Below are 72,089 nucleotides of genomic sequence, written 5' to 3' on the forward strand. Positions count from 1 at the left end.
TATAAGACAGAAAAATGGAGACAAAAATATTATCTGCATTTACAGTAAAAAAAAAAAAAAAACCCAAAGAACAGTTGTACAATATACCATTAGATCTGCCAATAAAAGAGCATTCTCACTGCGCTTATATTAAACAGATTTACTCATACTTTACTGGCAAAACTGGAGAAATTCTAGCTCCCAATATTGGGAAAGGCACCTCCCCACATGGATTATTACAAGTCCAACTTAAGTGTGTACCATATTTATAAACATCTCTTTAATAAATAATCTTCAATGAATTATATTAGAAATGTATGGTAGACAACTGATTTGTCCATCAGGGTCAAAAATGACCTTTATTAATATGACAAAGACTTAGATAGCAAATATAAAAGGAACTACTAAAAGTAATATGAAAGGGCTTCCCTGGTGGCTCAGTGGTTAAGAATCTACCTGCCAATGCAGGGGACACGGTTTCCAACCGTGGTCTGGGGAGATCCCACATGCTGCAGAGCGGCTAAGCCCGTGTGCCACAACTACTGAGCCTGCGCTCTAGAGCCCATGAGCCACAACTACTGAAGCCCATGAGCCTATATCCTGTGCTCCGCAACAAGAGAAGCCACCGCAATGAGAAGCTCACGCACCACAACAAAGAGTAGCCCCCACTCGCCGCAAGCAGAGAAAGCCCAGGCACAGCAACAAAGACCCAACACAGCCAAACATAAAATAAAATTAGGACGAGGGGAAGATGGCGGAAGAGTAAGACGCGGAGATCACCTTCCTCCACACAGATGCACCAGAAATACATCTACACGTGGAACAACTCCTACAGAACACCTACTGAACGCTGGCAGAAGACCTCAGACCTCCCAAAAGGCAAGAAACTCCCCACGTACCTGGGTTGGGCAAAAGAAAAAAGAAAAAAACAGAGACAAAAGGATAGGGACTGTACATGCACCAGTGGGAGGGAACTGTTAAGGAGGAAAGGTTTTCACACACTAGGAAGCCCCTTCGCGAGCAGAGACTGCGGGTGGCGGAGCGGGGGAAGCTTCGGAGCTGCGGAGGAGAGCACAGCAACAGGGGTGCGGAGGGCAAAGCAGTGAGATTCCCGCACAGAGGATCGGTGTCAATTGGCACTCACCTGCCCGAGAGGCTTGTCTGCTCACCCGCCGGGGTGGGCAGGGCTGGGAGCTGAGGCTCGGGCTTCGGTCAGACCGCCAGTAGAGGACTGGGGTTGGCGGCGTGAACACAGCCTACAGGGGGTTAGTGCGCGACGGCTAGCCGGGAGGGAGTCCGAGATAAAGTCTGGAACTGCCGAAGAAGCGAGAGACTTTTTTCTTCCCTCTTTGTTTCCTGGTGTACGAGGAGAGGGGATTAAGAGCGCTGCTTAAAGGAGCTCCAGAGACGGCGCGAGCCGCGGCTAACAGCGCGGACCCAGAGACGGACATGAGACACTAAGGCTGCTGCTGCCGCCACCAAGAAGCCTGTGTGCGAGCACCCCACTCCCGGGGAGCCTGTGCAGCCCGCCACTGCCAGGGGCCCGAGAACCAGAGACTGCTTCACCGGGAGAACGCACGCACGGCGTGCCTCCGGCCGGTGCAACGTCACGCCGTCCTCTGTCGCCGCAGGCCCGCCCCGCACTCCGTGCCCCTCCCTCCCCCACCCCCACCCGGGCCTGAGTGAGCCAGAGCCGCCGAATCAGCGGCTCCTTTAACCCCCATCCTGTCTGAGGGAAGAACAAAACGCCCTCCGGCAACCTACACGCAGAGGCGGGGCCAAATCAAAAACCTGAGCCCACCCGAGCTGTGAGAACAAAGAAGAGAAAGGGAAATCTCTCCCAGCAGCCTCAGGAGCACCGGATTAAAGCTCCACAATCAACTTGATGTACCCTGCATCTGTGGAATACCTGAATAGACAAAGAATCATCCCAAATTGAGGAGGTGGACTTTGAGAGCAAGATTTATGATGTTTTCCCTTTTTCCTCTTTTTGTGAGTGTGTACGTGTATGCTTCTGTGTGAGATTTTGTCTCGGCAGCTTTGCTTCCACCATTTGTCCTAGGGTTCTATCCACCCTTTTTTTTTTTTTTTTTTTTTAAATTTTTTAAATAATTTTTTTTATTTTAAAAACTGAATTAAATTTTAAATTTATTTTACTTTATCTTCTTTCTTTCTTTTATTCCTTCCTTCCCCCCTTCCTTCCTTCCTCCCTCCCTCCCTCCCTCCTTTCTTTCTTTCTTCTTCTACTAATTATTTCTTTCTACTTTTTCTCCCTTTTATTCTGAGCAGTGTGGATGAAAGGCTCTTGGTGCAGCAGCCAGGAGTCAGTGTTGTGCCTCTGTGGTGGGAGAGCCAACTTCAGGACACTGGTCCAGAAGAGACCTCCCAGCTCCACATAATATCAAACAGTGAAAATCTCCCAGAGATCTAAATCTCAACACCAGCACCCAGCTTCACTCAACGACCACCAAGCTACAGTGCTGGACACCCTATGCCAAACAACTAGCAAGACAGGAACACAACCCCACCCATTAGCAGAGAGGCTGCCTAAAATCATAATAAGGCCACAGACACCCCAAAACACACCACCACATGTGGACCTGCCCACCAGAAAGACCAGATCCAGCCTCATCCACCAGAACACAGGCACTAGTCCCCTCCACCAGGAAGCCTACACCACCCACTGAACCAACCCACTTAGCCACTGGGGACAGACACCAAAAACAACGGGAACTACGAACTTGCAGCCTGCAAAAAGGAGACCCCAAACACAGTAAGATAAGCAAAATGAGAAGACAGAAAAACACACCGCAGATGAAGGAGCAAGATAAAAACCCATCAGACCTAACAAATGAATAGGAAATAGGTAGTCTACCTGAAAAAGAATTCAGAATAATGATAGTAAAGATGATCCAAAATCTTGGAAATTGAATAGACAAAATGCAAGAAACATTTAACAAGGACCTAGAAGAACTAAAGATGAAACAAACAACAACGAACAACACAATAAATGAAATTAAAAATACTCTAGATGGGATCAATAGCAGAATAACTGAGGCAGAAGAACGGATAAGTGACCTGGAAGAAAAAATAGTGGAAATAACTACTGCAGAGCAGAATAAAGAAAAAAGAATGAAAAAAACTGAGGACAGTCTCAGAGACGTCTGGAACAACATTAAACGCACCAACATTCGAATTATAGGGGATCCAGAAGAAGAAGAGGAAAAGAAAGGGACTGAGAAAATTTTGAAGATATTATAGTTGAAAACTTCCCTAATATGGGAAAGGAAATAGTTAAGTCCAGGAAGCACAGAGAGTCCCATACAGGATAAATCCAAGGAGAAACACATCAAGACATATATTAATCAAACTGTCAAAAATTAAATACAAAGAAAACATATTAAAAGCAGCAAGGGAAAAACAACATGTAACACACAAGGGAATCCCCATAAGGTTAACAGCTGATCTTTCAGCGGAATCTCTGCAAGCCAGAAGGGAGTGGCAGGACGTATTTAAAGTGATGAAGGAGAAAAACCTGCAACCAAGATTACTCTACCAGCAAGGATCTCATTCAAATTTGAGGGAGAAATTAAAAACTTTACAGACAAGCAAAAGCTGAGAAAGTTCAACACCACCAAACCAGCTTTACAACAAATGCTAAAGGACTTTCTCTAGGCAAGAAACACAAGAGAAGGAAAACACCTACAATAAGGAACCCAAAACAATTAAGAAAATGGGAATATGAACATACATATCGATAATTAACTTAAATGTAAATGGACTAACTGCTCCCACCAAAAGACACAGATTGGCTGAATGGATACAAAAACAAGACCCATATATATGCTGTCTACAAGAGACCCACTTCAGACCTAGAGACACATACAGACTGAAAGTAAGGGGATGGAAAAAGATACTCCATGCAAATGGAAATCAAAAGAAAGCTGGAGTAGCAATTCTCATATCAGACAAAATAGACTTTAAAATAAAGACTATCAGAAGAGACAAAGAAGTACATTACATAATGATCAAGGGATCAATCCGAGAAGAAGATATAACAATTGTAAATATTTATGCACCCAACATAGGAGCACCTCAATACATAAGGCAAATATTAACATCCATAGAAGGGGAAATCGACAGTAACACATTCATAGTAGGGGGCTTTAACACCCCACTTTTACCAATGGACAGATCATCCAAAATGAAAATAAATAAGGATACACAAGCTTTAAATGATACATTAAACAAGATGGACTTAACTGGTATTTATAGGACATTCCATCCAAAAGCAACAGAATACACATTTTTCTCAAGTGCTCATGGAACATTCTCCAGGATAGATCATATCTTGGGTCACAAATCAACCCTTGGTAAATTTAAGAAAATTGAAATTGTATCAAGTATCTTCAACCACAACGCTATGAGACTAGATATCAATTACAGGAAAAGATCTGTAAAAAATACAAACACATGGAGGCTAAACAATACATTAATTAATAATGAAGTGATCACTGAAGAAATCAAAGAAGAAATCAAAAAATACCTAGAAACAAATGACAATGGAGACATGACGACCCAAAACCTATGGGATGCAGCAAAAGCAGTTCTAACAGGGAAGCTTATAGCAATACAAGCCCACCTTAAGAAACAGGAAACATCTCGAATAAACAACCTAACCTTGCACCTAAAGCAATTAGAGAAAGAAGAACAAAAAATCCCCAAAGTTAGCAGAAGGAAAGAAATCATAAAAATCAGATAAGAAATAGATGAAAAGGAAATGAAGGAAACAATAGCAAAGATCAATAAAACCAAAAGCTGGTTCTTTGAGAAGTTAAACAAAATTGATAAACCATTAGCCAGACTCATCAAGAAAAAAAGGGAGAAGACTCAAATCAATAGAATTAGAAATGAAAAAGGAGAAGTAACAACTGACACTGCAGAGATACAAAAGATCATGAGAGATTACTACAAGCAACTATATGCCAATAAAATGGACAAGCTAGAAGAAATGGACAAATTCTTAGAAATGCACAACCTGCCAAGACTGAATCAGGAAGAAATAGAAAATATGAACAGACCAATCACAAGCACTGAAATTGAAACTGTGATTAAAAACCTTCCAACAAACAAAAGCCCAGGACCAGATGGCTTCACAGGTGAATTCTATCAAACGTTTAGAGAAGAGCTAACACCTATCCTTCTCAAACTCTTCCAAAATATAGCAGAGGGAGGAACACTCCCAAATTCCTTCTACGAAGCCACCATCACCTTGATACCAAAACCAGACAAGGATGTCACAAAGAAAGAAAACTACAGGCCAATATCACTGATGAACATAGATGCAAAAATCCTCAACAAAATACTAGCAAACAGAATCCAACAGCACATTAAAAGGATCATACACCATGATCAAGTGGGGTTTATTCCAGGAATGCAAGGATTCTTCAATATACGCAAATCTATCAATGTGATAAACCATATTAACAAATTGAAGGAGAAAAACCATATGATCATCTCAATAGATACAGAGAAAGCTTTCAACAAAATTCAACACCCATTTACGATAAAAACCCTGCAGAAAGTAGGCATAGAGGGAACTTTCCTCAACATAATAAAGGCCATATATGAAAAACCCACAGCCAACGTCGTCCTCAATGGTGAAAAACTGAAAGTGTTTCCACTAAGATCAGGAACAAGACAAGGTTGCCCACTCTCACCACTCCTATTCAACATAGTTTTTGAAATTTTAGCCACAGCAATCAGAGAAGAAAAGGAAATAAAAGGAATCCAAATCGGGAAAGAAGAAGTAAATCTGTCACTGTTTGCAGATGACATACATAGAGAATCCTAAAGATGCTAACAGAAAACTACTAGAGCTAATCAATGAATTTGGTAAAGGAGCAGGATACAAAATTAATGCACAGAAATCTCTGGCATTCCTATACACTAATGATGAAAAATCTGAAAGTGAAATCAAGAAAACACTGCCATTTACCATTGCAACAAAAACAATAAAATATCTAGGAATAAACCTACCTAAGGAGACAAAAGACCTGTATGCAGAAAATTATAAGACACTGATGAAAGAAATTAAAGATGATACAAATAAATGGAGAGATATACCATGTTCTTGGATTGAAAGAATCAACATTGTGAAAATAACTCTACTACCCAAAGCAATCTACAGATTCAATGCAATCCCTATGAAACTACCACTGGCATTTTTCACAGAACTAGAACAAAAAATTTCACAATTTGTATGGAAACACAAAAGACCCCGAATAGCCAAAGCAATCTTGAGAACGAAAAACAGAGCTGGAGGAATCAGGCTCCCTGACTTCAGACTATACTACAAAGCTACAGTAATCAAGACAGTATGATACTGGCACAAAAACAGAAAGATAGATCAATGGAACAGGATAGAAAGCCCAGAGATAAACCCACGCACATATGGTCACCTTATCTTTGATAAAGGAGGCAGGAATGTACAGTGGAGAAAGGACAGCCTCTTCAATAAGTGGTGCTGGGAAAACTGGACAGGTACATGTAAAAGTATGAGATTAGATCACTCCCTAACACCATACACAAAAATAAACTCAAAATGGATTAAAGACCTAAATGTAAGACCAGAAACTATCAAACTCTTAGAGGAAAACATAGGCAGAACACTTTATGACATAAATCACAGCAAGATCCTTTTTGACCCACCTCCTAGAGAAATGGAAATGAAAACAAAAATAAACAAATGGGACCTAATGAAACTTAAAAGCTTTTGCACAGCAAAGGAAACCATAAACAAGACCAAAAGACAACCCTCAGAATGGGAGAAAATATTTGCAAATGAAGCAACTGACAAAGGATTAATCTCTAAAATTTTTAAGCAGCTCATGCAGCTCAGTAACAAAAAAACAAAACAACCCAATCCAAAAATGGGCAGAAGACCTAAATAGACATTTCTCCAAAGAAGATATACAGACTGCCAACAAACACATGAAAGAATGCTCAACATCATTAATCATTAGAGAAGTGCAAATCAAAACTACAATGAGATATCATCTCACACCAGTCTGAATGGCCATCATCAAAAAATCTAGAAACAATAAATGCTGGAGAGGGTGTGGAGAAAGGGAACACTCTTGCACTGCTGGTGGGAATGTGAATTGGTACAGCCACTATGGAGAACAGTATGGAGGTTCCTTAAAAAACTACAAATAGAACTACCATATGACCCAGCAATTCCACTACTGGGCATATACCCTGAGAAAACCATAATTCAAAAAGAGTCATGTACCAAAATGTTCATTGCAGCTCTATTTACAATAGCCGGGAGATGGAAACAACCTAAGTGCCCATCATCGGATGAATGGATAAAGAAGATGTGGCACATATATACAATGGAATATTACTCAGACATAAAAAGAAATGAAATTGAGCTATTTGTAATGAGGTGGATAGACCTAGAGTCTGTCATACAGAGTGAAGTAAGTCAGAAAGAGAAAGACAAATACCGTATGCTAACACATACATATGGAATTTAAGAAAAAATTAATGTCATGAAGAACCTAGGGGTAAGAAAGGAATAAAGACACAGACCTACTAGAGAATGGACTTGCGGATATGGGGAGGGAGAAGGGTAAACTGTGACAAAGCGAGAGAGAGGCATGGACATATATACACTACCAAAAGTAAGGTAGATAGCTAGTGGGAAGCAGCTGCATAGCAGAAGGAGATCAGCTCGGTGCTTTGTGACCACCTAGAGGGGTGGGATAGGGAGGGTGGGAGGGAGGGAGATGCAAGAGGGAAGAGATATGGGAACATATGTATATGTATAACTGATTCACTTTGTTATAAAGCAGAAACTAACACACCACTGTAAAGCAATTATACTCCAGTAAAGATGTAAAAATAAATAAATAAATATTTTTTAAAAAGTAATATAAAAGAAGAATGTAATTCTAAGTTGTATTTACTTTACCTGTAATGATGAGTTCCCTTTTTGACCGTATCCTAAGCATCTATATTAATTATCCCAGGCTGAGAAAGGCCTCACAAGAAGATATCATAGAACAGCTAGTTTTGAAGGTTATTTATTCCAGTCTAGAAATGTTTAAATTTTCTCTATTACATTTCTACTTTCTCTATTACGTCTTCACTGAAATCATCCAGACCATTCTACTCTGCCATAAGTAAGATAGGATCCAGTGTATTAAATCTCACCGAACATGATGAGTAAATATGTGTTTATCTAAATCCTACTGATTCAAGATACACTGTGTATCTCTTCTATTACAAGAAAGTCTCCCAAAGTCTCAAAATTTTATGACTAGACATTAAAAAAAACTGTATGATCAGACTTCATTATAAATGCATACATCTTGTCATGTAAATAGATGAGATGACTGTATGGACATAATATATACTATGGATATTTTCAAGATGATTTGAGGTAATCTATAATAAAATCACATTTAAAATAGAATAACTAAAAATAATTATTCTAGAAAATATTTGGAAAGTCAATAAATATCAGGTCAAGGTCAATTCAATATCCTATGCTGAACTGCAGATATGTGTGTCTTTGACCAATAAGAGGACCGGATGGCAAAGCTAACAGTCATTTATGCAAATAAAAGGGTCAGACTTCTTTTCCTTGCTAGTAAGGAGGCATTGTATCACCATGTTGTACCCATGGAAAGATAATTTTTTCCCCAAAGTTGTTCTTTTCCAAGTATGTAATTCTTAGTTATTCATAGGGTAGAGATGGACAACAAAATCTGGACTTTTTTTTTTAAAGCAAATTAACTGCTTTCTCAGAGTGGCTTTTGTAGAACATATGAATTTTGACTGTATCTTTTTTTTTTTTTTTTTCCCCAGAATGAGACACTGTAAAATAAATACCTAGTAGATATTTGGTGGAATTCACGGTTTGCTCATTTTCATGCTGAGGAATGGTAGACAAAAATAAATTTTGTCATTTTGGTTTAACCATTATTAAAAATAATCAAATATTCTGTTCGATTTTTTTATAGTAATACCCAAAAGTTTAAGGTAAGTACTACAAAGTATGCTAGTAATATCCAATAAATTAATCTATCAAATAAATGTGTTGCTCTTTATAGCCCCTATGTAAGGAGTTGGATCTACAAAAATAGAATGGATAAGACCCAAAGGTCTAATAAGGGAGAAAAACATGAAAATATGTAATCATAAGACACTGTGCTAAATGCTTAGATAATGGTACGTACAGTGAAGTTATGAATTATCCATTGGAGGAGTCTTGATTTTCTTTGTCATGACAGATGATTATGCTTGCAATTATCTAAAAACTGAGTTATATTATTTGAGAACATGTTAACGTATTAGGGATTCGGAGGAAAATCTCTGCTATATTACTTTATATGTACGTTCTGTATATGTATAATCAATGCACTATTTCTTCTCAGTCTGGTTCTGGGATTTATATAAATATACAATTGTTAATGCCCACATTATATACTTTTCCTTGGATCTGACTTCAAGCTAGATATTCTTTCAATAACTAATATACAGAAATATATATCTAGCAAATATAGTATATATATATATATATAAAATATAGAGAATATTGATTATTTATTGAATGACCTTTCTATAGCATTTGGTTATTCATTGTAGTTTTCTACTACTTTTGTTTTCAATTCACCTTCAAGTACATACAAGGAACGTTGTGACAGTCAAAAGCTCATTAAGCGATTGAATATGGATTATGTAAGTTACAAAGCAGAATATTAATTAGATGGGTGTTGTTTTTTTTAAACAGATTTGCCTTTTTACAAAATTGAATCACTTAGAGGATTCTGCATGATATCTGTTAACTTTCAAAATGTCCTTCAAGGGCAGTGAAAAGTAAGACTTAGAAATTAGCAATGTACAAAGACTTACACCATTCTTCTGGCTTGCTCCAAAGATTTACACCTCACTTTAACTACTGAGTGTTCAACCAAATAGCATTTATCAACTGAAACAAGGGCATAATTATCCTCAAGCAATCTACAGTCCTCCTACATCACTATGAGAAGTATAGGCCCACTGAACAGCAAAGCCCAGACCCACAACTTTGGCATCGCCATTAGCCTTGAACTCTTGGGTAAGCATCTGACATCTTCCTGGCCCTATGCTAGCCAGGGAGCTGGGTGAGCGATAACATCATACTTATTTTGATGGAGCTTAAACTCTTGATTTCTCTCTCTCTTTTTTTTTTTTTAACCCCCTCTAACATTAATCTTCACAGTTAAACTTTCTTGCATAAAGGAATTCTATCGTTGAAAATTCTGTGTCTCACAGCATTGTCCACATGAAATATGTTTAATCAAAAATATTGAGTAGTTGTATATGTGAAAAAGTGAATGATGAATTCAGCCACATGATACATTGGAATGCCAATTCTCCTTAACTTCTCGAAAATTGTGGATGCCTCTTACCTCGAAAGCTGTAGGCTTCCAGATACAAGATTTACTTGAGTATACAAATAATTATAAAAGAAGAGCAAATGGTTCATTAACTTACCAAGTTAATATTAGCCTATGTTGGTCTTCAGCCAAAAACCTTACCAGTAGGTGGTTATAAAGTAAGCTTTCCTAGGTCCAAATGACATCTATGTTCTATTAAGTGCTTAGAGTCGTCTGGTGTGCCAGTAAACAAGACTATCGCCCCCCAAGATCTGAGATGTGACATACGATAATGAGCTAAAGCTCTGTTCTATCCTCACATTCAATTTGGGGATCTTTCTGGATGAAAAGGCTATTAAGCCCAGAGATGTCATAGCCATCAAAGCATCAATATAAAAGTCATTTATTTTTAAGGAGCTTTACTTCATATGTTAACCTTTCCAGGGTTAGATTCTAAATTCTCCAGGATCAATTAGAATTAATCCAAAGCAGAATATTAGACTGTGCTTCCCTTTTATTTATTTATTTGTAATTCTCCTGCCAGAAACAGACAGGCATACCGAGTTTGCTGATGAACAGCCCTCTATAAAGAAAAACATTTCCTGTCTGTGATCACTACACAATGCAAATTTTTCCCTGAGAATCTTATAATCCATCGTGCTAAATAGGAAAATAATATGGCCTTAGTGTGGTCAACTGTAAGTTCCAGGAAGAAAGCTCACTCGTTTCTTGATGAGTTAGGACCACTGAGTTGGAAAGGAGTGACGCCCTCCACCTCCATCTGCTGTGGCTTCTTTCCACTAGGGATTAATTGACTTGAACTGAATTAGCAGGTACTCTCTGTGCAATTGCTTAATGAGTTGACGATGATCTCAGTTCAACCACTGATCAGCTTGTTGGAATGTCCAGGTGAGGTGATTATTGTTTTAAAAACCTGAATTTAAAACTAAATTTCTGCTGACAACATTGAAGAAACAGAACTTAATCAGAGAAAACCTGTGCTCTTTATTTACTGCAGTAGGAAGCAAGCTCTAAAAACCAGGTCTAACCCTGATGCATGTGCTTTAAACACCGATGGCATATCTGTCATCCATTTTTCATTCTCAGACAGGGATGGTTAAAAATATTATGTAAAGAATGTATGGCAGATTTTTGAGTCAACAACTGTGAAGAAACAATGTGAATAACCAAATTAAAGATGTGACAGTTGAGAAATTGGAAAAAAGTTATTATGGAGCATGTGTACACTCAAAGTTCCTAAAAGGTTCTTAAAATAGAATTAATCCTTACAAGCCACTAATGTTTCTGAACTAGATTAATGTTACTATTCACAGAGGCTGATCATCCCCAAGGAAGTTCACAGTACATCAAACTAACACTGTTCACGAAAGGGCAATTATATTTGGTAGAAATAATCCCCTTGAAAGTAGAAAAAGAAAAGAAAATCAATCACTTCATGATTTAATGTACTACACAACAGCAATGCTAGCCATTACCAAATACAAACTACTATGGTAATAATTAGAACATACTTTACTATGGAAAAAACACTCACACTTTGGAACACTTTAAATTCAAGCCCACTAAAATTTAATTCATATTGTCTATACAATTTAAAAAACAGCAATTTGGAAAATTTATCACAAATTTGAGATATCCATTAATTATTTGATTATTCTGTCATTTAAGAAAATCTTTAATATGCTAGACACTTAGTCTCTTTTATACATATTTAAAAAGTTGTTCTTTTTAAATATAGATGTACTTTCTTCTGATCAATGTCGGTCTCAATAACGGCAGTTAAATCTTATGTTAATAAATTCAGGATATGTTGAATGGAATGCAGAAGTTGTAGCAAACAAATTCTTTTGTATCTGTTAAGATCCTAGCCTTATCATTCAACTCCTTTTCTGTTTTCCCTATTCCCAAGTCTTTACCTAACATGTCCTATGCTGAAACATGGTCTTCACTTGCAGTTTTTACACCTTGGTTTATGCTACCCTTTTGCCTGTACGATTTAGCATTTCCATCTCTACCTGTCAAAATCTGTTTCTTCCATCTAAGCTCTGTGTCAAGGTCAAGTAAAATTAGCAGATATTCTCAGTCAGAGCTAATAACTCATTTTCGGGCCTCCCATGTCATGGTATACGTATTTCTATTATAGCACTTTTCATGGCTTTACATAGTTGAAAACTTAACAAATGTTTCTTCCCCCTAGACCTAGAGATTCTTTTTTTTTTTTAATTTTTCTTTTATATTATAGTTGATTAACAATGTTGTGTTAGTTTCGGGTATACAGTAAAGTGACTCAGTTATACATATACATGTATCTATTATTTTTCAAGTTATTTTCCCATTTACGATATTACAGAATATTGAGCAGAGTTCCCTGTGCTCTACAGTAGGTCCTTGTTGATTATCTATTTTAAATATAGCAGCCTTTACATGTCAATCCCAAACTCCCCTCCCCCCATCCTTCCTCCTGGTAAGCATAAGTTCATTCTCTAATTCTGTGTGTCTGGAGATTCTTGAAAGAAGAGAATACATCTTTTTTAACCCAGAGACAGAAACTTATGTAGAAAACCTGAATTATAGAAATTAGTATAGAAACTTGCAAATCCATCTGGAAAGGACTTTATCATCCCTCATTGATGATTTAAATTAGTGGAGAATTTGCAAGCCATATTCTATTTCTATGAAGGTTATTGCAGCATAATTAGTGGTTAATTAGTGGATGTGGAGTTCAAGATCCAACTATGCCACTTATCCACATGAATGTCTGTGGAGAAATTCTTTAAGCTCCTTAAGGCTCAGGTTCCTTATGGGAAAATGGTGATAATAACAATACTTATTTAGTAGGACTTTTGTGAGAATTAACTGAGTTAAGTGTATAAAGAACAAACGGTAAGTGGTATAGTAAAAATATACTCTTACTAGACTGGAACTCATGAGCATACATGAACGGAAGTGCTATGGAAGTCATGAGAACCCTGAAGAACTCATAAAAAGATAATAAATTTTAGTGGATTTTGAGGCTATCAATAAATCAGTCTTTGAGAATAATCTATACTACCTAAAACATCTGCAAAACTCTCTTTTCACTTCTCTTTCACAGGGGAGAATCTAAAAATTAAGACCCAGTTGGAGATTATATATTCCATATCAGGGTTTCTCCCTTCATTTCTTTTTCTTTTTTTTTTTTTTTTTGGCTGTGTTGGGTCTTCACTGCTATGCATGGGCTTTCTCTAGTTGCAGCAAGTGGGGGCTACTCTTCATTGTGGTGCGTGGGCTTCTCATTGTTGTGGCGTCTCTTGTTGTGGAGCATGAGCTCTAGGTGTGTGGGCTTCAGTAGTTGTGGCACACAGCCTCAGTAGTTGTGGTGCACGGGCTTAGTTGTTCCATGTCATGTGGGATCTTCCTGGACCGAGGCTCGAACCTGTGTCCCCTGCATTGGCAGGAGGATTCTTAACCATTGCACCACCAGGGAAGCCCTCTCCCTTCAGTTCTATGGATTATTTTCATCTCTATCTCAAGTAAGGGATGTTCCAAGCAGTAACATTTTAAGCTACAGTCGCAAATCAAAGGCAGGACTATGTTCACAGTTCTAGACAATACACTCATGGTATCTAGTGGTAACTGAAACTCACACCAACATCCTCAGGCATGGGCAGATTTTGCCTGACTCTCCATGCTAGGCACCCTAGCTTCTCTCTGCAATATGGTGACATTTTAGTCAACAAAAAGGATATTTATTATTTATTATTCATAATGAGCAATAGAAATAAAGCAATTTTTGTTTACTTCCAACACAATTCCTAGATCTATTATTGATGTATATAAACTGCAGGGACACTTCAATAACATGGCGAAGAAGAAACCCCAAATAATTCCAGAATTAGATACAAAAAAAACACAAACAATGCTTCAATACGTAAGTAAATCTCCCTTCTTCAATATTAAATCGTGTTTCAACATTTCCATAGTTACAGAAAGCTTGAGTGTTCTTGGAAAGGATTCTATGCACAGAGAGGTTTAAATGTTTCTTTTAAACTGAGGGTCATTTGTCTCATTCTAGCTATACACAACACTCTTCAGCGTTAAGAACCTTGATTTATGCCTGTACATAAATCCCCTCCCTCATTTTCCTAATGAGTAAAGCCTGGTAGGAAATAGAACACATTTTGATTAATAGTGCTTTGATAGTTATCACGTCTTTGTCTAGGAGGAAGCTTGCTCATTGCCTCTTATTTGCAAATTAGAAAATGATACTTGAGTCATCCAGGCCTCTCTATGGTCTCTGAGGCAACTCAGTTCTAGTTAATTAGCATTAATGAATGTTTACTCTTTTCCTGGCACTGTATCCAGTGAGGATAAAAACAGGAATGAGCATGGTGCCTGACCTCAAAGAGCTTACAGCACAGTTGTTCCTCGGCATCTGCAGGGGATTGGCTCCAGGACCCAGACAGATACTAAAATTCTCAGATGCTCCAGTCCTTTATATAAAATGGTGTAGTACTTGCATACAACCAATGCACATGTGCCATATACTTTAAATCATCTCTAGATTACTTATAATCTTTAATACAATGTAAATGCTGTGTAAATAGCTGTAAATACAATGTAAATTCCATGTAAATAGCTGTCTGAATGTGGCAAATTCAAGTTTTGCTTTTAAAAACTTTCTGAAATTCGGAGGGAATATTTTCAATCTGTGGTTGGTTGAATCCCCAGATGCAAAACCTACAGATAGGGAGGACCAACTATATACTCAGGCAGACAGACATACAGACACATAAGTGAAGCAGTGTTATTGAAGGGTTGCTTCTATACCCTGTACAGAGGAAAGGGAAAGATGAGGCACAATAGAGGAAGAAATAAGTTCTGTAGGGAATGGGAATGTGTAAAAAGATAACCTTCCATACCCGGAAGTTTGTAAATATAATGTGGTCATATTACTATATTAATGACCCTAACCTGTTGATGTCATAGTTCCCCATGAAGTCTCCTCAGGTGTTTCCTGGAGACCCCAGGTGATGTGTCTTATGTGCTCCTAATATGTTTCTCTTTTATCTGTTCTGATCTCGCTTTCCTGTTGATGTTTGCTGTTTACAAACCAGTTGAGGGATTTCCTCTTCACTGACCTGGAGAGAGGTACCCTCCACGGAACCTTCGGCCTTCCTCCCAGCATGCCAAACCTGATGCCACTGACTTGCCCAACAGCAGTGTGATCCTTTCAGGCCCCACCCTGTGGGAGACACACTGTGTTCTGTGTCCTTTTCCAGTCTCCACGTTGCATTTTCCTAGCTGCTTCTGAAGCCCTATTGCTTGTGCACAGTTCACACAATGTCCCGCATCATTTTTTCCCTTTATATTCTACCTGCAGCCTCTCCCTCTAATGGATTCAATAGTAGACACTGGCTGTGACACACACTCTCTAATCTCTAGACATCTGAACGTCAAATTTCTTCCCTATTGAGTCTTCTCTGCAACCCTCCTATCCCCTGATTGTGAATGACAGTAACTAGATGTTACATGGGGAATATTAGCTCACCAGTTCATGAAAAAGAGCCATTTAGGCTTAATCCCTGCTATAACACCTAGAAGAGATGAAGCCTGAATTTGAAGTTACTAGACAGGAAATGTGGAAAAGCCATCCCAGGCAGAGGGAACCACCTGGGCACAGCACAGAGTGGGAGTCGGGCCAGTGTAGTTTAGTCCACTGAGAAGAGCAGTGTGGCTGGAGAGAGAGTAGGACCAGATCACAGAGAGCCTTGAGTACTCCGATGGGAAACAGTAACTTACTTGGGTTGGCATTAGGGAGCTATTAGCCCATTTTACCTGAAGGAAATAACATAGTTTTAACTGTACACAGTGATTACTGTGATCTACAGAAATGTGGAGGAAGAAATGGAGGATAAAACTACTAAAGAGAGGGAGACAACTGTGATCATTTATGATGGAGGAAATTCTAAAATGCAGCACTGGCTCTGCAGTAGCTGTAAAAAATCCTAAGAGGATATAGGCAATTACAGGACAGACAAAGTTGCCAGATTTTGAGGTTGTCTAACATCGAACATGTTGGTTCCACTAGCCAAACCAGGAAATTGAGCTAGAAAAGCAGGTGTGAGGGTAAGATTGGGGAGTGGGGAGAATAATAAGCCTGTTGCAGATATGTTGAGTTTCTAAAGCCTCTGCTACATTGTAAAGGGAGCACCTGAATTTGCATGTCTTAAGCTTGATCCCAGGAGGCAGCTGAGTTGAAGATGTAGATTTGAGTCATCAGCCTGTAGATGGTAGTTTAAATCAGACCAGTGGGTGAGACTGCAAAGCTATTCAAAGCTTAAGAAGAGATGAGGACCAAAGAGGAACATTTCGAACAAAAAATAATTTCTAACGCATATTTGCTAGACTAGTATATGATCCTTAAAATAATCTGTCCTGTGCTTTCTTACTCATATGATTCATTCTTAGACCTAAAGGCTTTAATTTTTTTGATACTTTTTCTAATTTTTTAAAATTTCATTTTTCCATTGTTTTGTCTTTTTTTTTCTTTTCACCAAGAGGTCTGGTAAGTGTTGTGCTCTTACTTGTTCTGAAGATGAATGTTCTGTTCAGAAATGAAGCTGAAAACATTGCCCACAAGACTGGCTTTCTGGCAAACAACTGGATCATGGTACCCTAGTGCCTGGTACTTTTTTGTTTTACAATGCCACTGCCATGGGGGCTAAATTTCAGCAGGCTTGGCATTGGCCCAAATTGTTTTACTGACGACGTAAGAGATGGTCCTTCAGGGCACTTACCCTTGCTCAAGGTATAAAATGTACTGATTAATAGCATGACTTTGTAACAGTGGGCCAGTGGGTCTTTGTATCAACTTGATGGCACTGTTTATTGATAACCGAGATTAATGGTTTCAGAAGCCCTTGCCAAGATCCGTCTTGGGCTCCCTGGTTCTGAGGTGCTTTCAAGAGAGGAAGTATATCCAGTATGGCCTGGAGGAAGGAGGCCTTTTGAAACTCATGCCGGGTCTCCCCAGAACCTTTGCTGTGCAGCAGCCTTTGACTGCAAGGCATATCCTTACTTTAATGCTGTTTCTAAATTGTGTCATTTTCCTCTAATAAATCATAGATTTGTAAGCACTATCATTCTGGGTCCTGAGGGTCTTCTTTAGAAATTGAACCCTGTCTATCTACCATCATTAGAGCAGTGCCTCTGAACCAAATTAATTAAGTAGTTAGATCCAAATAATCATAGTCATTTATTAACAACTTAGTAGTCACTTGGTAGTCAATATACATACATTGAAAGAAATAAAATGTCCGTTTCATTTTTCAATAACTACAATTGGTCACTAATGGGTCGTGTACACTGAGGATTCTGTATAACTTCACAAACCTTGTTATCAGATTGGACATCCTCACTCTTGTTTCCTGTTCTGTGATGATATTCACACCATATTTTCTAGTTATCATAGCAACCTCCTGCAGCCCAGTCATGCAAGGATATGACATCATCTGGAGGGAAGTAGCTCAATCTAGTATTGAAACTGCAAACTACTTTGGGTAGTGGTTTGGACCATGTCCAACAAACACTGTTGTTTCACTCAGACATTGAAACTATCGTACAAGGCCCATGTGAAGTTGCTGCAGCACTCTGGAGCACTTTAGCACACATTATGGGAGCCACAGATACAAAAGAATGATACTAAACAAATCCCTCGTTCGTAGATGGTCTTCCTACAAGAGTCAACAATAATGGTTTGGAGGTGGAAATGTGATAGAGGTGGGGTGGGAAGACAATATTTATTTTTTAAAAAGTCCTAGCATTTACTTTCCAGAGAAAAAAATTTAAAAGGTGGCTGAAATCAGAAACTTAGATACACCTGAAAAAGAGCTTTTCTTATCAATGAGCAGTCCTGCCACCTAAATAAAACATTATTTCCTTGTATTTTTTACTCTGGAAAGCCTGTGGGTAGTCTCTGTACAATGCCTCAGCAAGATAAAGAAGCCAAATTTATCAGAAACAGGTGTTTTCAGCAGGTGAGAGGCATATTTCAACAGACAGGGGTTTCTCTTTGTGAAAATTTACCTTTGAAGATGGAGAACGTAATTTTAGGTCTATAGCTATCTGATCTTTGAAACATCAATAGAGAAACTTTCTGAATGAGATTCTTCAGTACATATTGCATGCCTGGTCCTTGCACTCTGCTGCTCTTAAGGACGGCGATCAACTTTTTCTATTTAAGCATTCATTCACTCATTCAGTTATCAAACATTCATTGACTATCAGCTCTGTGCCAGGTGTACTATTCTAAACACTGTAGACAATTAACGAGTGGAATGTTGAAAGGTAATGTCCACTGGAATTTGGAAATAGGGTCGTCTTCTACGTTTTAGATGTTACTTTTGATTCTACAAAAGCCAGAAGGCATTTAAAAGACTAGTTGTCTCCAACAGGAGCTGAGAAAATGCATTTACCAGTTAAGACGTTCTTTGTTCGTTGAGGTGTTTCTGGACATAAATTCCCATGTGTCTGGTTTCCAGTGCAGTCATCTTTTTCCCATGGTCTTGAAAATGAATCTGAGCCATATATTCTAAGGGTATCACAGAACTGTCATAGTGGAAAAGAGAGAGTACCCAGCTATGGACTTTTTATCCCATTTTATCTATGGCACTATCGTTTTTATCTGTTCTATGTATTAGACTTAAAATAAGTTTTCAAACAAAGGGATTCTCTTAACAAAAGAAAAAATTGAAAACTATCACCCTTTATTCTGCTACCTCCCCTTCGTCAAAAAAAAAAAAAAAAAAAATGTATTCTCTAGCAGGGAAATTCCAAATAAATCACATGCCTCTGGACTTCCACGGTCTTGTTCATGTTTGTCAGCAGTTATGGTTATGTTATTTACCATCATACATGTCTTAGCCAAAATGCTTTGCTTTCTAGTTCTTTGGAGGGAATTAATACTGAGCTTATTAACTGAAGCAAAAGAGGATATAGTGAGATCATTCTCATCTCGTAAGAGGGCATTCAGAGGAGTCTAACAACAAATTATAGAGGAAAACTTCAGTCGTAGTTGTTGGAGTTGAAGAGGAAGCAATTGTTGTTGCCTCTCTATCCCAGTTCTGATCTCATTGAAAGAAATTAATCAGGAAGATAAAGATGAGTGTATCACATCTATTGCTCTCAAAAGCTAGGTTGGAGAATATGGTTTTAAGCCTGTTAACTAGGTAGACTTGTTAGTACTACATCGTTGAATTTTAATTACCCACCTCATTACAAGCACTGCTAGGAAACCATAGGCCTCACCTGAAAAGTCAGCTTACCACATGGCCAAAGGCAGACCAAAGCTTAAGCTCTGGGCATGCAAGCATATCCCAAAGAGAAAAGGGGAGCGTCTGTGTTTCTAGGCTTTAGTTCCTGCTCCAAGAAGTATTAATCAGAATGTACTCCTCTTTTCCTGGAAAGGAGTGAGTTAGGAAATAGAGCAAGAATCTAGGCATATATAGGAAAAATCTTTCCTGGGGGAAACCACAGGAGTGGAAATAAGCAGTCCATACTGATATTGCATAGCATCACCTGTGAATGAGGAATCAGGATGAGTACTTCCCAGTTTGTAAAGGAGTGTATGTATGTGTGGGGGGAGGATGGCAAATGAATCTACATCATCTGCATCTAGTTGGTCAGTACTATGACATTAAAACCATCACATTGAATATCCCAGCTTGGACTCTAACAGCTACAAGTAACAGGATCAGCCCACCAAGTAACATCTTTAGAAATGTGATCATGAATTTATTTGCAACAAAATTCTGGATACTAGAAAGGGAGAGGGGAGGCAGGTTAACACCAGGATTAATGGATTCCAGCGCTACCCAGCAGTATCTCCAGAATGAATCTGTGTCTGAATACACTGAATTAAAAAGCATCCTGGGCACATCCATTTGATCAAAATAAAAGAAGATAACTAAGGCTATGTGAGATATTAAAGCAAACACTAAGGGAGGGCACGGAGGAGGAGAAGGAACTAAGGCAAGAATGATAATAGGAAGGTCCACCTGAGCTTTCCCCACATCCCTGATAAAACTCAGAAATTTATCTCCTCATTTCTCCTTTGCAAAGAACTCTCCTTTGAGAAGAGAGATTTTTTTTTTAAATCATCATTTTATCTTCCTCACTACCTTGTCCCTAAGTATAATGATTCTGTTGATCTAGGTAAGTGACAATCTATAAAGAAATTTGAGCCAAATTTACATTTTCTCTAATACCCAGCAGTCTATAGAATAACGGGTTCCAAATACATATGCAATGCCTTTTAAAAATCCAAAGTCTGCTCTCAAACTCGATTCCAAAGGCTGTTAGGATTCACTCACTCATCAATCAAGTATTCAACCTTCTTAAATTAATTGAGCACATGGTAGGTACCTTAGGCACCTACAGGACCTAGTGAAGAAGAAAACCACCACGACTTTTGTAGAGTCCATATGGTCCGTTTTAGACCTACACAGAAAAGGCTCATCATGATGTTCGTGATGTTATCCTACTTCAAATCTTTCACCTCTACGCTGCTTAGAGAACAAACGCTGACCTCCTTTTATGACATACAAGCTCCTCCTTACGCATTTTCAGCTTCATTCCTCATTACACCTCTACAGACATCCCATACTATCAGCCACACTTAATTACTTGCTATTCCTCAAACCCATCATGTAATGTCATTGCTTTAGTTCTTTGCATAGGGTGTTTCCTCTATCTGGAATGCCAGTCACTTCATTCTCTTTCGGAAAATGCTGACTTATTATTCAAAATTTCTGAATGAAAGAAAAAAAGAGAGATGGAAGGGAACAAGGGAAAGAGGAAGGAAAGGAAATGCCTTTATTCTCTTGGCAGTATTTGATTCTTCTCAGGTCTGGCTGTCATCTGGACGGGGTTTTCTCATTGTTCATTTACTCATTATTCAATGAATATTTAGTGAAAACTAACCAAGTAACTAAGTTTGCTATTTCACTTCCACTTGAATCCGGGCTGGCTTTGTGACTTGCTTTGACTAATGGAACTCAGCAGATGTGACACTGTGCCAGTCCTGGGCCCAGACTTTAAGAAGCCCGGCAGCTTGAGCTTCCTTCTCTTGGAATCCAATCACCATACACTAGGGAAGCTGGTCTAGACTAATAGAAGAAGAGAGACCATGTGGAAGAGAACTGAGCTGCCCAGCCCACAGCCAGCATGCCTGACAAACATGTGAATGAGGCTATCTTGGACTTTCCAGCCTCAGCTCAGCTGCCAACTAATGCAGAGGACTGCTCATAAACTCACAGAACTGGAAATAAAAAGAAACTGCTGTAATATTAAGTTACTAAGGTTTGGGGTATATTGTTATCCAGCTATAGATAAATGAAACATTATACAACTGATGCTATGCCAGTCACTAAAAACAAAAGGTAGAAGTCTACACCTGAGAATAACTCAGTTACGGCTAGAAGAGATGGATGTATAAATATTGAATGACACATTACAAAAACATGTATAAGTGTGATGAAAGCTGTCTTATCAGTAATCTCTTTTTGGTGCAAAACATTAAGATACATCTTCCTTTGCAGTGGTAATAAATTAAGAAAAACAAAAAACAAAACAAATAAACAAGTAGTGAGACGGTCCATAGACCAACAGAGAGGTGTCCTGGCAGAATCCCACAGATTTTCAGATCTGTCCTTTCCTTAATCATTAAATAATCATGAAGCATGAGTCTGAAAATTCCTTGCTAATTGCCACTTGGCAATGTGAAAAGGAAAAAGAATTGTGAGAGAATTTCTTATTTTTGTCTCTCCAGTTTTTCCAGAGTCCTCCAAATTGGTTTTTCATTAAAGGAGTGTTAATAATTTCCAATCAAGTTGTCTGGTGCCAGAAGGAGGGGTTTTTTTGATTCAGTACATATATGAAAATTTAGAATGTACAGAGTAGAAAACATTATTTCTTAGCTGGCATTATCATCCTCAGAGAATGTGTTGGCCTCAAAGCTAGTCCATTATATTAAGCACCTTCTTTATGTTCAGCGCTCTGCTGGTCACGAAGATAGAAAAGAAGCAAGATACATATGCTAGAGGAAACATATGCAAACATATCAGCAAACTTATTTGACAGAAAGTGCTTTATTCTGTACCTGTGAAAGGCCAAGGATGGTACCGAAAGACCCCAGGGGTGCGGAGAGTGGATCCAAAGTGTATTAGGCACAGCTTTGACCCTCCATGAAGTAAGTCTCTGGTGGAGAAGAAAACTCTGCATAAACACTAGTTCCCTAGGCTGCTGATACTACTACTAATACTATTAATAATAATAATTAGATGGTGGCAGTTCTACAATAATGGGAATAATTCCATATAAATGTGCTTCACATTTCAAAATGAAATGAACATTGGAGTAAGTTCTGTAGGAAATAAAATTTATATCGAGGCAGACACTTCTGAAGCGGTCCCTAATTTCAAGGAATGGATTTCTACATTAACGAAATGCTACAAATGCTGACATATATTTTCTAAAATGAATCTCATGGGATTTTTTGTTTCAATGCAAACACACAGCAAATCAGACATTTTTGCTGCATCTGTGGTTGTTCAGCCTTGTCTAAGGGGTTTTGAAACACTGCTTTTAGTGAGCATCATCTTGCAGCCTCCCTGAGGCTGACCTGCCTAAAAGCGGAGCGTACAGTTCTTCAGCCCTCCACAGACTTCTGGGACCTTCAAGAAAAGACTGATTTGATTTCTCAAGGGTAATGGAGGATTGAGCTGTTTAACTTGGTGCCAGAAGGGCAGCATCTTCTGAGAGCTCACTGTTAGCATTTTAAACACATGTCTAGGGTCTGTATTTACAGCACGTTCATTCTGCTGCTTTTTTGACACTTGGGGACTTTGCATTGTTTCTGCGTGTCAAGGTTCTCCTGTGGGTTTACTTTTAATTGTGGTCAGGCTTTAAAAGCCTGTTATTGCTTTAAAGAAAATCCAATCAAGCAGGCTTTCAAAGACCTGTTTAAGTTGTGAGGTGTCAACATGATACTTCCCTACCAACCCCATGATTTTATTTATTTATTTTTGCAAAACTCCAAAACAGAGATATAGAGAAACCACTGTATACCTCTAATTAAATGTCTCTTTACTATTGATATTTTAAATGCATCAAAATTTAAAATTAAAACTCAGAAGGAATTAAAATTTGTTTCTATCACAAAAATATAGGTAGAAAACTTGAAAGGTTCTCAAATCTTGCTGAAGTGTTTAATAGATTTAATTAAAGTAGGATTTTACACATGCTGAACTTCACTTAAAAATAAAAGTAAGACCAATAAAGACACATCAAAAGAAACAGTAAAAAACAGCCACAGGGAAATGTTGTATCTCCGTGGTTGCATCAGTTAGATTTGCTGCATAACAATCTACCCTAATACTTAGTGGCTTAAGACAACATTTTTTTTAATAGTTGACAATTACATGGATCAGCATCTTGGGCTAGGCTCAGCTGGGCAATCCTGCTACACTTTCCTGAGCTCATTTATCCAGTCGCAGTCAGATGGCGGATCAGCTGAAGGCTAGTTGGTCTCGGATGGCCTCACACTCATTCCTGCCATTTGGCAAGCTGTAAATATGGGGGTAGTTTTTCTCTCATGTGTCTGATGGCTTGATGTCAGCTGGGGTGATGCCTACATGTCTCTCATCCTCTAGTAGTTCATTCACATGATGGTGGAAAAGAATACTTTTCAAGCTTCCACTCACATTACGTTTGCTAGTTTCCCATTGACCCAAGAAAGTCTTATGGCTAAGCTCATATTCAAGAGGTGGAGAAATAAAGAATTCCTTTTGATGGGAGGAACTTCAAAGAATTTGTGGTGATTTTCTACATGTGAACAAAATACTCATAACCTTCCTTAATATTTCCCTGTCTGATTATAAAATATAAATACCTAACATCTGCTTTGTACCAAGCAACCTTCTTATTATGTGCTAAACAATTTTGTGTGAATTACCCTTTGTCATCTTCACAATGCCATGAGGCAGATAATATTATTCATTGCTATTTATAAATGATGAAACTAAATAACAGAAAGTAAGCTGTCTAATATAATACAGCTTGTGTGAGATGAAGTCAGGATTCTAACCTATTAAGTCCAAATCTAGAGTTCATTTTCTTAACCAAGACTGTACCTACAGAGGTTGAATTATTTCTCCTTTTAGTAAGATAAAAGTTTAAGACTAGTAATTTCACAGGAGAATTGAAGATAATTATATTCAATTAAGGCTAAGATGCATATTTTAACATGTCTGAAATTAAATTCATCTTGCATTTGCTGAGTATCTTCATGTAGTTAGCTGCAGTATTTTTTTCTGTCTTAATGGTACATAAAACCATGGTGTACCTGCTATCTAGGGTATCTTATATTCAATAAACATGATAGTATCATCATATGTCACTTGGTTAACTTATAGCATCAATGTATTCAGCAACAAAGAGGGTTAAGCAAAGGGATCACAGCCCAAGCCCAGTGGCTCAGACAGATACTGCTTAATTTATACTAAATGATGAACAAAACTTATTATAGGCTCAAGTGTTGGCATTCTTTGCATTTTACTCTAAATTTTATCATTTTGAATGAAAATGTTAGTTTTGATGATATGTTGTTACATGAAGCCAAGAAAGGCTCCAGAAAAGACATTTTCTGAACACATTAGAGATTATTTGTCTCTGTTATGTACACATCAGTGGTTTATTCACTAAGCATTTTGTTCATTTGAACTATTCTGAGAAAACTCAGTATATAAAACTAATGAACTCAGAAGTGTACTATTTAATTGGGGCTTGTAGAGTATTAGAGAGGCAAGTGGACAACAGAGTACCTACAATTCAGAGACAGGGTAGTGACTGGGAGTGGGGACTATTAGTACCTGCCCCTTGGGTATAAGGCCTGGTAAATAGTCAATAGACAGTATAAACTATTATTATTATTGGCACAGCTCCTTCCATAGGAGAGCTCCTGGGGTGGTGAGGTGCTGTGTAAGGGTAGAGTTTGTAAACTATGGAGTGGCAGCTTTTAAAGTTAAGGTCTTTGAACCACAAAACCATAGCCAAGTAAACCACAGCAGCAATATTTATGAAGTGAATGCTACACATACTTACTAAGCACATAGTGGCTCTGTACTATGCAGGGGAGAAACAAGAAGTAGGACATAAACTTTGCCCCTTCAAAAGACTTACAGTAACTTGAATTATAGGCATAGTGTCTTAGGAGGAATGGATTGATGGCCAGACTCACACATCCTAAACTATTAGTTTGGGGCAATTATATTGGTGGTGATGGTAATAAGGGTGTTGGAATCAGCAGACTGATGTCATTTTCCCTTTTCCCATGAATTCTCTCAAAATTTTTTCAAAGTGTATGAATGTAACTGTGCCTACTTTACAGATGGAAAAATAGGGTTCCATGTAAATTATAGATTCTCTCCAAATGAAGTGCAAAGAAGTGCAAGCTAAGTATTCAGACTTCCAAAGTCTCTGTCTACTTAGAATGCTTCTTGGTAGGAAAAAACCAACAACAACAACAGAGTAACACAATTGATTTCTTTCTGCTGAAACTTTCAATCTTGGAGTCAAACAGGGCTTCAGAGAGAAAAATCCTTGCCCGTTTTACACAATATATTCATCATAAAGGTCTTGGCCGAGTCAGTTAGCAGGGGGTGAGATCAGGATTTAGGGGTTAATCCCTGAGAATGGTCTCTCATAAAATGTTATTTTGTTCTTAGTGACAATTAACTTAGCAGAGCACTTGAATCAAAGAGTAAGCAAGGTCAGTTTGCAGTTGGTGCTTTCTCCTCCATTAAATGACACAGGGTGCCTATATTTTTAAATTATGCATAGGAGGTGGCAGCCTCCTGAATGCATTCCAAAATATATCACAGACCAGGTGTTACAGCACATTGCCATTAAGCTCAAAATATGAGCTGAAATCCGTAGTAATAGAGAGACTTTTCTACAGATGTGTCATACACAGTGTAATTTTTTTTCTAATGTTACACAGACAAAAGGAACCATCCTTTTGTTAGTGACAGCTGATGGAAATAACAAATAAAAGTAAAACAACTTCCCTAAGCATAGAGGGTGCGAAGCCTATAAAGTCAGGGAAAAGTTTTAAAGGTGGACCTGTGAGGAAGCAGGAAGCAGAGAAAGCACCTCTCCTTGGTGTATCTTCTGTCCATCATGCATACATCTGTTATAGCAGTGTTTCCCAAAGAAGCTCTGTGGACTAGGTCATCAGAATCACCTGCAAGGGGTTTTGTTTTTAATACGGAATTCTGGGCCCCACCCTGGAAGGTTCCGTTTCAGTATCCCTGGAGCTGGGGCAAGAAATCTGGGTTTATATCAAGTATCTAGTAAAGTGCAGTCATTTGTCTTTTCTCTTATGCTCACCAAAGGATTCTTTTCTCCATCCCTCGTTCTCTGTCCCCTTAACATTCTGGATTAGGAATTAAATATTGGAGGCAAGACCGAGGGAGCTGGAGAACACGGGGGACGAAGTACAGTAAGGAGGAAGAAACCATCAGCTAGGAGAACATAGGTAGAACCTGGCTGTGGATCAGCTCTTACCATTGCCCATCACTCTCCACTCCATAAGGGGGTGAGTCTCCGTGGTCCCTCATGTGGACACACAGTAGCTCAAATCTGGGGATCATTTCCTGCCCGGTAGCTATGCGTGCAGACTCTCTGGATGGCAGCACTCCTCTGCTTCTGCATATGTCTCTCCCAGCCCTCATCTCATCATGGTTGCACATGGTGACATACTTGTCTTTGGGGAATGAAAAGGAAAGGAAGACTCTGAGAGACAAAGACAGATAAAATCAGTTGGCATTAAAATTTCCTCTCCAAGTTGGCTGGCCTCTACTTGGTCCTGGTCTCAGAACTCCATAAAGGTTGTCAATAATTTTGGCTGCATTGTCTATTAAAAAGAGTCTCTTTAAGGCATGATTGGTTTCTCTTTAGAAAATTTTAAAGTGTGTGTGTGTGTGTGTGTGTGTGTGTGTGTGTGTGTGTGTTTGCAATTATAGATATATGGAAAAATAAAATGAAATTCTTAAAATGCAGGTCCTAAGTTCTGTATGTAATTCATGATGCTCATCACTGATGGTGTCTTCCACAACAGGACCCTCAGACTCACAACTCTGACCTGATTGGGATAGTGCCCATTGTCAGCCCTCTACATTCCACCTTTCAGATGTTTTAGTGGCTTCTGACAATGGCAAGTTACCCATGTTCAAGTGCATTCATTCTGATTCTTATACTCTTCCTTCATATTTATGGCTTCTGCCTTAAGATTCCATTCCAAGACAGAGTACTATGTCTTAACTCAAGCCACTGACTTCAGAATATCCTTCATATATTTCCCAGACTCCAGAGGGGAAAGAGCCATTTTGGAAAGCATACATGAGAATAATAATTAGTGACTGAGTTCCCATTTTATCCATGGCTACCTACTGGGTTTATATAATTTAAAAGATCAAAAAAAATGTCAGTTGTGGTAAATGACTATTCTCTCCTCATTACCCAATAATCCTAGACCTAAAGGTTTAAGAGTGATGTGAATCCATAGCTTGAGATTCTGATCTTCCCCGTGAGCTCAGCTTCACTTCAGATTAAATATGCGCCCAAGGATTAGACAGTAGCCTGGCAAAATGGGAACACTGGGATTCTGCAGGCAGCCTCTCATTTGCAAGCCAGGGATTGTGCTGGCTAGAAATATCTGCACATATCAACTTTGTCCTTACCTTCTTGTAACACCATCTCTAGGATACTAAGGACTTCTAGAAAATATATACTTCTGATACCTGACTTTAAGCTACTGCCCTACCTTGCAATCTCAGAGACAACTGTTTTTCAAGTATGACCCTTCCCCCTTGTAACTCGTCCAAGTTAATTTCTCTCAAATTAACCACGCACCCTCCTACTACTATATCAGTACCTGGCACACAGTCGGTGCTTAATAATTATTAAATTAATAAATCAAAAGAAGAAGGGAAGGGGCTTCCCCAGTGGCACAGTGGTTAAGAATCCGCCTGCCAATGCAGGGGACATGGGTTCAAGTCCTGGTCCAGGAAGAACCCACATGCCGTGGAGCAGCTAAACCCGTGTACCACAACTACTGAGCCTGAGCTCTAGAGCCCTCGTGACACAACTACTGAAGCCCGCGCGCCTAGAGCCTGTGCTCTGCAACAAGAGAAGCCACCGCGATGAGAAGCCTGCGCACCACAATGAAGGGTAGCCCCCGCTCGCTGCAACTAGAGAAAATCCCACGCACAGCAACGAAGATCCAACGCAGCTAAAGATAAATTAATTAATGAATTTAAAAACAAAGAAGAAGGGAAATGTTACAGTGTGAGAAATGAATCATTCAGTCCGCAAGTGCTTCTTAAGTACGTATGTCCAAAAAGATCTCTGCCTTCGTGGAATCTAGAGTCTTGGGATGAGGGAGTTAGAATAGTGGGAAAAGACATAGGCAGCTAAACAAATAAGTAAACAAGACAAGTTTATAAAGTTCTGAATGATAGAAAGAAAGTGAATTTTGATGCTGTGATAGAAAGTGAGTAGGGAAATGGGGAATTACTTTATAAAGGATAATCAAAGATGTCCTCTCTTAACATTGAGATGATCTGAGAAAGATTATTCCAAGCCAGGGGTCAGAAATTAGGAAGATTTCCAAAGATTAACGGGTAATGTGTCCAGACATGGAAAGACACAGTCTGTACCCTCCTAGAGCCCCGGGCCTACTCTGAGCTTCTCCCCATAAGAACTGCCTGGATTCCTTTTGCACATGGCTGTGGCAAACAGGTCTTGCCTTGCTGCTTGGCTTCCTCAATTTCTGCTCTATTCTTGTAAAACATTTAGAAAAATAGCTTCAGATGAAGAACAGCCTGATTTCCTCTGTGTCTGGTAGTGAGAAGAGGGCATTTCTGATGACAGTTCAAGGTGGACAGCCATCATGCAGGACATTTAGATGGAGCTTGTTCTTTCTCCGCTCCTATGAACAAGTCTGAAAATCATCATTCTGGACTTGCTATTAGCCAAAGTTGAAAGTAAATGATGGGATGTTTGTTCATTACTGCATTCATTCATTCACTCACTCATTCATTCACACATGCCTTCATCAGGCATTTGCTCAGTTTCTCAAACACAATTCTGGGCACTGGGAATACAAAGAATACTTCCCTTTCAGAGGTGTACGTACTAGTCTAGGGATAGACAGGTAAGCCCCAATCACAGTAATGTGATGTGTGCTCTGAGAGATCTGCAGAGGTTGGTGTGGAAACACAGAAGCATAAGTACTTAATTCAGCCAGGAGAGGTTATAGCAGATTCCTGAAGGAGGTGATGCTTGGCCTGACTCTCAAAGGCTGTATAGAAGTGTGCTAGGTGTGCAAAAAAGTGGGAGAGGATTGCTGTTCTACAGAAAGAGGGTGTTGTTTAGGCATGCAGGTATGACATGCATAGTGTATTCAGGGAACTAGAAGCCTGTCAAGAAGCAGTAAGAAAACTTAATAGGTGAGGGAAGGATGGAGGGGGAGTTTGGGATTAGCAGATGCATACTAGTATATATAGAATGGATAAACAACAAGGTCCTACTGTATAGCAAAAAGAACTACATTCAATATTCTGTAATAAACAATGATGGAAAAGAATATGAAAAAGAAAATATGAAAAAATATAAATTCAGTTAATATATATAACTGAATCACTTTGCTGTATAGCAGAAATTAACACAGCATTGTACATCAACTATACTTCAATAAAATAAAGCTTTAAATTTTTTTTTTAGAAAAGAAAACTTCATGAATTAGAAGGGGGACATTGCCTCAAATGCCAGTTTTCTGTGGCCATAAATTTTGCACCCCTTTGTTCTAACAGTTCATTATTTTTTTAAGATAGTCATTTCCCTAGTTTTCCAGCCTTGTCTGGTTGTGACACTGTCTCTTTTCCCTTGGGTGCTCACCAGCAACCTTAGCTCTTCTCTGCTCTCCCAGGAGAGAGAGGGGTGCCTCCAACGTACCGGGGAACATGGAAGGGGCTTGACAACCATCACCTCATATTCTGACTGTGCAAGGTGGTTACCATTCTTAGAATGGAGGTGAGGAAGGGTTGGGCCACCTTGCTTAAGGTCACAGTGCTAGGAAATGGCATGATTATGATTCAGCCTCAAACTTGGTGCTCCTCAGATTACACTGCAGCAGAGCTGGTCGTAAGTCAGGCTGGCAGTCCACTGAGCCTGTGGTTTTGGCTGGTGTGAAGATGTTGAAGGAAGGTTTGTATTAAGATGCTCTGTGGGGCTTCCCTGGTGGCACAGTGGTTGAGAGTCCGCCTGTCGCTACAGGGGACACGGGTTCGTGCCCCGGTCCGGGAAGATCCCACATGCCGCGGAGCGGCTAGGCCTGTGAGCCATAGCCGCTGAGCCTGTGCGTCCAGAGCCTGTGCTCCTCAACGGGAGAGGCCACAACAGTGAGAAGCCCACGTACCACAAAAAAAAAAAAAAGAAAAAGATGCTCTGTGATTTTGGCACAAGAGCTGTGGAAGCTTATGGGCCTCTGGAGAGGTTAGCAATATGAGCAAGAAATAGCAGGATGAGATTCATCTGGAAAAATGCTAACGAATACATCTGGAGACAAATAAGTGGAAACACACAATTAATGGGAAGAAGAGCGGCAGGGACCACAAGGGCTTGGAGAAAGTGGACACTTCATCATAAAGACATTGCCAAGAGGAGATGGGAGCAGACGTGCAGGAATCACTTGGGCTGTGAACAAAAAAGACTTCATCGAACCCAGGCAAAAGGAAAAAAAAAAAAAAAGTCTTCTGCGTGCCTGATATTTTGGACCTGCAATAGAATTTTCACTTTGGGTCTCTGTATTTTAAACAGGCCTCTACTAATGCTGGGGAATTCAGAGAGAGAGAATCACACATATGATTTAATACCAGAGCGGATGAACTCAAGAGGAACAAACAAATAAGAAAATAAGATCCTCTTACATCTCTACAGTTATGAAAAAGGCAACTGTAAAAATAGCTGAACTGAGAATGTGCAAATACGAAGGTTAACAGGGCTCCTACCAGTACCAATTAAGGCCCTGGGTCTCCTCCGTTATTTGATCTTCTGCCAAAGATAACTGGGAAACTGTCTCCTAAAATGTGGGTGTTCCATGACTGAAGTCTAGCACCAACCTTGTGGAAGCTCATTTCATGCCGATGCCTATAGAGGGAAGGCACTCAAGTCCTTGGAAGGCAGCCTGTTGCATTTCTGACCATCTCTTAATCTTATTTAATGACGGCTCACAAATGATGCCTATGGATGCCTTGCAGTATCTTCTCTAGATGTGATGTAACGGACCTCCGTTCCTGAGCTACAGCCACAGGGCAGGGAATGACACCATTTCCTAGTTTTTACTCTATTTTTTTCCCCTTCTGTCAAAGAACACTGGGTAGATTGGAAATGACCCAAGTGGCTGTCTTAGTAATTCCTCAACCAAATGTTGTTTTTCAATAACCATCTATCTTAGAAACTGTCTCTCCCATTATCTCTATCCTAACTGCTTGAAACAGATGGTACTTTGTACCTTAAACTCATATCCAAATCGTTTCAACTGCCACTGCCCTGTGATTTGGGACTCTAGACCTGAGAGGGGGAAAAGTACATTATAAAGTGTGAAAAAAATGCTTCAGTTTTGTAGGGGAACAGAAGGTACTAGTGATTTTGGTGTATCATGTTATGGGCCTCTAAGAAATAAAGGGTCACGTTCTTGGTGAAAATTCCCCATGTAAATCCTATGAGTACTGTGCTAAATTAGAAGATTCCTGAATGGAATTCCGGCATATGCTGATGTACCCTGGATGTGACAAGAAAAACTGTTGAACTGCCACCCTACCGTTAAGTTTTTGTTTCTTCTCATTCACTCAAGATTCTAAAGGGCAATATTCTCCTTTTGCACATAAGAAGTGCTTCAGAGACATTTGCTCAATGCATGGATGGGTGACCTCAATGATGAAGCAGAGTCAGGACTTGGCTGGTTTTGGTGCAGTGGGAAGTCCCAAGTTTGGACTTTAAAGTCAGACAGATCTCATTCAAATCTTGCCCTCACCACCTAAAAATTGTATGTTTTCAGAATAGTAACTTCAGTTTCATGTCCTTGATTTCCTCGTTGCTGTTGTTATTTTTGTTTTTAAGGGACCATTTTACCTAACTCACAGGGCTCTGGTGGGGATTAAATGGAGAAAACAAAAACCAAAAAACAAAGCATGTCTGATGACTCGCGTGATTCCTGGAGTATAGGAGAGGTTTAGCTAAAGTGCTTTTGCACCTTTTGTCACTGCTTTGGGGACCACCCGTGACAGTTTTCTGGCCAATATCTCATTTACTCCCGTCCTATCCACGGTCCAAAGCCCCAAGGGAACTTTCTTGACAAAGCTTCCCCTTCCCCGTGTGCCTTTCTCCTTTCCCAAAGCTCTTTCAGCAGTCAGTGTCTACATAATTCATTTAGACACTATGCATATCTAGCTGGCTACACTGTATTCCTTATTTAATTGTTACTTTACAGATTACATGTATCAGTTATGTGTCCTGGAGTTGAAAACTTGAAAGCAGGGGTTGCAAAAGGCTGAGTCCTAACGCAACGGGAACTTCATGGGAGATAAATTTAGATAACCGTTAAATGAACACAATATGTCACTCTTAAACCTTTTGAACCGGAGATTCTTCATTTGTGAAGGATATAATATGTACTCTACTTACTTTTTAGTTGGGTTATAAGGATGAAATGAGATGATGTATGTGAAAAATTTTGTAATTCTTAAAGCTTTCAGAAATGTATATAATTCTTCTCTTATGATTATTTTATCCTATTTATCCTTTAACTACAATTTCAAGTATGAAAAGATGGTTTCAGACTTGACTTTGAAGAACCAAGCCCAGAAAGTGTAGTTAGGTAGGCAATATCAAATCCAGTACTAATAGCTGGCTCCCCCATGTCCAAACACCTTCTTTCTACTACCTATGCTTATAGTGACCATATTATTTAATTAAAAAGCAGGATATGCGATTTTTTTAAAGACATGTCAGCACAATAGGAAGATATATGAATTGCCTATTCCTTCCCTCTCTACAGCATCCATTGCATATCTCTATTAATGGATATTATATTTTATTGAAAAGATCCATGAAGACCTTTCAGCTGTGGCCCTGATACAGCATTTATGAAAACACACACACAAACATTACCAAGTTGAAACAGTACTAGAAATTCTAAATTTCTCAATGCTTTGCCAAAACCCTGGAGGAATTTCTACTAACCAAAGCACAGATGAAGCTTTGATGGAATAAAAAAATGACTAGCAAGGGCAGATGTGGAGACATGGGAAATTGATGAATTTTCTGAATTGTAATTTCTGCATTATGGCAAGAGAATGATTGTAGATTACATTAATTGTTCAGAAGTAGGAACTCCTCTGTACCATCAGTTGATCAAACAGTGAAAGAAGATATAATTTTAGTAAAGCCCAGGAATGGGAATAAAATAGATCTAGATTTGCAGGCCAACTTGCTACCTAGTAGCAGCAGGGCTTTGATAACCTTACTCAATAGTTCTAAACTTCAGGGTTTTTATTGATATGTAATTGACATATAACATTGTGTAAGTTTAAGATGGACAACATGTTGATTTGATACATTTATATACTGTGATATGATTACCACCATGACATTAACTAACACCTCTATCATGTCACATAATTGTCATTTCTTTTTTGTAGTAAGAATATTTAAGGTCTAGTCTTTTATCAACTTTGAAGTATGTAATAAACAGGGATAGTGTTAGTGATTCCTTTATATAGTCACTATGGAAATATATGTAATGTTGCTAGTATGGTGAGTAGAACAAGGTGAAGTTCAGTAGTATTAGTTTTATTATTTATATTATTACTATTTGCTGGAGATTGTCTATCTGTATTCAGGCCTCCTCCCCCCAGCAAAAAAAAAAAAAGAAAGTTATACACATACATACATTCACACCCACACACACACACCTAAGCCTCACAAGGTCTGGAAGCCTGGAAAGCACCTTTCTCAGATTCATGGGTTCTGACTTAGATTCCATCAATGAAAGTCACCTACACAAAATTAGGAAGAGAGAAGAGAAAGAAAGCCATTATTCTCATCCTCCAGTGGCAGGTAGACAAAAGGGCAGAAGCAAAATTGGGATTCACAACTTTCTGGGTCTGCTCCTATGAATCACCCACCCCAGAGCTGCAGGTCTTTGAAATCATGTGCACAAATTCCTGGAATTCCTACATTTCTTGATTTGCACAAAGTCAGCTGCTTTAACTGACCCTCACTCTTGGCTTCCCCAGCTTTCCCCAAGTTTTATAAGTAGCTAATTTCCTATATTAAATCCTTCCCACTTAACATATCTAGAGTGAATTCTATCCTTCTGACCACATCTTGCGTAATACATATTCTTTCAATACTCACAACCGTTGTTTGATTCAGCTGTGTCTACCAGGTAATTCATGGGCAGGTATTGACAATTTGCACTTGAGCTGGCCTCCATCTCAATCTCTGAAGGAGAAAATCTCACTCCAGAGGCTTATTTCTCCCTAGACCTAGAACAGCAAGATTGTAATGATCTTTCCTCATTAAAGGAAGAATAAGGAGAAGACAACAACAACCATAACAAATCAAGAAGTACAGCCAATAAAAGGTGCAGCAACCTTGCAATCAAGATGTGAACGAAAAGAATAATTTTTCTGATTGTTACAAAATTTTCTCCAATAAGTTTCTACTACCGACACAAATGAAGGATAACACATTTCAAAATTAAATGATAGCCCAGGAAAAATAAAAGTGAAAAAAAACTTAGCTAATAAGGTTTGTACTCCTCAAATGGTCTGAGAATTTGAGGAGGAGAGGAGGAAAAGCAGGAGGAAAACAATCATGTTTAATTGATATTCATATCCCAAGCACCTTGTGTAGATTCTGACACACATTTGCTGAACTGAAGGGAAGTTGGAAATCAGGATTAGCCTGTACTTCAGGACACAGGGAAGTTGGTGTGATCTGGTTAGTTCCAGACCAGCTCCAGAGCCAGTTTTCTTCCTCTGGGCTTTCCCTGCCCACCTTCCCCAGCTTTCACCCCTTTTAGACAGAGGTCCCTCTCTGTGTACAGAGCAGCGCCAGCTCCAGGCTCCCTCTCCAGGCCCGCCCTGTGGATTTGCCTTTCCCATCCCCCCATCTGGGCAAGTGGGTTTTAATAAAGAAACTTTTCCAGATTGGCACCCCTACTTCTGATTCAGTACTTTTGGCATTCTGGGTTAGTTAAAATAAAAAATAATGATAATAAAATTCCAAAAACATTTATTTCCCATTATAACTGACAAAACAACTAAAAGTTGTGAAGAGTGTTACAGCGTTTCTGATGAGATAAATCTTTATTCTCAAGGACATAATTAACTTCTCTGAGAAGGTACGCTAAGTCGAAAATTCAAGCATGCTTATTTTTAAATTTCCGAAGTTCTGAGATTCCACATCATCAATTCAGGCAATGCGTTTTACCTTCTGCTAAAATATTTTAACCTCCTCCTCCCATACATGAATTTTTGGTTCCAATGGTTGTTAGGCCTATCCTTGAGAAACTATGGATTCTTTAAAGCTGACATACTTGTGGCTACAAGAGCCCAGAAAACAAATCCTCCATGGGTTTTCCATGACACTTGTATCTGGGAGATGGGTGAAGTTATCAGGTTATTAGTAAGGTTCCGTCCATCAAGGACAGAATGCCACTGACCCACGGCTATTTACTAAGCTTCCTGTGTACCTTGGGGAAGGGAGTGGTGGTAGTTTATCTACTTTTAAAAATATTTTCTTGGGCACAGAAGCCCAGACGCCACTCTTTGGCTCTCATTCCTGATACAGAGCACTACATTTAGAATGTCCATTCTCCACAGAAGTGACAGGGCACCTACTGCCACAAGACTGTTTTTTATAATTTAGAAAAAAAAAACAACACACATCTTGCAGCTGAGTATTTACATAAAGGAAGAACCATGAGGATAAGGGTTTCAAGGTGATGGATCATTCAATAATTATGGCAGCCAAAGCTACTAACGACCCCCCAAGAAACCTGTGGATAGACTACTGGTTTTATGTAACTGCACTGAATTCCAAAAAAAACCACAGTTATAATGAAACAGAAGATTAATGTGGCATTCCTTGGTCTCAGTGACAAAAGGATTGAAGGCATCAGTCAAGAAAGAAATGTGGGATATATAATAGATGCAGCCCAACTGCAGCTGTTGATGTCAGGATCTCTGAAATGAGGCTATTCTTCACGCAGATGCAATTGCATTCAGAACGTAAGCAAGTGAACCATTTGGATTCAGGTGAGAACTGGAATTTCGCACTTCTAATGTTGCCATAATCCATCCCTGCTTGCTGCATGATTCATATACTTCTTGTATATGAAGTATAACCGTTAGAACTAACAACTTTGATGTTCACAGCTTCAGAATGCTTTTCAGTTTCTTAGCTTGAGATATAGTCCAATCTTAAACAAGCAGAATATGAGTTAAACTTTGCATCTTTTAGTAAGGGATCCTTGTATTTTCTTTGTCTCATGGGGTACTATAGATTCTTTAAGTCAGGCATAGAGAGGGTGGGGATACTCTTGGCTCAAGAAGTTTAAAACTAGGGCAGTATTTTTATGGATTAGAGACCCATCCTCATCTCAGATATGTCCAGTGAATTCAGAGTTCCCTATAAGAAATTTGGGGAATTCTCTATTTTTTCCAGTGTAGTCTGATTCCCCCATAGAGACGGCTGCTGAAATCTCCATACTTTCGTACCCACTGAGCCCCAGTGGAGGCTACACGGATAGCCTAGAACCTGAGAGGATACTAATCCAAGCCTTTCATTTTGACGTCCCAAACTGGGGCCACGATCTGGGCCCACATGGGGATTCTGTGGGCTCTGAACGCTTGCCCCATCACTAACACTATCCTGTAAGTCCTGATGCCCACGTGAGAATTGATCCTGCTCTGCTGTGGATTTAACCGAGCCGAGATGAGCAAAAATCTGTCAATCACTGGGACAGATTGAAAGAGCTTGGGCATACCAGAGTGTGTTGCCACTGCTTCTGTATTGTAATGAAAATGACAATATATTCTACATTTTACACTGCAGTATGTCCTCTTCCAGAAGATATTTGCTATTGGTGAAAGCTACATAGGTCATTCAATATCAAACTGTTTATATTACTTCAAATTGACAATTTCCCTTTCTTCAGGCATCAAAAAATAAAAAATATCCTCAACCTCCTGCTAAAAATGCAATGTCTAATTATAGCACCATTCATACAACCTCTGAAAAGACAGCCAAATCTGATAGTCACCAGACCTCTTGCTTCCTATATTTGAAGTTATTGTTTCCTAATTCTATAGCTCCATCTCCCTTATTACAGGTATAAGGCATAAACTAAGTGAAATGTGCTGTGTGTTCTGGTCATGGCGTAAGTTACCAGCTTGGCAGAAGCAGTTATTAGGAAATCAAAGATTATCATAACATCTTCAAAATAGCAACCATCTAGGAGTTCCCTGGTGGCCTAGCAGTTAGGATTCTGGGCTTTCACTGCCGTGGCCTGGGTTCAATCCCTGGTAGGGGAACTGAGATCCCACAAGCCGTGCAGCATGGCAAAAAACAAACAAACAAACGAACAAAATAGCAACCATCTGAACATTGGTATCTGGAAGTAAACCCTAAGGTAAAGGCAGCAGGAAAGGAGGACCTCAGATATTTAAAACCACATTTAATTATAAGGGCATGTCAGATCCCTGGTGGGGAGTGGTGCTGGGAGGTGCCAGGGGAGGGCTTATGACTTGGTGGCTACAGGATGTTTCCTGGAACCAGTGATTGTACCGTGAGTGTTACAGTGCATTACTCAGGGAGGAAGGAGGCCGTGGGACCTGAGAGTGTTCACGGTGGGTGGGCAGCATGGTGGGGGAGAGGGAAGAGTGCAGTTACAGAGAAAAGAGGATACTTAAGAAGTCAACACAAACTGGGTGAAAATATTCACAATATAAGTGGGACAGTGTAACAAAGGACTTGAATCACAAATATATAAAGAGCTCTAACAACTCAATAATAAGGTAACTTTTTACTTTTCATTTAAATTAGGATAAGATTTGAAGAGACACTTTAACAACAACAACAAAATATATGAATGGCCAATAAAGATATGAAAAGTATCTCAACGTCATAAGACATCAGGCAAATGCTAATTAACACTGATGAGATATTGCTTCACACCCAAATAGAATGTCTCAATTTGAAAAAGATTTCTAATACTACGTGTTGGCAAGGATGTAGAATCTGGCACTAGAATTGTCATGAATTTCTTGTGGGAATGTAAAATGCTACAATTATTTTGGAAAACATCAAGCAATTTCTTCTCAATTTTACAATATACATACTATAGAACTTAACAATTTCATCCCTGGATATTTACCCACAAGAAATGAAAGTGCATTTCCACAAAAAGTCTTCTACGTGAATGTTCATAGCAGCTTCATTCATAATAGCCCCAAACTAGAAAATTCAAATGTCCATTGATAGGAAAATGGGTAAACAATTTGAGTTGTGCTTGTAATTCTGTATTGTAATGGGAATTACAATACAGAAACTACTCAGCAATAAAAAATGAGACATAAAATATAATGCCTGAATCTCACAGACATTTTATTGCATCCAATAAACCAGATATAAAAAGTATATACTCTAGGATTCTAGTTTAAGTGAAGTTCTAGACTAGGCAAAACCATTCTATGGTGACAGACATAAGATGAGTGATGGTTTGGAATGAGGAGTGTGGGATTAACTACACCTAAAATATGTATATTTTATTGTATGTAAATGATATCTCAAAAGTTATATTTTAAACAGAAAAGCAAACCAAAAAAATACTACCAGATATTTCATAGGTCACTGTAAACAAGAAGAGTAAATATTCAGAGTCGAAGAACCAAGAAAGGGGGGTAAGAGTAGAAGAGATGGATAGTGAACCACCAAGTGGAGGGTTATATGTGTTGTTGACCTTTCTGTGCTCTCTACACCATGTATGAGCAAACCAGCTATGTATGGAGGGGACAAGTCCAGGCTGGTGCAATATCCCCTCACATGTGCAACTAGCATCTCAGAATGTTCTAAACTGGACTAGATTCGAACTCTGGCTATGACCTGCTTAGCTGTATGATCATAAGACAATTGATTTTAAACTCAAGGAGCCTCTATTCTCTCAATTGTGAAATGAAAAGGATATTGGTTCTTAGGGTTATTAAAGGATTAAACTAAGAGAAGATATGTAAATTACTTATATACCTCAATACACTTAAGTATTACTTTTATCCTCATACTCAACCTACTGATGGGGCAGAGAGCAGCCCAGACTGAGATGGCCAAGAGCCCCGTGGGCAGTGTGAGCAAACCCAACGAACACAGTCTGAAGGACTGTGAGGCAGACTCAGACCACCGATCTTGCTCTTCTTGCTTTCTCTGATCTGTCCAATGATTGCAAGACAATTGGACACAAAGACATGGTGATATTGGAACATAGAAAAAAAAAATCTTACTACTGTCCTACAAAAGAAAAATGCAAGCACATCATAGAATAATTAATATTAAGCTTAATTTTATCTAACTGAAAACAATAAATTCAGATGTAAACATAATCAGCCGAGCCATTCTAAAAATAACCACAAATCCATCTGTCATTTGCCAATGACTGGAAAATACTTAGAACATATTTGGCGATGTTTTGGACACCTTGCTCGCAGTCTTCGTGCCTCTGGTTCCCCAGAGTGCTTTATGGTGCACAAATCACAGGTCCAAGGTAACAAAGCTTCTGTGTTACCTCCTTTTAAGACCCTCTTAGAGCTATAGCAAAAGTTTGCCTTCTTCCCTCTGAGTTTTCAGCATTAGCTGTACTGTTTACCTCATGTCAGTTTAGTCATCCCAAAGCAAACAAATAAATCACTTCTCCCCCTAGTTATTCAACCATGACCAAAAAAATAAATCATACATGTGATTTCAAAGTACAGGTTCATTTCAGAACGTGGCTGCAAGGGGGAAAAACTAAGTGTGTAAACTATTATTAATTTGAAATGTTTGTAAATGTTGCTGAGAGTCAAAGTGCCTAGATTTTCCTACAGCCTCAATTACTCAGCCAAATCATGATGACCACAGCTCACTAAATCACAGGAAAGGGGGTACTTTTGCCTCTGAAACATCCAGAGGTTACCTCTAGGTTGTCCCTGGGATCAAGAAGAAACATGGGAATTAAGACACATTAAAAGGGGTTCTTCAACAATGAAGCCCATGGACATCATCCAGGAAGAAGCCCAGACCAGCCCTACTGTAAATACCCTCTTTGGGGGCTTGTGAGCAGTCTGCCCAAGGGAATGGAGATAACTCTTATAAGAGCACAGAGCAGATAACTCTTATAAGAGCACAGAGTCACAGACAGAGGAGCCGAAACACAGGGCATTAAATAACATTTGGTGGTTTATCATCTCATTATAAAAGTAATAAGAATGAATTATAGGAAATTTTAATACAGAAAAATTTAATAAAAGAAATAAAAACCTGGCATAAGCATACCACCCAACATTAAATATTAATAGTCTCATCTAATTTTTTCTACAGATACACGTACATGCTTGCATGTACAGAGTATTTTTTAAAAGATGGATTAGGCTGTAAATATTTTGTACACTTATTTTTTTCACTCCTCATATATAATAAAAGCTCTTCCATCTAGTGCCTTCAGAGTTAGTAACTGTCAATTAATCAAAAAGTTCTGTAAAGCAGATAATCCTTAAAAAACACACACATTGCTTAAACATATCATTTTCACCTAAGATATACAAATATGCATTTATTAGCTATGCTTATGTTGTAGGGCCAAAGTCTTTTCTTTGTGTTCAAGTCCTCTATGACAGTTCCACAAAATTTTCTTACAAAAGCAATGTTTATGTTGCATGCTCCACAATTCTCTTTTTTGGTATCTTTGAGAGTGAGAACGCAAAATCTCCGGAGAGTCGATCTGAACCAAGAATTCTAGAATTTTACAGCTTCCCTCATCTTTTATAATTGTCTAACTATACCTAATTCCACAAAATTTTTAGCAACCTTACCCTCCTAGAAAAAACAATCTGAAACATTTTTTTCTTGCACTTATGGCTCATTGATTTGCATAATATTTAATAGAGTTATGCAATTACAATGGCAAAGGCAACTGGCATAAACATATTTACTGACTCGTGATAAGCTCCCCAGCAGTGGTGGGAACAGACTGGCACAGGAACAGGGGTGAGGAGCCTGTAGGCCATGATATAAGCATGCCTGGACACTGCTCAGTGTGTTTACAAATGGAGTGCGTGGCTAAATTATTCTGATGAGTTGGTTACGTGAAGGTTGGTTAGGCATCTTCTGTAATGATCAACTTCACTATGTTTCAACAATGAAAAAGTTCCCAGACTCTTGAACCAAATGGAAATGTTGTATAGGGGTTGGAAGAGATGAGTAATTCTACACTTAGGTTTATACTATCTCTAAGTGGTCCACCTGTGGATTTGGTGATAGTGAAAGCTAGCAGCATCAATCTATGAACTCCTTCTTTCAGAAGGAAGAACACAGTTAAAGTCAGGGAGAAAAGTGAAGCTTAACTCACAAGCAGCGATTCATCTTTTTGGCAAAAGAAGATCAAGAGACCTGCTTCTATCCCATTTGGGTATCAATAGTCAACTTAACTTGATGGCTTTTGCATAATAATTCAGCAAGGGATGTTGACATCATCTTAGATTAGGGGGACTTCATAGGCTTGCTGTTTTTCTAAAAGAAGCCTGATATTTCTACTTTTTGTTTTGTTTTGTTTTGTTTTGCGGTACGCGGGCCTCTCACTGTTGCGGCCTCTCCTGTTGCGGAGCACAGGCTCCCTACACACAGGCTCAGCGGCCATGGCTCACGGACCCAGCCGCTCCGCGGCATGTGGGATCTGCCCGGACCGGGGCATGAGCCCGTGTCCCCTGCATCGGCAGACAGACTCTCAACGACTGCGCCACCAGGGAAGCCCCTCTACTTTTTACTGCAATGTATGTTCTCACAAGAGTCAGCAGTGTTCTAAGTAAGGTGCCTGGGCAAAGTGCTAACAAGTAATTAACAATGCACTCATTAGTGAGGCAGTTAATGCCTCTGATGACCCTTAATCACATAATGAAATGTTTATTAGAAATGTTTTATTCCGCAACTTTTTCCAATCATTATTTATTATTAATTAGTTAGTGAGGAGTTGTGAGTGTTATCTTTTGATAAAAAGGAATTGCACAAAAGAACTAAAGAATTGCATGATTGGCAATCTTTCAATTTAATGCGTATACTGTTTAATTCTATGTGTCTGGAACCTTAGCTACATGATTCTTTGTCTCAACACAGGTAATTCTGTCTAAGACATAAATGCCATATGTTTAAATATGGTCCAATTATTGCATTTATCCATTTTCCATTTAAAACTAATGCTCTCTTGGGCACCTTAGCCTGGGGCTATACATCTGTTAACCATTTAAGAAGTCAAGCTCTGTGACTGGGCCTCTTTGAAAGAATGCAGACACTCTGCTTAACTGGCACAGTTTAAAATTGATCAGTGTGGATATATATGTAAAATATATACTGTGTGTGTGCCTATAATGCTATATATGTATTGTACATGTGTATTTTATATGTGTATACTTAGATGTATATATATGCCTTTAAATAACTTTTAAAATAAGTTCTCTCCTTTACTAGTAATCTTTGTTAATGGCTTCACCATCCATAGACTCAAACACGCCAGACCTCATAGAGGCATTCAAGATGCCTCTTTTTCATGTACCATATTTCATAAGTCAAGTCATTAGAATTTTACCTTAGAAATATCTCTTACATTTCTACTCTGCTTTTGTTCTGCTGCCATCATTTCTCATTTCTCATCATTTCTCTTAAAGAAAACATTTGTATCTCCCCTATTCGATATTCTTTCTGATTAAGAGAAGAATTAGAGCAGGTTGTGAATAGGGATGATGATGAGAGTAGGAGACAGTTGGGCCATAACGCAGGAGGTCATGTCTCAAGTTTCATAGGGGAAGATGGTGCTTGCTGGCCTACACAGTGCATGCAAGAGAGAGAGAAAACAAGCTTCCTAAGAAAGTCTGAATTTCAGAAGTCATAGGTGAAACAAGTCCTAGAATACTACACTTATAGATCTAAAAGGGGCCTCACCCATCATTCAGTCTAACCCCGAAAACTTACACTTTGTTATGGGCTGAATTGCATGAATTCCCTCAAAATTCATAGGGCTTCCTAAATCACAGGGCCTCAGAATGTGACTATTTGGAGATCAGACCTTTATACAAGGTGATCAAGTTAAAATGAAACTAGGCTGGGCCTTAATCTAATCTGTCTAGTGCCATTATAAGAAAGAGCAACTTGGACACACAAAGAGATGCCAGGGATGCGCACACAGAGGAAAGACCATGTGAGACACAGGGAGAAGATGGACATCTGAAAGCCAAGGAGCGAGACCTCAGAAGAAAGCAGAGCTGACAGTACCTTGAACTTGGACTTCTAGCCTCCAGAACTGTGAGAAAATAAACATCTGTTGTTTAAGACCCCCAGTCTCTGTTATTTTGTTATGGCAGCCCTAGTTGACTAATACACTTTTATTGACTCCAGAGAAGGAATGCTATCCCTTCCTACATCTCAGCACACTTTACTTTTTCAGGCAAAACAATATAGGAAAGAATAATTTTCATACTGGAGAGCATTTAGGGCTGTGTAAATCTCATAGGAAAGCATGATAACAAGAGATTTGCAGCAATTAAACTTTAAAAAACCTCTCAAGATCTCCCAAATGTAATGTGCACATTTCAACAAAGCCAAGTGCTAACAAACACATCTCCTGAAGCAATACCACTAGAAAAACACCTTCTCTACTCCCTCGTGATTCTAATTGTTTACTTGATAACTTCTTATCTCAACCAAATTCCCAGCGTGGAATCAGATAGTGGTTGGGTTGAAGCTGTAATGTGCCATATTGAAGGTATGAATCTAATGTGAAAAAGGGAAGTCCTGTAGTTCAAAATGACATATCATCAGCACAAAATAGACAATCATCAGACACAAAACATATTTCACCCCAAGCCATTCTTTCAAGAATCTGATCTCTAGTCTGAATTATTGCTGTACTGAATAACTGGGTAAGGAATTGATTCTACTCTGAGTCATTGCTATCATTGTCCAAGGCCACCTCTCCTTCCTGGTGGCCAGAGGCTCAGAGACAGAAATATGTCTTCCTGTGATGTCTATTTCTGACCTCTGGCTCTGAATAATATATGATTCAAGGTTCCCATCAGGGCCTTAGCGGGCTGAAGAGCCATCAACAGAATGTACTGAGCATCAATCTGTACGATTCATTGATGACTAAAGAATCAAAGCTAAGTTACTCATTGGTGGCCCTTTCTGATATTTTCTCCTTCAATTTTGTAATTAATTTTCTAATCCAAGTAATATTCAGAAGTTTTTAAACAGAAGACTTTTGGACTCCTTATGGCTATAGATTAGTTTGGAAGGTACATTTTTTATTTAAGAAAAGATATGTATTTGTATATAAACATCAACACTTACATGTGGATTATACACACTCTCGTTTGCCACAGTCCTCAGGGTCCTCACTATACTTCGCCCTCTTCATAAGATACTTGAAGGGACCCTAAAGTCATCTGAGTTTTTGTGGCCTTTGAGGGACATTTTGAGATCCCTTATCTGTAATCTAATTGGAGGACTCAAAGGTAAAAGTACTGTCTGAAATACAAAACTTCCAACAAGCAAAGTTGTTCTAAAATGATAATAAAACACAGGGACGGGTTAGGGCAAGCTCCTTGGATGCTGTATCACCCAGTCACCAAAAACTGGGCAGTCTTCTAAAATCTGACTTCTATTCTCGCAGCAGCAAACTGACTCCAGTGCGATTTTCCCTAAAATTCCTTTCTAAAAAGAAAATATATATTCTGAAAAGAGTAATAAACTAATCTATGAGATCAGGGATCTTATTTCCCAGAGTATGAACCTACATATCACTTTTTCTTAATATAGGACAGGAAAATACTGATTGAGAATTGAGGAGACCAGAATAAGAACTTCAGGGGAGGGATGACAGTGAACATGAGGGTAGAATTCACAAAGCCTGAGTGCAGAAAAGGGGAACCAGAGACAAATCACCTAATTCTCTACTAGCCTTGAAGTTAAGCTTTGTGTGGAAGGTGACCCTTGACTTCTGTAGACAAGGCAACCCTATAACTTGAATTTCCCTCTGATATCTTAGGGTTAGTCACTTTTATTCTTTAAGAAAAAGAAATACATGTTGCTGAATAAATAAATTATATACAAATTGAATTTAATTTTATGTCTGAGACTTTCTATAAAAGCAGATTATTATATCAGGAATAATAGTTGATAAAATTAGATGTTTCTATTCAAAAAACATGCCCAACATGTTCTCATCTAGAAAACAGGCAAAATCATCTTGACCTGTTTAGTATCATTAAGATAATGCTAGGGAAGTACTTTGATTTATACAGATTTAGAAGGTGTTACCTTTACTGCTATCTTGGTTTATGAAAAGTACATTGAGTAACACAATGAAGATTAATTCAGAAGAGAACCTAGTACTAATCTTAAGGGAGCATTAGGTGAGATTACAACCTTCTCTCTCATGCATCCCTGTTCTAGCATCTACACTGCTATCTAGATCTTCTTGCCTCCATTCCTGAATTTCCCTGGATTTCTAACTCCCCTCTTTCCTGTATGTGGAACAATTCATCTCTGTCCAAATTCTGACCAGCAGTCCCTCCTTATCTCCCAGTACCGAGTGAAACTAATGCTGTCCAAATGGCAGCTGCCACTCTCCTTAGAAAACTGTTTCATGGCTATCTTTCACTACTTGTGTCCTCTTGTTGAATATCACCTCCCATTTCAAAATACTTAAGATATTTCTCTAAATTCTCACAATGCTCTCCCTAAGAGTAACCAAGGTGAATAAACTGTCCTCCATCTAAATATTTTAAAGTGCAGACAACCTCCATCCGAAGAGGGGGTACAGCCACTGGGAGCAAGATGCCAAGAAGATCCCAGAAGTGGGCAAAGTGCTCACCCTCAACATGCCTTACCGTCCTCGCCACAGACTTCCTCTCACAATGTATACATACATCAAAACTTCAAGTCGTACACCTTAAACATATGCAATTTTTATTGTCAATTAAACCTTGATAAATCTAGGGAAAAAAAAAAAAAAACAGCTCAGAAAACTTGACCCTGCTTGAACTGGAATGCAGTGGGGATTCCTATGGACTGGAAGAAAAACTGAGTTCATATAGAGATATGAAAGCTAGGAAGAGACAGGACCCATTCTGAGAACCCCCAGCACAGGGCAAGTGATGAGTTAAAAAGCCAGCTCTGCACCATCACCCAGCATTCCAGAGAATGAAGATGCCTCAGTACACCAAGGCTTCCCAAGATGTTTACTGTCTGAGCCCAAGCTCAGGGCTCACCGTCACTAATGCCAGTCCTCAGCCATAGTGAACCCTGTTCTGCTCTTCCAGTTTCCAACTCCTCATAACCCAGCATTAAAGTACACCTTTGAACCACACAAACCAACGGCTTCAAAATGCAATGTCATATTCTCCCCCTTTACCAGTGAGAGCAGAGAAAGCACTGTCCCTGGGGGCTTGGGAGAGAGGTCCTTCAGCCTCAGGACTGACTCCCAAAGGCTGCCACAAGTTCATTCCTCACATAGTCACAGAGCCCTATAGCAAGGATGTTGTCATGGCAACCAAGAGACAGCCAGGAGCCGAATGGATCTTATCACCCCACAAGTGGTGCTTCAAGTCTCCCATCTCATCCCTCTTTCCATCTGACAAACTGCGTCATTAAGAGGCCCCAGACAGTAATTAATTACCAAGTGTGTCTCCTCGACTCTAAGTTTGGTCATGCCAGAATCAACCTGAGGATGAGTAAAAAGCAAGTTGCAGTTGCAAGGTCTAAAATTTCAGATTGGGATGCAAGGGAGGATACTAGGGAGAGAGATCCAGGGAGGGAGAATCCTGGAGGTCATGTCCCTCAGTGCCCACACTGCAGCCCTCTGTGTGAGCATGGTGATGAAAAATCATGCACTGTAACATCCGATTGCCCTTTTCAAATTCCCAGAACGGAGCAGTATGAATCAGCAGTGTCCCCTGGAGCAAAGGAAAAAGGCCTCCTGAGATAGTGGCAGAATACTGGCCAAGGTCTCTGAAATTTTATTTATTCCCTGGCTCAGCCAAGGCAGGATTGGAGTGAAAAAACTGGGATAGCTAAGTCATTTGAGGGCAAGTTATTTTAATAAGGAGCCCATTTTGTATAATTTAATAAATTCTATGCTTTGTCACTTGTTTTCTTTTTTCTTTTGCTTTCTATTTTTCCCCTCATTATTCTCATAAAAAAAAGAGCCTCCTTATCTTTAGAGGACAAATGGAAGGTCCCTCTTTCCATGACTCACCCAGTAAAGCTTGAAGGTTCACAGTGTTATACAGTGTTATAAGAAGCCTGTTATCATGGCATCAGGGATGGAGGGCCTGCTGAAGCAGGGGGTTGGGAGAGGGATGCCTACTGCCCCTCATCCTTCCAGGCAGAGGAAATAACATATTTGGCATCCTAGAGAGTGGCAAATTGGTGTATCTTCACATACATCTAAATGGCAGAAACATATGTAATAGTAGTGAAATATTTGACAGCAAAGATAGGCAGAGTCTGGTTATTAAGCTTTATTGAGCTAAATAAAGAGTTTAGATTTTGTTTTAAAAGTATCAGTAGACAGTGATCAGATTAGTCTTAGCTAAACCATGCCACCAAGGCGAGGAAGGCAATTAAACCTAGGACTGGTATTCATGATGTCCCGAAGAAAGAGGAAAAAATATGATGGCTTTGAAGAATTTGGACAAAGACATGATTATTATTATTGTTTTTTTATGTGGTACGCAGGCCTCTCACTGTTGTGGCCTCTCCCGTTGCGGAGCACAGGCTCCGGACGCGCAGGCTCAGCGGCCATGGCTCACGGGCCCAGCCGCTCCGCGGCATGTGGGATCTTCCCAGACTGGGGCACGAACCCGTGTCCCCTGCATCGGCAGGCGGACTCTCAGCCACTGCGCCACTAGGGAAGCCCACAAAGACATTATTGAGAAGAGCTGCTTCTATAGTGTTGTCTGAAGGGGTAAAATGTTCTCCTTACAGGTGAGATCGGAGCCATTTCTTAACTGTGAAAGGTCAAGTACCCCAGGGAGAGGGATGAAATAGATCCATTGAAGGTCAGAGTCACAGGACTGAGCTGGTAAGGGCAGAGGAGTCACAAATGAGAGCGTAATCTGCTCGTTTCCTTCTTCCTTGCTCCAAAGCAAAGCAACAGAATCTAGTCCAAAGTCCTAGGCTACAGATGGTGAAATAGCACAGCATGTTTTGCAAGTATTTCCAAGAACCACCTATATCTTGGCACTTAAATACTTCACAACACACAAAAAAATGTGCTGATAATTCATATATTCAATACATGTTCATGTGTGTATATGTCCAACACACACACACACATGCACACACTCACACAGAGACAGTGCTTAGCAAACTGCACTCCTGAAACTCAGCTCACGAACCCTACTTCTCTTTCTTATGTTTTCCTTATTCCTAGTACCTTCGCATTCTCTTGGTGCTCCAGTCTTCAGCCCTGCTCTTGGGAAAAGTTTTAAAAACAGTTTCTTATCCCTCCAGAAGACTCCAAACTTCCTAGGATGCTCAACTGTTAACCCCTGCCATACGAAAAGTTGCTTTCTACTAGAAAAATTTAACACATCAGTAAGCATGAAAGGGAGGGCCACATATTGACCTCATAGTCTATAGTCCACTACCTAAAGCCAGGAATACACACGTATGGGTACACGGTGTGTGCATACCCCATAGACACCAGGATCTATTCAATAAGCATGTGAAAATGTCTCATTCTGTTCTCCCCGTGTTTCCATCTTTAGTCTCCAGAGGCTCTGGCAAGTAGGACAATGGGCACCATTGCACCACATCAAAGCAGATAGAGAAAGTGATGCTGAGAGTACCCACGACGGGAATTGCTTACCTTCCAGTTTTAGACTTCTGAATCTAATCACAACTCTCAGAACCAGCATCACTCAGTGGACTTACAAATATATTCATTCTACATTTTCAGAAGTAGTTTGTATTGTGTCTCCATTATCCATGTGACTCTGAGTAGGTCACCTCTTCTTGCTATGACCTCTTCTCCAAAACATCCCTAAGATCCCTGGGATGATTGCATTTATGGTAATTAAGTAGACTAGGCAGCAACTGCACAAATCTCTGGCTGTGTCAATCCTTTGTTAGCAAATGCTTGCCAGAATAACTGCGCACATGACAACCCCCAACTCCTCCTCACACACTGATATACATACCCACTCAACACACACTGCATAGACCCACACAGCCACATTCCCCCCAAGACCTCCACAGCTATGCCCATCCCCACACAGATACATCTGCGTACACAAATGCACGCCCTGTATGCAAACACGATCCCCACATACATTTATGCATGTGCTTTATAAACAGCTAAACCTTGCTAATTCACAAGCTCTTTGGCTGGCAGATTACTGGAGTGTGAAGATTAGAACTAAAGCAAATGATTACAAGGTCAAGGATAGCCCACTACCAAACACATTCTGTTCTTTTGCTTAGCATTGTAGTTTTGCCTTAATTTATGGTAATCCTGCCCACGCTGCAAGTTAACGTACTGCTGGTTCATAAATGGAGTGCAATCTACTACTCCATTTTGGCTGGCAAGGAAGAGAAAACCGCCAGGTTTTTAAACGGTGCTTTAGAAAATGAAAATTACAGTTTTGCCACATATTAATGTGAGAATAGTTGAGATTCCTCACTGTACATATAGATGGTGTGTGTGGACCAATATATAAACTTGTAATGAAGTTCCAGTTCTGCAAGAACTCAGAACAGATGTTGAGTTTAACTTCTGTCATAACATGTGATAGTTTGGTTCAATAAAAAAGAATTTACAGGCTTCAGTAACTTCATGTCCAAGGTCTATATTCTTTGCACCAACTGTCATTACCTCATCTTCTCTCTCCCCTTCATGCCATGTTGGACTTCAGACCCCACATTCAGTCCTTTGGCCATTTACCCTTTCTTCTCCGACGTAGGATCTGATCAAATTTCTTCAGTGTCTCTCTGTATGTGTGTGTGTATATCTATCTATATCTATATGAATATCTATCTATATCTATGTCTTATCCGTATCCATATAAATATCCATATCCATATCTATATCTATATCACCTACAACATTCAGTACAGACTCCTTAAATTGGAGTTCCACCAGAACCGCATGTCAGCTACATTTTCCTCCAACTTCTAATCAGCCTTGTTTATATCTAAATCCAGGGACATATCCATAAATAGTCTACTTTCTTTAGTTTCCTGATTCTTTTTCACTGAGCTCAAATCTATTGATGCATCAATTTTTCTTAGCGTGAACTTGTTCCTTGACTTGGAACAGGTCATAATTTCTCTTTCCCATGCATAGAATTTCTGGTAAATAGAAAGTATTTCTATTCACTAAAAGGAATTTCCATCATTTCTGAATCCCAAGCCAACTTATGGGATAGTATTTTTTAACTTTTGTATGGAGGTGTAATACACATACAAAATAGTGCATGCATCATAAGGGTTCAGCTAGTTGAATTTTCAGAATTGAAATACGTCTTTGTAACCAGCCACCTTAGCTCAAGAAGAATATTAGTAATATAACAGAAGTCTCCCCATGGCCCCTCATAGTCACTACCTTCCAGCGCAGGAGGTAATAGAAATTTATCTTATCTTCTGTAACCCCCAATTAATTTTCCTGTTCTGGAATTTTACATAAATGAAATCATGTGATATTTATTCTTCTGTGTCTTCCTTCCTTCAGTCAACATTACATATGAAAGTCAACCACCCTGTTGCATGTAGTTGTAGTTTGTTAATTCTCATTACTGTGCAACATCCCATTTTGTGAATAAACCACAATTTATTATTCCTCTGTTGGTGAACATTCGGGTAATTATTCTATGGTATTATGAATAGTTCCACTGTGAATTCTTTTGTGCATGTCTTTGGTGAATATATATATGAATTTCTACTGGGAAATTCCAGAAGTGGAATGGCTGAGTCCTAGAGTCTGATATGTTCAAATGCAGTAGATTCTACCAAATGTTATTTTAAAGTGGCTGTAGAAATTTATACCAGCCCATCACTGCAGGAGTGTCCCAGTGGCTCTACGTACTCACCAACGTGCAGGTGTTTATGGTTCTATTTTATTATTACTGCAATTTTGATGGGAGTATAGTGGTGTCACATTTTTATTAATTCACATTTCCCTGACTCACCACATTTTCATACATTTATTCATCATTTGGACATCTGATTTTGTGGATTGCCTAATGATTAATGAAGTTAAGTACCTTTGCATTTGTTTTTTGGCCATTTGGATATCCTCATTTGAGGATTTACTGTTTAAGTTTTTGCATATTTCTCTACAGCACTGCCTGCCTTTTTTCTTATTGATTTGTAGGAGTTCTGTATGTATTCTGGATAGGAGTCCTTATCGGATAAGTGTACTATGAATAACTCTTCCCAATTGAGGGTTGCCTTTTCTCTCTCTTAATGGCTTCTTGTGTTGATATATTATGAAATAATCATAATACAATTCAATTATCATTTTTTCTCTTATGGTTGGTGCTTTTTATGCTCCATTTAAGAGACCATTGCCTAATTCTAAGACAGGACATTTGTAAATTCTTTTGTATCCTTTAACTTGATCCTCAGAATCTACCTGTGAAGTGGGCAGAGGAGATATCATGATGCCCACATCAAAGAAGATGAACACACACTCAGAGAGGAGACCAAGTGAAACAGTTCTCAAGGTCAAGTCTTCTGACTCTAGCAGTTTGGCCTCTGAAAACACTGGACACTAAATTACATCCAAATCTCTTGAGATTTCTGCACTTGGGTCACTGTTCATACCAAACCCCACCTCTCCATGGCCTGAAGGGTAGCTGCTTGGGAAATATAACGCCAGTAAGAAAGTGATGGTTATGAGTATTCACGGCAAATGATTCACATTAAAACATGACAATGTTCCTAAACCCAAGGTCTCTTCTCCTCTACGAGGGTAGAGTAGAAGTTTTTAGGAAAAGTCCAAAGTCCATTTGGACTTACCATTTTCTCTTACCATTGAATGAGGCAGAGAGAAGAGAGGTCCCTTCTGGTTTTGGTTCTCATCACAGATATTCCATTATAAGAAAATAAGGAAATGAAGGAAGAAATAGAGGAAAAAGAGTGAGAAGAACAAGGAGGAAAATGGGGTGAGAAAGCACAGAAGGAGAGGCTGAGAAGAGAGAGATGAAGAGGGTTGAGAGGCAGAGTGAATCAGAGGAAGATAAAGGAAGTGAGTAAAAACAAAGAGAGGTGAGGTAGAAAGAGACAGAGAGGAAGTGAAAACAGGAAAAGAAAACATGAAAATGAAAGACAAAGAGCACTGTTGTCGGTCCACACTGTGATCTTGGCCATGTTGTTTTAATCGCTTCAGTTTTCATCTCTGTATTTTTTATTATTTTTATACATCTTTATTGGAGTATAATTGCTTCACAATGCTGTTAGTTTCTGCCGTACAACAAAGTGAATCAGCCATATGCATACATATGTTCCCATATCCCCTCCCTCTTGCATCTCCCTTGCACCCTCCCTATCCCACCCCTCTAGGTTGTTGCAAAGCACTGAGCTGATCTCCCTGTGCTATGCTGTTGCTTCCCACTAACTATCTATTTTATATTCACCAAATATATGTGTTATATGTGTTATATATATATATGTTATATGTGTTATATGTGTTATATATATGTGTGTTATATGTTGATGCTTCTCTCGCTTCCCCCCAGCTTCCCCCTCTGCCCACCGTATCCTCAAATCCATTCTCTATGTCTGCAAAAAATAAAGATATTTCTGCCCTGCCACCAGGTTCATCAGTACCACTGTCTTTAGACTCCATATATATGCATTAGCACACAGTACTTGTTTTTCTCTTTCTGTCTTACTTCACTCTGTATGACAGACTCTAGTAATCTCTATCTCATGTAATCTCTATCTCTATCTCATGTGGCTGCTATTGGAATAAAATGAGATAATTCAGGTAATCATATTTGCTTATCCACCCCTTCTCTATGATGGCTAAAATTTAAAAAAATAAACATCACATTGAAAAAGGCTTCAGGTGTGGCCAAATCCTGAAGTTAATGATGGGTAGTATGTTTACACTCACAGCCTACCAAATAAAATTCTTAGCTTTACCATTAAGGAAAAGAGATCTGATGACTCACTGTAGATGTGAATTGACTACATCTAGAGGTACCTGGACTCTCCAGGCTGAGCTTCAGGGATGATGAACAACTTCAGATTGAGCACCAAAGCTCCATAATGAGCTGAGTTTCAATAACACTCTTATTAGTGATCAGATCACATGTTAAACAGGAAGATAATGACGTTGCTTGATGATAAATAGAGAGATGTCATAATCACCAGGTAAAAAAAAAAAAAAAAAAATACCCCACAGCAAAAATATATAAAAAGAGGACCAAAGTGTAGCAATTTCCTTCTTTAGGTTCTTTGAAGGAAGTTTCAACTCAGCAAAGTTTGGCACGTGTGCACACACACAAACACACAACATATATATATATATATATTACTCCAGGAGATATGCCTTCTATTACAGGCGTTTAAAATAATTGCGACATGTAGGAAACTTCCTAGGAAGAAAATACAGTGAATTTTCTATTCACGATCACAATGTCTGCTTTTCTAAGACTTGACACTTCCTCTCACCCTATTTGGTTTTACTATCCTGTCCCCCCTATATTTGCCTTTTCTATAGTTAGCACTCATCTCCAGCACAATCACCCAAAACATACTTGTTTAAAAATAAACCTGAACACTGTTGGAATTGAAAATATAAAGATAGGGGTAGGCTAGGAAAATATGGTCAATTTCTTTTGTGGAGCTCAGAGCCTAGCTCAGTGATAAAGAGATAGAAAAACAGATTCAAAGACAAGGCAAAGTCCTGTTGATGTTTTGCAGCTCTACAAATGATGGGGACCATGAAGTGTTTATGAAAGTTGTCTCAGAAGCCTCAGAAATCATATTAAGACTTCCATAAACATTACAGCCATGGTCCTGGAGCCTGGAGCAACAAAAATTCCCAGAGATTCCTCTCTTCTATGCTCAGGGTAAGGTAATGTCAGGTTATTCTGAAGCACAGAACAACAGAGAAATTTCTCTGCATTGACTTCTTTCTGATGCTTACAAAATCTTCTCCTCTTTCTCTGCTGGTTGTATTCTCAGATGATGGAAAAAAGAGTTTCTTTCTTTCTTTCTCTTTTTTTAATAACATCTCTTTAAACTGCCAAGGGAAAGCCTAAAAAACTGGAAGCCTTTTGAGGGTAACCTGTTACAATACTTCAAAAAGTACAATATAAAGGAGATAGATGATGGATAGATAGATAGATTAATAAAGATATTAGGAAACATTCAAAATATACAACACCTCAAGATAGCTATAACACTGAAGCAGGGGGGCGTTTTGAAATGAGAAAGGAAAAGAAAACCCACTGTGCTCATGGGATACATTTGGGGAAAGATAAAGTGATTCAGATAGTACTGCTATGGCCTGAATGTTTGTGTCCCCTAAAATTCATATGTTGAAATCCTAATCCCCAAGGTGATGGTATTAAGATGTGGCATCTCTGGGAGGTGATTAGGTCATTAGCTCCCTTACAGAAGAGGTCAGAGAGCTCCCTAGCCCCTTCCACCACGTGAGGCCACAGTGAACAGTCACCATCTGTGAACCAGAAAGCAAGCCCTTGCCAGACCTGATCTTGGACTTGATCAAGCTGCCAGCACCTGGATCTTTGACCGCCCAATCTTCAGAACTGGGAGAAATAAATTTCTTTTGTTTATAAGCTATCCAGCCTGTGATATTTTGTTATAGCAGCCCTAACAGACTTAGACACGTACTAGATAACACTGATCCTGAATGTCAATTTAGAAGTGCGATTAGAGGCCTGAAGCTCAATGATTCAGGCTGGAAAAAAGCCAGACAGGGTCATCTTAGGAGTCGTGTTCTGTCTGATGTCTAGGGAGATGCTTTCTGTGGGAGTCTAGAAGTAATTCATTTCTATATGGTCCCATAGACTGATGGGGAACCCCATGATGAAGGAGTGCTGCCCAGAGTGAAGCCAGAGGGAGGATCTGTCCTCCTTGCCAGGCCCTTGTTGATCGCCTGTATCCCCAGCCCACAGAGTACCACCTACAGTGCTCTCTCTCAGGGCAGTCCTGGCTTCAGGCTCAGCTCTATGCAGACAGCACCAGAGCAGAATGCTGGCTCCATTCAGCTCTCCCTAGAAATTCCAGAAACTGACTCTGCATTTACAAAGGCCTGTGGGGTTGAGATTGAAGTTACCTTGGAAATGTCTCAGTGATAAATGGAAAGGACTTGAGTGGAAATTTGGGAGACTGAAGCACATCATTTGCTTAGGCATTGCTTGTCTATTTGCTTTGTGCTGTTTTGAATGCACAGTGCTCTCATTCCCAAACCTCTAGGGGGCCCATACAAACTCACAACTGCATCCCCTTTATGTGCATAGACACACAGAGAACAACTGTCCACTCCAGACAAAAGCATCACATTACAAAACTCTTAACTTTGTCTTTTTCTACCAAATCATGTGGTGAGCAAGTTGCTGTAACTTAACTCCTTGTCACATACTTACTGATAATTTATTTTGATCTAACAATGCTTTTTAGTTTTTAAGCAAACATCATGCCTCTCGGTGTGGAATTATAGTCCCTTCTGGTTCCACAATGAAGGGCACAGCATATTGTCTTTAAGGGGACCTAACGTCACCTCGTTTAAAATATGGGAATGGGCGCCTGGCATGGAAAATAGGGATTAAATGATCCAGAAACATCATTTTCCAAGAATTAAAAAAAAGTTTCCTAAATTAGGCAGTGAAAATCAGGCAGTGAAAGTCAGTTTCCTAAATTAGGCAGTGAAAATCAGAACCCAGAAGTCCTTGAGGGTTTGCCTAGCTTAGATGCTTCTTCAGCACGGCAAGCTTGCAGTCAACTAACCACTGTCTTTCTACCCTTAAGGCTATACCACCTAAGCAATCACACTATGACAACTTTCTTTCTGAGATGTTCACAGTCAAAACCATCCCTTTTCTTAGGTCTCTCCTCTATAGAGTTTCACCTTTCCAGAGAATCAATTCATATTTCCCTTTCAATCAAAATGGAAGCATTGCCATCTTGCTTACTAATTTTCACCAGCAAAGGGGATGTGAGATTCTTCTTGGAAACTTAGGCTGGGGGTGGTAACAGGTGCAATCTAGGAAGCAGTAAAAGGTTTGCAAAGCACAATTGGTGTTGGAGGCAGATTCAAGATTACCCCAAGGCCTTCAACATATCCAAGTGTCACGCACATCTGAGCCTCTATTGGCCTTCTCTTCACACAGCTGTTATCAGAGAAGTCATATGGGCTTAATGTCACTTCTGCCAGTAAATGAGGATCCCCAGACCAACACTCTAGAACCCAGCATTACTACTGAATTTTGATTTTGGGGCCCATGCTAGTGACTGGGCTGCTGCTTTGTTCCATGTTGAACACTAGTTGGATAACTGGATCCTTGTCTAGCAACTACCATCAGAGTCTTTGCGTGTGATCCAGACAGAGTCAAGGGCTCCCTTCTCTGGCCTATTTGCCCTTCTATCCTTTTATCATGGAGTATAATGCAGCTTATTGTCATTGACCTTTTTTTAAATCCTTCTCTAGTAAATTCTATATGTGAAGAAATGCTCCTTGCTCATCTCTACCCTTGGTCCCCAGACTGTTTCTCAGATAGGATAGTCTATTACAAATCACTTTATACAGTAACTTTTAGTTAATCTGACCTGGCCTACCCACCATATTTTGAACTAATTAAGAGAAGGAGTTGGGTCTTATTCATTTTCATCTAACTCAATTTAACCTCATGTCAAAAATGAACACATTCCTATCTCATCTAGTAAAACACCTTATGAAAACACATACTTTAAAATACATTTAGAAAATATTTGTGGTCAGAAATATGTGTGAAAATTAGATACGTGTTACTTTGTTAATTTATTCATTCATTCATTATATAGTTATTGAATCCTTACTACATGGCAGATATTGTGAATAGTACTTAACTGATTTAATCTACTCACTTCTGGACTTTTCAATAGCATGATGTACTTATTGAAAATAAAATAAATATTTATAAGAGAAAGAAGCCCCTGAACATTTAAAATATCTCGTTATCAATGGCAAATACGTCAACTCACTTTGATCAAAATCAAAGTATGAAAACAGATACTATCATGGAATCCCGTTTTCCATTCTATTTCAGACCAAATCTACTGTGTTATACTCAGGTATAGTGAATGCTACCAGAGTGGTCACAGTTCACAAGTAAAGCCTCTCCCATTCAGATTTCACTGGAATTGGAATTTGCTCTATTGTCAGCCAAGGCAATAATGTTATATCATGGTTGGAGAAAAACACTTGCCATAGTGTCCTTAAGGATAAGAGAAAGGCTTGTCTAAGTTGGCTCCCTTTCTGGAAGAAGGGATATAAGTACACAGAGTTCAAGTGCACAGGACACATCCTGACTCACCAAGATAGGGCTCAGCCGTAGATCTCACATGGAGGCCTGGCCTGTTGTTGCAGGAAGCCCTCCAGGAGCAGCCTCCCAGGCAACCAGTCCTTCCAGTGAAAATGGCCAAAATAATTAGTCTCTCAATAGCCATCCCATGGCATGCCAGGCTCAGAGAAACAGTTTCACAGGACACTAGTCTCTCATTGGTCAAGTCAAATTAAAGCAGGCTAACAAGAACTGGCAGTGATTCATTCAAAACAAGGTGTTGGGAAAAAAATCAAAGTTGGGGCTTCTTTTTCTTTCCTCTAAGCGATATAGACTTCCCTACAGCCTGTAATATATTAGAAGTAGAAGGAAAAGTGACCTTATCAATAATCAATGAAAGGATGATGAATGTATTCCCTCAGGATTTAGAAACCTTTAATACCCCCATGCCATCAAAATGGAACAATCCAAACACCTGCAGCTATTCTTAGTCTATGGGCGCTCCACAGTCTCCACCTACTCCCCCAAATTCAGTGTGAAGCACATGAGTCATCTCCCTAGAATGTGTCTCCCCTCCATTCTTTATAATTTTCTATGTTCCCTTTGTTAGGGGAACCACTGACTGAAACCGCCTGCCCTTGCCAGGCAAGATAGTAGCACCTGCATGAGTTATTTACAGGAGGTCCTGGTAAGGAACGTGGAACTAACAAGCTACCACCAACGGGAAGAATTCGGGAAAGGTAAAAAGAAGAGAGGGGTCACCAGTCCATATGTCCTACCGGAATCCATCTTGGCTGAGTGATGCAAGCGCCACCAGGAAGGACCCTGAGTCAGAATGATTGGACAGAGACAACCGGCAAATAACCCCATCACAATAAAACCCAAGACTGCGAGCCACGAGGCAGAGCAGTTCTCCTGGGCTCCCTTACACTGCTGCTCTCCACCTGGGTGCCCCTTCCCAGTAAAGTTCTTGCTTTATCAGCACGTGTGTCTCCTCTGACAATTGATTTCCGAGTGTTAGACAGGATCCCACTTTCAGTCCCTGGAAGAGGTCTGCCTTCCTGCAACACATTTAGCTTTAGAAGTCCATCCCAAGTCATACCTTCCCCTGGTCACTACACTGACCACACAGTTCACTGGATTCCCTTCCCCAAACTGGCAGAGCCACACCTAAACTACCAAGGCAGCCTTTGTCTAGTACTAGGTTTTGTAGGTATGCTATCCCTTCACAGAAAGCACAAGTCTCTCAAGGGTGAAAGCTTACGGTAGTTTCCTAGGGGTACTGTAAAAAGTTATCACAAATTAGGTAGTTTAAAACAGCAGAAATATATTCTCTCACAGCTCTGGAGGCTAGAAGTCCAAGATTAAGGTGTTGGCAGGGTCATACTCTCTCTAAAGGCTCAAAGGGAGGCTCTGCTCCATTCCTATCTCTTAGCCTCTGCTAGCATTCTTTGGCATTCCTCGTCTTGTAGCTGTAGCTACTCTAATGTGTGCCTCCATCCTTGCATGGCCATCTTCCCTCTGTATTAGTATGCTTGTGTCTCCTCTCTTTTTCTTATAAGAACACCAGCCATGTTGGATTTAGGGCCCACCCTGATACCGTATGACCTCCATCTTAACCAATTACATCTGCAAAGACCCTATATCCAAATAAGGCCGCATTCTGAGGTTCTGGTTAGAAATAAATTTGGGGGAACACTATTCAACCCAGGGAAGAGATGTACCCTCATCCTGTTTTTGATGCTTAGTGTCTTCGTTTCACCAGGAGAACTGCAGGACTCAGCTGATAATTGTGACATTATTCTTATGGAGCTTGCTTTGTATGAGGTGATATGCTGAGTTCTGCAGGGGACCCTTTCTGCACTGACTCAGCCACAGAAAAGCAGTAAAATTACTCTTCCTATACATCTTGGTTCTACTAAAAAAAAGCCAATCACTTTGTAATGGTAATTGCTTTTGACCTGCTCTTCTGGGAGGCCACTGATAGATACAATGGAGTTCACTTAAGCAAAGCTGTAGTATAAGAGATGAGGAATAATTAAGGCAGGGAGGGTGGGGAGAGGAAGCAATCATGAAGAAGCCTCATCTTAAAACATGGAAAATGCCAAGTGGATTCACTCTGTGTAAAGGTCAGCCTTAACATGCCAACCTTTTTGAATTTCATTTGAAGGACTCTGTTTAAAATATCATGCTACAAATTTGCTAAAAAAACATTCACTCTGGAAAAACATTTTATGTAGCCACAGAAGACAAAGTTACCACATTAGAGTACAAAACTAAATAAAAGCGATATAAAGTCCCTGAATTTCCAGGGAAACAAGTGAACGAACACACAAAACTTTAAATATCCAGGAGAACACTCTGGTAGAAGGGAAGCAAGCAAATGATAAACGAACACCACCACACTAGTCTTGGAATCAGAAAAATTTGTTTCCAGTTCCAGGCTGCTATTTGCTGGCTTTGTGACATTCAGCAAATTTAGACATGCCACCTTTCTCTAATATGGAGTAATACTTGGTATACTTACTATAAATGATTACTTTGCAAAACAAAATAAAATCTTATGAGTGAAATGTTTTGTGAAGTCATTAATCACAAATATTTGTGATTATTTTGAGACCTTCAGATAAGCAGTTATATGTTACTTTAATGGATATCAAAGTTACAACCAAATATCGTCTGCCATTTTGAAATAAAACAAATTTGTTCTTGAGTAAGGTCCTAAGGGATCAACCCAAACTGGTTGCCTAGGAGAAGAGGCATTTAAGTAAAGGTTACACAAAATTGAAAACGGCAATCAGAAATATAAAATTAGAGTTTTTAAAAGGTGATCTAGTCAGCAAACGAAAAAACATGCTGATTGAACACCTACTATATGTAGGTGTACTCTAAGATTGAAAGGGAATCAAAACTGAAAATAATTAGTACTCCTCACCCCGAAAAGATAACAAAGCAGCCATACACTATTAAAAAATATGTAAAATGTCAAGGTAACACATGAAGAATACAGACACATGGCTGAATAAGAGCTGAGTGGCTTCAGGGAAAGGAGGGACCCCTGTGGATATACAGGTCAGGGAAACATTATGGAGGAAGAGATGGCGAACTGGACAATAAGAGACTTCTCAGTGGCAATTTTGAGTCTATGTTCTGGCACAGACATTTAAACGTCTTGGATGGAGTGGAAGTTAGAAGGTTTGAGAGTGAGGAAGAAGGAGAAGAAAGAAAAATTTTTGTTTTAATCCAGGACTTTGCCATTTTAAGTATTCTTTTGTCACTGAGGTTATTATCTACAATATCAGTCTGGACCCTCATGTCAGACTGAAACAAAAGGGATTTTAGCAAATTAGCTAGACCTAGGAGAAGCCTTAATTTGAGATAGTATCATCTGCTCTGTTCATTCCAAACAGGAAAAAAGGTGAAGAGGTAAAGACTGAACCTATTTATCTTTAGGGTTCCACAGACACTTGGCCAGAATTCCCACTATTTATAGACAAATGAATCCATCCATTTGCTTTAATCTCCTTAATGCAAAAATATATACATATATGAAAATTCTTGTTATATACATATATATACACAAATAAGATATGACTACACTAGTATCTATTGGAAAGGGGGAAGAGGAAAAACACAACTCGATGAGAGATGAAGTATGAAAAAAAATCAGAGTGGAATTTAAAGTTGCAAAATGGATGCTTTTTTCGAGGACTGAACAGGAGAAAATGATCAAACTGAACTTAGCTGGATTAGAACAATGCTTTCTAAAAAGTGACCTATTCCGAGATGGAAAGATCTTACCCCTTCAAGAAGAGACAATCAGCTTTTGTGTGTTGTGTCAGTGTAAAAGCTGCTTCCAGTGGAGAGGAGCACAGCCTAGCACTTGCTTTTGAGAGGAGATGGTAAGATGACAGAACGATGAACTTTAATGGGCTATCAGATATTTTTAAATAGCCTTTTCCATTTTAAATGTGGATCCAAACCCAGTGCTTATAGAATGAGGGCTAAAAGCTTCAATTCAAACCAGCAAGGCCATCACCAGTATCTGCACCAAAAGCTCTCTGACAAAAATACACTTGATTTCCAACCAGCAAGAGACTAGTTATTCCATTTAGGGAAATGACATCGTGATGACCTAAAATTACCCTTGCAGTTTCTGCAGACTATAGCTTCAGCAATGCATCTATTCCAGGTTGTACAGAAAAGTATGCTGAGGCATTTAGAGAACTCCCTCCAGGGGGATCATGCTTTCTCTGCTCCTTTGCTAAAGGTGATATGAGTATCTGTCAACACGGTGCTTACCAACCACCCAAGCTGGAAATTCATTCATTTAGGAACAGTTAGTTAATGCTTATAATGTGCCAGGCTCTGTGTGAGATGCAGGTGACACAAAAATTAAAGACATAATGCCTGCCCTCAAGATTTTATTGTCCTTTGGGGAAGATAACAAAGTAGACAAATAATCAGAATACAGTAAAGAGAGATGGCCGGTTAATTCCTTAAAGGGTGGTTGACTTTTGCAGCCTTCACCCCCTGCAATCTGGCCCAGGCTCTTTCCTGATATTAATCTCCCCAAGATCACCAGGACTACTCAACATTCCAATCGGATGGCCAGTTTAATCCTTAACATACCCACTTTCCAACAGCATTTTTCATTCTGCGTTGCCCACTAATTTTCTGAACCATCTCTTCTATCTGTTTCTAGGACTGTGCAATATCTTGATTTTTCTCCTTACCACCTTGAAAATTCCTTCTAAATTTTCTTGAGTAGTCTTTTCCATTATTTGGTCCTCAAATGTTAGGGCTACATAGAATAGGATTCAATTATCTCTACATGTGCTTTCCTTATACAATCCCATCACTCAGCCTCCCACACAAAACCAAACCTCCAAATCTCTCCCATATATAATCCATTGTCAATTCTGTTCATTAGATTCTGGAAATGCTTCCAAGTTTCCATTAGAGATGGTAAACAGAGCCCGTAAATTTGACTACACCATTGCTAAATTTTCATTTATATTTACAATGTTATATAAAAATATGTATGTTTTAGAAAACTGTATCAGTGTGACCAAACAGGGAAGGATGCGATTCACATTCTCAATATTGTGAGAACATTTTTCCAAGATATAATATAGGCTTGAGTTACTAGATAGAAAAATTACTTACTATGCTTAGATTCAATACATGGAAGGCAAACTCCCCAGTTCTTTGAAACACAGAGGCAGGGACTGAAGGGATGGGGAGGACCTGGGCAATCATCGAGTGAGCCTGAATCTCACAATGTGAATGACTTCAGGATCAACGGCACGGAAAGGACTGAGGGCACCAGGCTTGGACTCTCCCTCCAGAGTGCTTTAGCAGCCACTCACAAAACACCAATTAAAATAGGGAAATTTCCTCAGCAACACATTAACAATGACTTGGCTGCTTCGTGCTCTTTTCTGTACTTTTATTTTGCCAGATAAAAATACAAGTTGTAAGTGAGGAGTGGGAAGGAAACTATTACTACAGGCATTTGTTCAGCGAGAAAGTTTCACTCTTCTGACGTGAGCTTGTTTCTTTGTGTCTGTTTGTCATTTATGCTTGTTGTAGCAGCTCAGTAGAGAGCTGGTCCTTGTTTACTAGGTGGTGCAAATGTCCAAGTTGTGAGATGGTCTCAAGGCCTCCTTCTTACCAGGTGTACGTCCAGAGCAGGCTCTGTGCATCTCTGCCCTCGGTATACACCAATTCCATTTCCAAAAATTAAAATTTGCCCCCTGTCTCTCCAACCCTTCTCCTCCAGCCCCTGCTGCCTGCCCTGATGAGTGCCTCTGCCTGACTGCATTCCAAAAACTGGAGAGAGCAATCTATGGTTAAAACAAAAACAAAAACAAAAAATCTTGCTGCTACTTGCAAAAAGTTGGATGTATTTCCCTCTCAAGTTGGTTGTGACACAATGAAGTTAGTGGGGCTACTCCTCCCTCTCGTTAATGGACATGACTTTGTACATTAACAAATCCTCTTTAATGCCCTGCTTTAAACGGCATGTGTGTCCCATGCCGAGTATAATAAGGGAAAACCCGTGGTGTATCAGTAAGTTGTTGCCACAATAATTTTGTGTGACAAGCAGCCTCAAGATCTTAATACGTTACCATAGCAAGCACTTATTGTCTTACTTCTGTGAGTAAGCTATGGCTTTTCTGGGATAGGATGGGCTTGGCTGCAAGTCAGACTCAGATTGTCCTAAACATCCCTTTCTGGGACAGCAGATCTGAAGTATGCGCTTCCCAGGGTGAATCACAGGACCATAAGATGGTGAGCCAAAGCAGAAGATATCAGTACTTCTTCAGGCCCAAGCTTGAAACAGGTACACTGTCAGCACTGAATACATTCCATTGGCCACAAGCCCTATGGTTAAGCCCACCGAGGCTGAGGTGGATAGGACCCCAAATGAATAAGAATAAAGGAGACAGGAAGGGGTAGGTAATGATCGAGGTGGTTGGCATATAGTTCTAACTTTATGAATTATTTTAGGAAAATAACAGATGTCTATAAAAGTTGTGGTTGGCCATGTATGATAAACTTATTTATTGTTCCAAAAATTTCCCTTTGTCCCAGTTATAATCCTCTGTAACATGGCTTCACAATTATTGGACCTTGGGTTTATCGGTCCAGCCTTCAATTTGATACTGTCAACATGACACTTTGTACACAATTCTTTCTTTACTTATCCATGCTGAAGCAAATTTCTCTAATGTGTGTTTGTGTGTGTATATATACATAGACATGTACACATACATAAATACACATATATACACATTTATATTATAGTTGCATATATGCATATATGCATATATTATATACATACACTAACTAGATCTATTATATATATATTCATATAAATGTGAATTTGGCAGAGAATGGAATTAAGTTAAATGTATAGGGCTCAAATTTTCATCTTGAACCAGAAGACTTATACGTGTGGTTTTTCCATATTTGTTTAAGTGTGTTTCTCCCAAAGGGACTATGTATCATTCTTGTATCCTAAGCATGTAATATTGTTCCTGGAAGAGTCATATAGTAGTATGTGCTCAACAAATGTTCAAACTATTAATTAGTCACATTAATGATTTGGTTCTTCTCTGTCCAAACATTTCACGATGATAAAAACTTAAACCTTGTACGGCAATCCTGCATTTCTTCATCTCCAGCCATTCTCTGACTCAGCAGCTTGATCCTGTCTCGCTCTCCCTTTATGTTCTTCAGTTCTTTGATGCTTCCTTTGAGATGGGATGAAATTTGGGCCTAATAACTCAGGCGTAAATGAACTGTTATCTGCTAACAAGGCAGAAGCCTTTCTGTGAGTTTCCATCACAGGTGGTGCACAGGGAAATGTGCTACGTCAAATGAACTGATGTTTGAGAATATGCTTTTTAAAAAAGTGTTACACAAACATGATCTGTGATTATTAAAACAGAAACGTAATAGATCTAAGAACTATTATTTAGAAAGTAAGTATGACTTGTACTTCTCAGGGCATTGAGAGGAGAGCAGAAGAAAAAATATGGAGAAGCTATCTGCCCCACCCCGTTGAAATGGCTTTAAACAGTATACAATTGCAGAAAACGTACAGCTCCTCAAGATATAAAATGCTCCCCATCTTATCTCACCTACCACCCACATCAAAAAATCCAGAATGGAAACAGGCAAAGGGAAAAAGGGATCAGAAGCTACAAAAGGGCATTTATTGGGGAGTGGTATTTCAGAATCTGTCAGCCTCACTCAACCTTCAGCATGCCATCTGATGTATTTTAACAGGGAAGACAGCTTACCCTGATTAAAAGGATACGTTCATGTAGGGAGGTTTGGGGGAGCAGTGCAGAGAGGGAAAGACCAATAACCAGGACTTCCACAGTGTACAATTCTGGGCTGATGCTCCATCTGACTCCATATAATACAGGGCATTTCTTTCAATGCCATCTGTACTCTAGGACTAGAAAAAAAATCACTTCAAAGATTAAACTCCATGCTGTGGAGCCAATTTCTCATAACAATAGCTAATAATGAGTCTTCTTGAAATCCTTTTTCCAATCAAAAGACAGGGATTGTCAGAACAGATATTACTATATTAAGGCCAGACTAAAAGCCCAGTCAGGACTTCTATGCTATGGATAAACCCACTAATAAAAGCAATTCTAAGATATTTCTGTGAGAGTTTCAGAAAGAACACTAATTAACCCAGACAGAGAATCTTCCAAAGATGCATTCCTTCTGTTGAAGAATATCCTGTATTGGCATTTTTGTGAATCATTCTTGACATTTTGCCAGTTCTGCTGTCAACTTTCAAGGGATACAGAAATACTCAGTGGATTTTTAAAAGCAAAATCTATAAAACAAAGTCTGATTATAAAACTACTGGCTAGCTTGAAAATAAAACAAAACACAGAGATGATCATTAAAAAACAAAACTTCTAGGAAAGCCTCTTGCGGTGAAATTGCTTCATCTAGTAGAGTAGAACTATGTCTGAAAGGGTCAACTTGGATTAAATTAGAGTGTTCCTCAGGTTATAGACTAAAATTATTTTCAGTTACTGAGTGGTGTGTATGCAGGAGTGAGCAGACACTCATACATATACACACACATTTAGTCAATAAATGTTTATTCAGTACCTACTATGTGTCAGCCACTACTAATAAGCTCTTAGAGCTACTGTCATTGTTTGATAAAATATTAGTAATTGTTTTAAAAAATGTAGTTTATAAATATTTAAATGTTATTTTATGTTTTTAGTAACTGAATTCATTTTAAAAAAATAGAGTATGTTTAGAGCAGTTTTAAGTTCACAACAAAATTGAGCACAAGGTATAGAGATTTCCCATTTAGTCCATGTCCCCACACATGCATAGCCTCTCCATTATCAACATTCCCCACCAAAGTGGTACATTTGTTGCAACTGATGAACCTACATTGACATCATTATCACCCAGAGTCCATAGTTCACATTAGGGTTTATTCTTGGTGTTGTGCATTCTGTGGGTTTGGGCAAATGTATTATGACACGTCTTCACCATTACAATATCATACACAATATTTTCACTGTTCTAAAACTCCTCTGTGCTCTGCCTATTCAGCCCCCACCAAACCCAGATCTTTCTATTGTCTCCATAGTTTTGCCTTTTCCAGAACATCATATAGTTGTTACACAGTATGTAGGCTTTTCACATTGGCTTCTTTTACTTAGTACTATGCAATTAAGTTTCCTCTATGCCTTTTCATGGCTTAATAGCTCATTTCTTCTTAGTGCTGAATAATATTCCATCGGCTCCATTATCCGTTCACCTACTTAAGAGCATCTTGGTTTCTTTCAAGTTTTGACAATTATGAATAAAGCTGCTATAAACATCCATGTGCAGGTCTTTGCCTGTATATAAGTTTTCAACTCCTTTGGGCAATACCAGGGAGGTCAATTTCTGGATCCTATGGTAAAAGCATGTGTAGTTTTGTAAGAAACCCCAAACCGTCTTCCAAAGTTATTGTACCATTTTGTAGTCTCACCAGCAATGAATGAGTGTTCCTGTTGCTCCATATCCTGGTCAGTGCTCTGAATTTTGTCATTCTAATAGGTCTGTAATGGTATCTTGTTTTAATTTGCCTTACCCTAATGACATATAATGTGGGGCACTTTTTCATATGCTTATTTGCCATCTGTATATCGTCACTGGTGAAGTATCTTTTAAGGTCTTTAGTCCATTTATCAGGTTGTTTGTATTCTTATTGTTGAGTCTTAAGAATTCTTTATATATTTTGGATAATGCTCCTTTATCAGATGCATCTTTTGCAAATATTTTCTACCAGTCTGTGGCTTCTCTTTTTATCCTCTTGATCTTTTTTATATATAATATAGTATGTGTAAGTTTTATGTGTGTGTGTGCGTGTGTGTGTAGTTACATAAAGTAGACTGTCTACTATTAAACTGGAAGTAAAGTGTCTATTCACTCATCCCAAACTGTCCCAGCCCCACTCACCACTTTCTGTGGAAACTCTGAAGCTTGATTTGAAGAACATTATGCTCAAACATTATTGTCGCTCAGAATTTGCTAGTGGCTTTCAAAATTGACATAAGTAATATTTCACACATATACCCTTTCTCTTTACTCACATGGTATTTACATGACTCTGGAAAACAGTTTTCCTGCCTTCTTCACTCTATCCCATCCATAAGCAAATGCAGTAAAGACACAAGTTTCTGGATCATCAAAAAAATCAATGAGAGAGACAACATTTTGACTAAGAACTCAAGAAGTAAGCAGAATGGAGGACATGGTGTTTTTCTTTGTAGCTTGGAGAGTGGGGTCTTTGAGAAGCTACTACACAACCAAGGATAGAAGATTTGGGTATTAAAGTAGATCCTTGCTCAGCCAATGGCAGATGGACTAGAGACGCTGATCCAGAAGGCTAGTGCCTGAGACTTGACCCTCGTATGCTGATTCCACATCTGTTTTTCTAAAGCAAACGAAAGGCAAAACAAACAAACAATAAACAGCCCAATATTGACCTACCACATGCTACAAACCACGGGCGTAAATTAATGAGTGAAAGCAGAATGATTATTTTTAATATGTTTGTATAGCATTTGGAATCCTCAGAGGCAGGGCCTGGGTAAAGATAACACAAATAGTGAGATGCCCCACAAAGCTCTGTGAGACGGTGGCTGTGGGGCCCCCGCTCTCCCCTGGATGTAACTGCCTCCTGTGGAACCCTGCATCACAGTCTGATGGGGGTGCCCCACCCTCGTTCGCCCTTGCTATCTGATAACCTCAGCAGGTGCAGAAGGGAATGTGGACTTCGGCAAGGTGGAGGACCTCTGTCCACCTCACTGCTTAGGCACTCAGCCCTTGGTCATCCACTAAACTCTCAGAGACAGTTGCTGGAGAAAAATGCCTCCTGGGAAGAGCCTGCCAGCAGGAGGTTTGGCTGAGGCAAAGAATGAAAAAGTTCCCTTTGAGCATCATATTTCTTCCTCTGCCTCAGTAACAGCAAGAAGAGTAAGTGACTGGCTGAGTAAGTTGTTTCTGGAATAAATGCATCTCTCTCACTGCTCCTTTGTGTTCCCTGGCTGCCCCCTCCCTCCCTGGATCCTCCCATCCCTCCGCAAGCAGGAACACCTCCCTCCTCTCTTTCAGGTAAGACATACCTACTTACAAAGCTCTGGAACAAAACATCTACGTATATAATTTTCCTCCTAGCACATCAGGACTAGCCTCCAGCTTTCCAGGTCATGAGGTAGATGTGGTCAAGATAGAAACAATGTTCATCTTCAGATTCACGCATCCTACCAGCATGCAGGGGTCACACTTGCTTGCCACTGACCAGGTAACGTGGTCTAGCTCCTGAGGCTTTTCCACAAATATCAGCTTGAAGCCCCTTGGCTGCTGAGATATGACCCCATACTGAAGAGACAGTTGAATTTTCAGGCTGGGTACATTCCACAGGAGGAAGTCGTTTGCTTTGTGGCCACAACGTGCTTTGCGACTGTGCACTCATACCTCCTCCAGGTTCTCTCTCATTTCCAGCCTGGGTTCTGCTCTGGGAAAGCTTTCTCCAGACCTCTTCAAACACCCTTCTAATCAGCCACACAGATCCTGTAATCCAACCTTCTATGAGCTTGGCTCTCTCCAACTGTGGCTGAAATTATGCTGAGACACATCTTTATCTGGGAGATACTGCTGTGAAACTTCCTTTTCACCAGGGAAACCGTGTAACTTATCAAGCAGGGTGTCTACTAAATTAATGAACACAGAAGACCAATGACAGAAGGTGGAATTGTATGTGTCCCCTCTCTCTTCCACCCACATACACAAATGCCCCTTAACAAACAGCCTCAGCTGCCAGTTAACTCAAGACCGCAGGACTTACCTCATCTGAGACCCAGCCTTCAGGGACCTCTCCATGCTGGTTGCCTCATAGGATTGAAATAGATTGAGCTTAACTTTCTGTGCTATTATTCTGTTTCCTATTGCCTGCAGCTCAACTTACACATGTCTAGGTGATGTGTTACTCCAGTTAAATAACAAATTAACTGAGGCACGGAACTTATGCAAATTTTTTCCTTCCATCCCCAGTATTCAGCGCAGTACCTTTTTAGGCATCCATAAATGTTTGCTAATTAATTGATAGATTTATGAAATGACTATAACTGGGAATAATAATAATGGATATTCTTTAAAGGATAAAAATATCCTTTAAAGAATATTTATAGAATTGCCAGGAACTTCAATCGACGTTATACATTTAATCTTAATGATTAATTTAATTTATACAAAACACTTATGAAAGAGAAAGAACATTCTCTCCACAGAATAAAACTGAATTTTAGAGAAAAGAAACAAAGAAACTGCCTCAGGGCTATGCATATAAGAGGTAGAAAAATTATTATATTTCTGCCCCCTAATCTCCAGAATGTTGGTCAAAGTGGGATTTTGAAGGCATCCTTTACAAGATTTTCAATGCTCAGTAGGGAAGATTGAATTTTGCCAATAAAACTGATCTCTCCTTTCAAAATATCATCTGGAATTTCTTTTAGTATATATGTGAGTAATCAGGATTTGCAACGTGCATATCCAGGTGCTCACAGATTTTCAGCAAACGTCGTTTGTATATCACAGAATGCCTGAGTGAGAAGGACTCTAAAAGAGAATCTAATCCAACTTGGTTACTTTCAGCGTTCCATTTGATGTCTTTAAAAGCCTGTAGGTAAAAATGCTTTACAACTTGAGTGGATGACACACTTCAAATGCTCCTGGGCAAAAACGATGCCATTTGGTAGAAGGAGTTGCATTTTGCTCTAAAGTCTACTATATGCATGCCTCCAAATATGTAGGCTATATCTACTAATTCTCAATTGTTGGCTTCCTTTTTAGACTGTAACTTTCAGGATCACCTTTTTGTGGATCTTGGTGTCCCCCACTGTTACCCAGGTCAGGTCTAATCTTATCTATTGACTACAGTCTGGCAGCTAGTTTCATGAACTACTATACTCCTCGCTTCCAATGTGGTTCAGTTATGTATGTTTCTGAAGCTTGGCAAGATAAGTGATTTGTTCATAACTTTAATAAGACGTGGGAATCAAACTGGATATTCAATCCAGAAGTCATATTTTCTTTCTGTTGCACCATGCAGTAAAATGAAAGTTTCTTTGCCAGTGGAGAAGCTCTGTATTGATAACTGAATTAAGCACTAGATGAGAGGAGATATGGATGGATGGGATGAGGGAACAGAAACACATGAGCTATTTCAGGTTATTAGATAGTATGATATAATCATAATTTACTTGATGAGAATAAGCTAAACACCAGAGGTTTGACATAGTTTTCTACCTGGATTTAATTATTCCCAGGACCTATAAAAAATTCATAATTTGGGGGATCTTGACCCAAAAGAAAGAGGAACAAGGATACACAAAGATTTCTGGGGAAGTAGAATAAATTACCTTGATTATAATTAGTACTTAAACAAAAACAAAAAAATAAGCAACTGAACAAAACAAAACATAAAAACAAATCCAGAAAACCCTGGGCTGGTGCCCATTACATGAAGTCAGCTCAAACACGCACCATTATCAAAATGTAAGAGTGGATGGCCCTTCTTATACATATCTTTTAATACCTGCTGCTCGCTCCCCTTCAAAGCTATTCTAATATCCATATAAAATTCTCCCCTATGAGTGTTCAGAAGATGCACGGCCACTTCTGAAGA

Source organism: Phocoena sinus, chromosome 13 (genome assembly GCF_008692025.1).
Source record: "Phocoena sinus isolate mPhoSin1 chromosome 13, mPhoSin1.pri, whole genome shotgun sequence".
NCBI lineage: Eukaryota > Metazoa > Chordata > Mammalia > Artiodactyla > Phocoenidae > Phocoena > Phocoena sinus.